Source organism: Thunnus albacares, chromosome 20 (genome assembly GCF_914725855.1).
Source record: "Thunnus albacares chromosome 20, fThuAlb1.1, whole genome shotgun sequence".
NCBI classification, from domain to species: Eukaryota; Metazoa; Chordata; class Actinopteri; order Scombriformes; family Scombridae; genus Thunnus; species Thunnus albacares.
In genome coordinates this window covers 10,206,989-10,270,450 of record NC_058125.1, presented here as the reverse complement: position 1 = coordinate 10,270,450, position 63,462 = coordinate 10,206,989, and the positions used below count along the sequence as shown (strand labels likewise).

General features: G+C 39.6%; 2 protein-coding genes across 2 annotated transcripts; one reads left to right on the top strand and one right to left on the bottom strand.

Annotated features, from left to right (window-relative positions):
* The first annotated feature begins 8,030 nt into the window (after nucleotides 1–8,030).
* On the top strand, nucleotides 8,031–29,367 carry ace (angiotensin I converting enzyme (peptidyl-dipeptidase A) 1). The gene is made up of 25 exons (XM_044337555.1): nucleotides 8,031–8,755; nucleotides 12,110–12,280; nucleotides 12,396–12,483; nucleotides 13,281–13,424; nucleotides 13,965–14,156; nucleotides 14,430–14,527; nucleotides 14,688–14,857; nucleotides 15,828–16,051; nucleotides 16,154–16,298; nucleotides 17,937–18,035; nucleotides 18,918–19,040; nucleotides 19,128–19,333; nucleotides 19,743–19,879; nucleotides 20,073–20,231; nucleotides 21,639–21,726; nucleotides 22,020–22,163; nucleotides 22,473–22,664; nucleotides 23,124–23,221; nucleotides 23,736–23,908; nucleotides 24,836–25,059; nucleotides 25,176–25,320; nucleotides 25,492–25,590; nucleotides 25,866–25,988; nucleotides 26,349–26,536; nucleotides 27,593–29,367. The coding sequence occupies exons 1-25, from the start codon at nucleotides 8,522–8,524 to the stop codon at nucleotides 27,781–27,783; spliced, it is 3,855 nt and encodes a 1,284-aa protein (XP_044193490.1). The 5' UTR covers nucleotides 8,031–8,521; the 3' UTR covers nucleotides 27,784–29,367.
* On the bottom strand, nucleotides 28,195–60,561 carry itga3b (integrin, alpha 3b). The gene is made up of 26 exons (XM_044337556.1): nucleotides 60,179–60,561; nucleotides 43,176–43,303; nucleotides 41,307–41,389; nucleotides 40,681–40,930; nucleotides 40,369–40,467; nucleotides 39,896–40,100; nucleotides 38,957–39,150; nucleotides 38,405–38,493; nucleotides 38,171–38,307; nucleotides 37,739–37,825; nucleotides 37,583–37,650; nucleotides 37,241–37,386; nucleotides 37,012–37,158; nucleotides 36,820–36,917; nucleotides 36,404–36,572; nucleotides 36,075–36,149; nucleotides 35,890–35,969; nucleotides 35,530–35,607; nucleotides 35,282–35,384; nucleotides 34,785–34,961; nucleotides 33,650–33,781; nucleotides 31,627–31,740; nucleotides 30,950–31,048; nucleotides 30,732–30,857; nucleotides 30,312–30,483; nucleotides 28,195–29,919 (listed from the first exon to the last, which is right to left on the bottom strand). The coding sequence occupies exons 1-25, from the start codon at nucleotides 60,367–60,369 to the stop codon at nucleotides 30,373–30,375; spliced, it is 3,186 nt and encodes a 1,061-aa protein (XP_044193491.1). The 5' UTR covers nucleotides 60,370–60,561; the 3' UTR covers nucleotides 28,195–29,919; nucleotides 30,312–30,372.
* Between the last annotated feature and the right edge of the window lie 2,901 nt (nucleotides 60,562–63,462).

The window sequence follows — 63,462 nt, the reverse complement described above, 5'->3', positions numbered from 1 at the left end:
ATCTGGTTACCAAATGTGCACATGTTTTGCCATGTGTCAGTTTATCAGGACACTTTCATCCTACCTGACGCTCACCAAACTGAGCCATGTGACAAAGTACAATAACATTTTATTTGGATATGGTCCAGTGTTGATACTTCAGGACAATCAGGTGTTAAAACAAGATGTCTGTTAAAGGACTCCTCGACTGTTTGTATATGATGCACCTCTTCATGTTTTGGTGCACAACCACAACTCAAATGATTTTGGGATCATTTTATGCCTTTATTAGATAGCTGACAGTGAGAACTGGTAGGAAAGAGATGGGGAATGACATGTGACAAAGGTCCTAGGTGAACCAGTTCATGGTTGGCGCCACTTTGGCAACCTTGACACCCCCTCAGTTCCATTGATCCATTGCTTTGGTCCTGACTGAAATGTGTCAACAGCTGTTGATTGGTACAAGTATGGTGGTGCCCATAGGATAAATTGTAATAATGTTGGTGAGGCCTTAACTTTTCATCTAGCGGCATCATAAGGTCAACATTTTGTATGTGTTCAATATGATTTATGACCAAATATCTGCAAAACAAATTACTTTCCCAATTGTGTTTAGCACAACATAACTTCCTAAAGTAAGTGAACATGTTAGCATGCTGGCTTTAGCATTTAGCTCAGTCCATTAGTACAGCCTCACAGAGCTGCTGTAGCATGATTATAGACTCTATAGATGTATTGTTAATCTGAATCTGACCTCACTACTACTTCTATCATTAATTCAGTCTGAAGCTAAATCCTAACTGAGACACCAAATTATAATAAACTGTGTTTCACATCGTTGTATGATCTCAGTAGACTTGTCACTGACGTATTAGAGTCACTTCGGAAGATTTTTTTTTAATGTTTTGCCTTTATTTTCCTTTTCGTGAATTTCTGCAATTTTTCCCTAATCTTATCTTTTCCTTCCACTTTCACATGTCACAGTTCCAACAGATATCTTCTCATTGAAGTAAATGTCACCTTCGGACAATCAAAATAAAGTTGGACCTGGTATTAATCATCTATTCTAATGATGCTAAAATGTTAACAAAAAGAATTAAAAATATAGGTGGCATGTTGACTTTAGCCTTAGTCCTCCTTTGGAAGAATCCAAGCTGTTGTCGACTTTGATATGACTGATAGTGTTGCAGTGAGTTTCTGCTACAGTATGAGCCATCAGTTTTATTGCTCATATTAAAAAACCATCAGGATCCTACTGATAAGATATTTCAGGACTTTATTTCTTTATTGAACATCCTTTTTTTTGTGATCAGCACCATCTAATCATATTGTGTTAATATATAAATAATTAAGCTATGATCAGATCATTTTGTACTGTATGGAAAGAGTGAATTACTTGCAATATAAGATTGCCCATGTTAAATGAATGATTACTCCGATTAAATTATTGCAGTTTTACTTCCTTTGGATTCAGCTGAATGGAGCCTACATTTCTTGGAATGAAGGAGTTGACTGATAAATAGTCAATATTTTTTCATGTTTATGCCGATACTATATCTGGTGTGCTGTGTTGTACAACAATAAACTTTCCCAGCAGGCTCTCGTAATGACAAATAGCTGTAATTCTGACCCTTACTGTAGTTGTTCTGTATGATTTAATGCAGCTGGTAATGTATACTCATATAGAGACAACCATGATTCAACACACTATGCCCACACAAGAGACATGGCCTAATGATAACATATACTCTAGACACCAACTGAGGAGAGGAACACTATACTTACTTTCCTGTCCTCTCATTGACCTCAGACATTATGTCATTTTCTTCCTGAGCCACAAATGCGCAACCAAGGGTTTGTAACCATCAATTTTCCATTCAATCATTATTTCACACTCATATTTGCTTTGTTGTGGGCAGTTTTTATCCTCTGGAATCTCAGTATGTGTGAAAAGTTTTCCGTGATAGGTGTATTCAACATGTTTATCTTGGATGTTCTTAATGGCGACCTTTAAGTTTTTGGAACAGTTTTGAACCACTCTTGGAGAAAATGTACTGTTTCATTTCTAAAAATAAGTAAATCACATTAAAGGCATGCCATGTCTTGAGATATTCCATGACTGGGCTCCCCTCCTGTTACTGATTAGCTGTATTCAAATCCTCCAACATGCATATTAGTCAGGACAGCATGACCAGCACACCACTGTTTTATGGTCTTGTTTTCATAGCTATCTAAGTACTATCCAAGTGTGCAACCAGCCATTTAATTTAGAATTGAAATGGGTAGATGTAAAACGTGACATTACCTTCAACTGAATTTGGCAGAGAGTGCAAGAAATGATTCTTTTTCCCTCACATGAAATATCAGACAGGGCTGTTATCTTTGTTACAATTGTAAAGCCACACTACTTCATACAATTTGCAATTAAGCAGCTGAGATGTCTTAGCTCTCAAAAATACCAGACTCCATTGTTCAAAGACAAAAGACATTTCTTGAAATTTCTTCAATATAAGTGTAGCCTGGGGGAGGCAAACCGCAGCTTTGCCCTTTGTCTGAAAATAGAAGTCGATGGTCTGAAATATCTAAAAGCCCTGAACACGTCATTTCAGTTATTCAAGCTTGTTTCACCCCCGATCAAGTTGTTGCGGAGCTATTTTGGAAATCACATGGGGTTGTCTGAATTAATACATGATGATTTAAAATGTAAAAGAAATCATTCATGATTCAAATAGGAATAAGAATCATATGTTGTTGCATCCTAATAGGTGCAACACAACTGACAGGAGAATGACCAAAATGTCAATAGTAGGAATATTGTCACAGTAGAAATTTCAGATGTGTGCATTGTGCATGCTGGCTCACTATAACACTGTCACAGCTTAATGGAAAAGAGCTTTCGTTGGGTAATTGGTGTGTGTACTTGGCGACAGTATACACGTAGATTTAAAGGATCTTACTGGGGTTGAAATGAACAGGCTTACATTACAGTTAGGTAAGGAGGTCCAGAGGGACAAGGCAAGAAGTCAGCTCATAAACAGGCAGTGGGGTCAAACATAGGTAGCAGATAACAGAGACAGAATATCAGGAACAGGTTCAGGTGACTGGAACACATGGGCATAACACTGATGACCTGGCAGGGAGCAGGTGGGAAAGGGCTGGTATAAATACTTAGGGGGGTTACTGAGGGAATGAAGAACAGGTGAGCAGGTGGATATGGGAGTCAGGTGACTGGGACAGGTGGGATTGTGTGAGGGCACCTGGTGGTCAGGTGGTGAATGGCAGGAACTGGAGAGTCCGTTAGTAATTCAGTGGTCTGGGGAAGCAGGAATGTGGCTGAAGGGTGGGATAGGGGGGCAGAATCGGCAAAACAAACAGGATTAAAGTAGCCGCAACCACATCCTGCTTTAATAGTTTTTGGGAATCTCAGGATTCATTTCAGCACATAAGAAAAAAAAGGGGAAGTTATAACTGATCTATTATAACTATCATAACTATTATAACTTAATGACTAAATAATAATTAACCAACACTGCAGACACTGAGTCAGTGATGTGTACAGTCTGTCGCCCTCTTATCTACTACTTACAGATTCAGCATTGATCCTCAGTGGTCAGCTCCTGTGAACTATGATTTTATGATTTTATTTTATTTTTCTCACAACTTTTTATTTGCCTTTTTAACAGAGCTTGCAGGGTGGGAATTATTTGATATAATGATTGCTTTCCATTTTTATTTTTCTAAAAAAACTTACTTGATACAAAACTTCTCATCTTTTAAAATTCCTTAAATGCTCAAATCAATTGGCCTTGTCTAGAATTATTTCAAGAATACTATCTATCATTTAATCACTTCTTATTGTTGTACATGGGTATTATCATATTGTTATTTTAAGGATTTTGCAAAAGAGCACACATGCATTAAATGTAGATTAATCTGGAATAATAGCATGTGTGTGCATGCAATAATGAAGCACATTAAATCTGTCCAACAGTGCTCACATGTCATCTTATATCCTACAGTGCTACACACACACACACACAAACACACAGCAGCATCCATGTTCAATGGCGTGCAACTGCCTGTTTGTGAAGATTGGATGTTCTGGGCTATCACAGCCTCTCCACACTTCACAGACTTCCATTAAAGGAAAAGCCAAATTCAATTATTGTGCTGGAGACTGCAGGAAAACTACATTGTCAGAGCACACACAAAGACACACACACACACACACACACACACACACACACACACACACACACACACACACACACACACACACACACACACACACACACATACACACACGAAAAAATAAAGCAGCAGTTAACATTCTTTGTGGACAGTTTTATTGTCTCTGGGTACACGCAACTTTGAACCCAATCCCAATTAATCTTCAGGCACCTGCTGCCCCTTCTCTCAAACTTTTATTAGTTTTTGAGCTGCTGGCACTGTAGAACAGAATATGAATATTGCAATATTTCTCTTCTCATCATCAAAGGTATAAAATTATTTTTGGCATTGACATACTTTAATACACTTTACATATATTATACTGTTGATTTTCTTAAATGACACTGTCATGTCCAGGCATCTTCAGCCACAAGTGTTGGTGTGTGAAAAGTTTCTCACCTCAGCAACTTTGATTTACACACCCACCACTGCTGTATCACTTGATCACAGTGCACCATCCATTTCTATCAGCCCTGATAGGAAGTAAACTGTCAATAAGTAGCCAGTCCACTCTGGGTGGTTCACATGTTGTACATGTGCCTCATGTTTCCAGAGACATAGGCCAGTGTGTTTACAAGAGCACTGGAGAATTTGAGATATCTGTTATCTCCTCTGTTAGATATCTGCTATTTAATTGATGGAGGCAGATCTCAGCACAGAGGGTCGTCTGCAGGACAGTGTTGTGTGATTTTAATCCGGCGATCCAAAGCTGAACCCATTGTGACCCTGAACTACTCATATAATAGTTATCCCTGTCTCATTGTGAGGTGATAATGACTCCTTCTGCCTTGACCTGTCAAAGACCAGTCAATGAATCAGTTGCGATGAAGCTGAGGGCGTAGTTTCAATCTGTGTTTTTTAAAGACATCACATTAATAGTCACCATTTCTCTGCTAACGCGCTTATTTTAGATGTTGCATCACATTCTAGACTTTACTGGCTCAAGTTAGCTTTAGCATGCAGTGTGTTGTAATGAAACATGATAGGCTCTAGGTTCAACCTTGCATAAGTTTTCTAGGTTCAACTACCTCAAAAGTAAAATGTCAGCATTATAATTACATCTTTATCTGGTCCAAAGAGAAGGTCTTATCGGCAGCAATGCCATTTGTTCCACCATCAAAGCTGCATTCTGTTTTAACACGAGATTTCGGGCCTTTTTGAACGATAATGATGGAATGTTTATGTTGGACATAATAAAGCAATTAAGTATTAATTTACTGCAGTCATAGGATCAATCAAGGTTAATAGATACTTGACTATCACCAACCACTGTAAATCAATGTGCCAATATCAGTAGACTAAGATTAGGAATGACTTGGGATATGTGAGCTATGAATTGACTGTCAATTGCGCATATCAGATTTTATTTTTAAAGTTGAAAAAAGAAATATGATCCATTCATGAGTCAGATTTTTAAGAATAGTATTTTCTCAGTTATTTACGTCATCAAGATTTCACACTCAATGAATCAGTCTGAATGGCCTCATTGAGTAATTTACAGACACACTTCCTAAATTTTATTTTAGTGCTCAATAGCTAAATTTCTTTTCAGCTCGCTGTCAATGTTTTCAAACTCAACAAAGTTCACACTTGAGATGAAAATATTAACAGCTAGCTGGAAGGAAACATTTGGATTTTGAGGTACTGTTGTCATTTTAAAAAACAGAGCAAACTTATAACTCATTTCAGTCCAGGGGAGATTCAATGTGCTTCACATAAAATCTGTATATGCAGTATTTTTACATGTACACATGCAAAACAATCTGCAACCCAAGTACGAGTGATCATCTAATATGAATATTAATCACATTTGAATTAATCTGAACTCAAATCTAAAAAAACCAAACTGAATTTTTAATTTATTTAACATCATTGAGAATATATATAAATATTTGTTCCTAGTGCTATTTTTATGTAGTATTATGTAAGGAAAAATGTCACTGAAGGTTACAAAAATAGCCAAGAAGAAAGAAACTGGGCACACATTTTTTGTGCACTCACAGTGGTTTATTTATTTTTTTATTCTTGTTCAAAGTGTAACCAAGTCCAGTAATCTGACCAACAAGCCACCAGTCAGGGTCCAGGGTCACGTGAATGATTAGCTGGTTGGTAGCGACAGAAGCAGCTGATGGATTTTAACAGCGTGTGAGGCTGGCAAAACATAAAAGGGATTAGAATATAAATGTGACAGAAAGTCAGTTAATCTTTGAATAGATTTGTATCCTTTAAAGTCAAGAACATTGCTTTGTTTGTGCTTGGCCAGCGACATCTGGGGATAGACCCTCTCTGTGCATGAATACAGTATTTGTTGTAATTAATGACACCTGTAGGACTAATGAGATAAACCAAGTCGCATAGTTACATGCTCTGGACTAAAGCAACATACATTTAAAGCTGCTGTAATCAATATTTTTATATTTAAAATGGATCAAATGACTAATGTGTCGCTCATAGTTATGAACCCACAGAGAATCATCATTCAACTCTGCCTCTACTGAGGATTTTACTGTCTTTCAACGAATCATTTCGATTTTACTGCCTGCAGCTTTACTTCTTTTGGATCACTCTCACTGCTGTCATGGCAGTTGTTTCCTGCTGTAGTAGGCAGCTGTTTTCACCAAAAAAGCCTCCAAATCCAACTGTAAGCTTGCACAAAATGGCAGTCAGTCAAAGTTAGTGACTAACTGGTGAAGCTGGAGGGGAATATTTAACAGCTAAAGAGCCAGATATTTCCCAAAGGAGTTGGTAGAGAGCAAAACAGCGCTAGAATGAAAGTGAATATTGGACTTTTGCTAACATGTTTGCCATATCAACTTAAAAGTGGGTAGTATGTCAGAGTTTGTGTGTCAGCTTGTTTCTGCAGCCACCGAATTGGCCAAAGAATTTTATTCATGCAGATTTGAGCATGCTAAAAATGTCATTTGTGTTTTGCTCTAAACGCTGTATCTGGCAATGTGCTTTGTAATTAATGTACTGTGTACTGTAACCTCATTCAAACTGCTCTCTCAGAGGATTCCAGTAGGATGAGATGTGTGCATCAACTCAATCTGGGATTAAGAGCAACTTGTTTACTCTGTAATTATGTTAAGAATTTACACACATGTTTCTAATTCCTTTAAGTGGAGGAAATGAACAGCTCTTTGAAATATCCCGCCCCCTTATTTTAAGCATACTGGAGCACTAATCTGAATGTTAGACAGTGACTGATATACAGTAAAATGTGCTTTGTATTGACAGTTGCTGTGCAACAGCATAGTGCTCATTACAGGCTACAGTATAGTAGGACTCTTTGGATTTTTACTATAAACATGCCAAGAATGGGGACAGCTTGAAAATCCCTCCACTGTTTGACAGCTGCAAACATCTTCATTCCTAAAAAAGACCTGTCAACTGTGTCAGCACAATAATGACATCCCTTTTAAAATAAATTTTTCAGGGGCTCGTGCAGACTTTTGATCACTAATGGGGCACTTACAGTTACAGTAAGTGCTGACCATATGAGAAAATACACTGGTTCCATTTGAGATGATTTGATATAATTTTTCTAACCTCAATTAGAGAGAGAGCTGTGCTGTAGGTGAGCCCCTTTCACAGTTCTGTGCCTCTTTCTCACTTTTTCTGCTAATCTCTCACAGCCCTTTCAATGTTCTGCCTTCAATCTGGTTACCCCCGCTCCCATTTCATTCCCCTATCCCTTCTCTCTTTCATTTCCCCTCTCTTTATAACTCCCCCTCCCTCTGTTGTCACTAAGCTGAAGGAGGGAACTGAGAGCAAAGTATGTGGAGTCCCTCCCAGACACTCCAGTGCTGGTTACTGAGGAGCTGCCACAGGCAAGCAGACAAGCAGGCAGGCAGGCACATTGCACTGGTGTGTCATATCTCATCTCTCATCTCCTACAGTTATAGAAACTTGGATCTGATCAGAGATATTGACAGCCATCCAAATCCTGGCAAGCTGGTAAACACAAGGGAGGGAGAAAAGATAGGAGTAAGGAGGGGAACTGGGGGGGGGTGAGGGGAATATGTCCAGTGCTGTAAAGTGGTGAGAGGGAAGGCTGCAGAGAAGTGTGGGCTGGGTTAAACTGCCACTTAAAAAGAAGCTCGCTTTAGCTTCTGTACATTTCACCAGCAGCCAGGCTGGGAGGCAAAGAAGGGAGCAGTGAAAGAGTGGATGAGACAACAGCTCAAGGGAGAAGGTGTACTCTCACTTGACATTGCACTGGACATTGAAACAAGTGTATTTTTAGCCCTTGCTTCCAACTCTTCCACTTTACAGTTTCTCTCCTACACGGTGTCGTTAGTGGGAGCTAGCCATGGGCACCAGTATGGACAGGTCTCTGCGGTCAGTGCTGCTGCTGCTGACAGTCCTGGGACTCTCTGAGGCTCTACAAGAAGGCTGGCTGCCAAAGGAATATGCAAACACCACAGGTGAAGCACAACGCTTCCTTGATGACTACAATCATACTGCTGAAGAGGTGTTATTCAACAGTGTCTCTGCCAGCTGGACCTACAACACCAACCTGACGGACCACAACTCCAAGCTCCAGGTAGGATGACTACTAGAGTCTTGAGCTTAGAGAGTGATATTTTAGCTTACCTTTTTCCTCTGCTGGTATGAAATTGACCTGTTTAGATCAGCTCTTGCCAGCACTGGCACCTTGTCTCCACAAATGCATGCATGGTCAAGGCTTTCTGTTGAGCCGAGCCCTGCTTGACTTGGAGATCTCCCCTATTCATCTCTCTCCAGAATTACATGCTCAGTTTCCTCCCAACGCAGCCAACTCAGCTTGAGTGTTACTGGAAATATAAAACAAATATGAATGCCTGGGGTGCAAACGTCTTCAAGTTTTGAATAAATTTATAGGGGGTCTTGCATGCTATTCTGTTATATTTTTTTTTAACTGTCTGTTTCATGATTTCTTTACTTTACTTTCTGCTTAACAGTTTCTCCAGATGGACGCGCCCACTAGAGGATGCAGTTTAGCAATAGTTTTATGGTCCACCACGGCAATATTTGCTGACAATAAAATGCCTGTCTTTTGCAGCAATTTCAAAATGAGGCTTTTTAGAGGCAAGCTATGAGACATTACATTAACAGCAGATTGCAGGGGTTTTATGGTTTCATCTCACCATATGCCAAAGGAACATTTGCATAAACAGTAAAGATGAGGGAGAAAAGATACCAACATTAAAACAGGAGCAAAGTATAGTCAGCCAGGCAGTTGCAGGAACCAGTGAAACTGCAGAGGTGTGAAAGAGCATTTACTTGCCTTCAGGCACAAGAGTCAACATGCTCATATTCATGGATACGTCCTAACAATGCAGGCTTATCCAGTATTATACAAACTCATGAAAGCAATTTGTCAAATGGAGCCTCTGGGTTTTTTTTTCTTCTGCATGTGCTTGGACAGCTGTCACAACAGGATTTCACTACACTATCCAGGCTTTGGGAACTGCTCTCCTCACACGCTGAACAGGTGTAAATGTGGCCCCCACCACCACCAGTGTCAAAAGGGTCAGGCTGCAGAATATGTTCTGCTCTCCAGAATGTGTTCGGGATGTAAGGTGAAAGATGAGCAGGCTTTTAGTTATGAGCACTTTTTTTTTTTTTGGACAATTCAAAGATGGGATCAAAGTGAATCAGACCACTGAGCCCCATCTGATCTGGCAGCCTAGGGGAGCGTGGCCATTCAGGCTGACAGAGAATAAGAATTGCTTCTATGATTTTTTTAATGATGGTATTCCACTTATCCTGCACTGTGAGTCCAATACATTGAATTTATTGAAAAATAAATGGGCAGAGACTAAATTATAGCACGCACACTCTGCGCATAAAGCAAACACTCACACGCACTCACACACACATTTTCGCCTCAGTCCATGCGGTGAGCATGATTTGGTTTTAGTGCAAATGAGGCTCAGCCTGCCAGGTTAGGCATGTAGTGGATCAAACAGAATGAGGATCGGTCCACAGGCTTCTTATTATGTGGAGTAAAAAACGAAGAGAGTGGTTCTCAATAACTGATGTCCTTTGAATCCTAGAATGAAATACCAACCGCCTTTAAGTAACACAATCAGACCCGGGGCTCAGTTGCTTTCAAAATTCATTGTGTATTGCCAAATTTATGCGCCTTGAATGTGAAATTTGAGAACTAGTGAAGGGTTTCATTCTCAGATGTTATAAATTCATTTTGGAAGCATTTTACTAAACAAAATCTTCCCTCAAAATTCAACTACTTCAGAAGCAAATGACTTCAGACATGTCTTTACTTAAATACTAAATTTAATGTTCTTGAAACTAGCAATCAAAACGTGATCATGGGTATCTTACTTTGGAGAGAGACTCTTACAGTAGTATTGAATTCATGTCTGGTTGTCCTTTGTACACACAGAGGTCACATGTTCATATGGTGAATGAGTGAGAAGATTTGGTAATAGAGCAGGAACTGTAACGCTTTTGCCTTTTTTTAATTTTTTTTTTTTTTTTTACAAATTACAACACACACACACTGTAGCTAATATACTGAGTAAAGCGAAAATGCCGTTTCACCCTTTTTCTTTATGTGTTTCTTTGGCTGAGAATGTGATTATCTGTGTGGATGGGTGTAGGCAAGCTGGAAAAAACAATTGAGAAAAAGACAGAGATTGAGAGGTCAGAATTAATACTTCAAGTCACTGTTACCAGTTTTTCCTCATACAGCCAGTTATTTTAGTGAATGCTGAGGAAAAAGAGGCTTCGATGAAAACATGACTGGAATGAAGTTATCATTACTTTTATCAGGATGTGTGTTGAGCAACTAGGGAGGTGCGAGCACCAACTCATTGCTCTCAGGTTATGTCAACATTAGTGTGTTTCCAAGTGAGACAAAGCTATTGGTAGTCACACAGTAACTCTAACATGACACAAAATATACAGTTACAGCATAGAGTAACAATTTTTTTCAAATAATAAATAAATAAAATGTCAAAGGTGCAGTATATGGTACACATAGTGCTGTAACAATACAGCAGTAGTTCATCATTTTCAATAGGAGCAAATCAATGTGCAACACATACACTATCCATACAGTGTTCCGCAGTAGCCTTGATTCCATCCATTCTTCCCACACCGTCATTATATACCGTGAACATCTATGTCCAGGGTCCCATAAAGAAAAGCTCTTGAGATTCAGATGAGGCCATATATGAGGATGTGTGCTTGAGAGACAAAGGCATTTTGTCAAAATATTATCCTTGAGCTCGGGTTATTTTGCTGTTCTGTCCTTGCTCCTGATAGACAGATGGAGCACTTTATTGATCCCAGAGGAAATATGTGATGGTGCAGCTGTCAGGGAACATATTAAGTCACAGATGAATACATGTTGTAGATATAGGAGTTGAATAACAAATGGGCAGACAGATTAGCATTGCCAACCCTAGAAAATAAGAAAAAAAACATAGTTTGCAGATGTTATTCATACAAGAATAAATAAAATAACATCTCTTAAATGTACTACACACATGGTCTGCATTATATAATGTGTGGTAGTGTGGTGCAACAGTTAATGCAAATCTTCATATTGAAAAGAGGCAAAGTGCTAATACTGATGAAAATCTGGCTGCTAGTAACAGGAAATGTCTGGCGTTTGAATTCCTGTGGGCTGCAGTCATTTATGAGGTCTTTTTGCTTAACTTTTTGCTTTTTGTATAACAACAAACTGATATAATATCAAAGAGCAATGTGGACTTCGCTTGGTCATAAAGACGCGCTTTAAGAGATAAGTAAGCTAAAGGACTGATGCTACATATTCATTATCCACTCTTTGCAGGCCTTTACATTTTAGATATTTACAGTAATCGCAGAAATGAGGAGATATATCAATATATCATTGACATTCATTTCCTCCTCCTCTCGCCTTTAGGTAAAAGCATCCCTTGAAGAGCAGGCCTTCACTGAAGCTTGGGGGAAAAAGGCCAAGCAGGTCTTCTCTCACGAGATTATCAACTCTCTCCCTACCCCTGAAGAAAAGAAGCTGATGGAGAAGATCATGATACTGGGAGCTGCCAACCTGCCGCAGGAAGAAAGAGAAAAGGTTTGTTTCTGTTTAATATTTATAATGAGAAAAATCTAAAGCAGACAGTGTTTTTTATGTGATGTTTTTGTCAAGGTATCAGTGCTGACTTCAAATCTCTGTTTCCTGTCTGCAGTATAACACAATTCTCAGCACCATGGACAATATTTATTCGACAGCCAAGGTCCATCCACAACCAAACATAAGCTGGAGCCTGGAACCTGGTGAGTAAATACTGAATAATTGCTCAGTTTGAGGGTCATAATACATGAATCATGTGATACAGATGTTTTGGAGTTATTTTAAAGAAACAGAGAGACAGAGAGAGAGAGAGATGTTGAAGAACATGAAAGAAGCAACAATTTAGAGGGGAAGTCTAGTAAGAAAAACAGTTGTAATTGGTTCAGATCTTATCAGCTCTTGGAAAACTAACCGGATGGGCAAAGTTACTTTAAAGAGGTCTCCAAAGGAAGTGTTATAGATGTGCTTGTGAGTATTGAGGAAAAGGCTGAAGAAACAGCATGTCAGTAGCTTTTAACTCCGCCAGCATGTTTTGTGAACAATGGCCCTGTGCCCATTTACTGCAGTCTCCATAATGATTTTTGGTTTTATAATCTCACAATGGAACTAATCAAGGATGGAACAGGGTTATTCGAAGTATGATGCACATCCCATCACAAAAACATGTTATACATTATCATTATAATAACAAATAGGCTGTCATCAATCTCGTTTTCCACCAGTGCTATCTTCTGTGACCTTGTGCTTTCACCTTTTCCTTGCCTCCATTTCCTATTTTTGTCATTTTGAAGATAAATTGAAACTAAAGAGTTATCATAACTCAAAGCTAACCACTTGGATAATGTGTCTGTTGTGGCCTTTTCCTGCTGAGAGAGCACAAGGAGCATGATGTCATCCAAACACTGATACATCTGAATTGTTTTTGGAAAAACGTCCAGCTTTTGCTTTTTATGTAATTGTCTTTATGACTTACGGTGTGTTGGATTTTTTCTTTTTTCAGAGCTCACAGAAATCATGGCCAACTCCAGGAGCTATAAAAGGCTGCTGTTCGCCTGGGAGGGCTGGCACAATGCATCAGGTGTACCTCTCAGGGAGCACTACCCCAAGTTTGTGAAGTTTAGCAACAAAGCCTCTCAAGCTGATGGTAAGCACCACCACTTGACCTTTGACTTTAAGAGCACAAGATTCATAGTGCTACAAATGCTTCAGTGGTATGTGGGATAAAGGATTTTTTTTAATAGTTATTTTTCTTTACAGTCTCCTGTGCAAAAAATAAAAATCATCCATCCCATATGCCATACATCAGTTAAAATGGAAACTAATGGGCATGCCAGTATTGTTTTGAATCCCATGTACCTGGCAATTTACTTAAATTGGTCTAAAATTGTTTTAAATGATTTCAAATCATTTTTCACAATTTATTCCTTGCCTTTTCTGAAGTTGTATCTAGTATACTGCAGTGATTATTCATGTTTTTTTACTCACCATTTTTGTGTATGATGTAATTTCTGATGTTGATTGTCATGCAAGCTGAAGACGAATTTCTACTTTTTTTTAAAAAAAAACTTTTTTAAAAATTTGATTTGATAAAATAATTAATTTAATGAGAATGAAGTAATGGGGGAGCAAGGAGAGTAAGAAAGTGAAACAGAAATAAATAACATAAACATTTTGTCCTGTTTAGGATTTAAGGACACTGGAGATGACTGGCGCTCTTGGTATGAGACTGAAAACTTTGAGAACGTCATAGAGGACCTTTTTAAGACAATTCAGCCCCTCTACCTCAACCTACATGCCTTTGTGCGTCGCCAGCTCTACAACCAGTACGGTCCCAAGTACATCAACCTTAAAGGACCTATCCCTGCTCACCTGCTAGGTACAACAGAACATTTTTATGTTGCTAAAATACTTTGCATTGCACTGCTTAGCAAGACATGTGAACATATGCTGCACAACATAACTTTTAAAAAGCGTAGAAGATCAAACTTGCATTCAGACACAGCATAGAAAGGTGTGTGTGAAATTCTGAGTGTTTATCTTATTACTATAAATAAACGTGCTGCATAAACAAACAATTCCTACAATGCCTGTGAGCGGAGTATCCCATAACAAGTTGCTGTTGCTTAAGTGTTTTCCTCCTCACTCTCAGGAAATATGTGGGCCCAGACCTGGAACAATATATATGGTATGATGATCCCATTTCCTGACAAACCCAACCTGGATGTGACTGCTGAAATGGTCAACCAAGTAAGTGTGGGGGTGGGAGGAAGCTTTTGTGCTACTCAAATGGATTGTAGGGGGAAAATGAATGAATGAATGACGATGATGAGATGAAATGATAAATCTCACAAATCCAACTCTTATCATAGTTTTGTAAAATAGCACTGATATTGTTTCCTTTCCCCAGGGCTATAATGCCACACACATGTTTCGTGTTGCTGAGAATTTCTTCACCTCTCTGGGTTTGGAGAAGATGCCTGATGAGTTCTGGGCTGAGTCCATGTTGGAGAAACCTGACAATCGAGAGGTGGTGTGCCATGCTTCTGCTTGGGACTTTTACAACCGCAAAGACTTCAGGTAAAATTAATTAGTTTAATTACAAGTGAACCATTTAGTGAGTTATAGTTATACTTCATTCATTGTTAACTTACAAGCTGAAAACAGATGAAGGAGATATTATGATTATTGTGCACTATACAGTGAAGTTGGTGGGCAGTAATACTGCATGTTTTCCTTTGTTTCGAATCTACTGCAGTTCACATGATTTCAAATGACACAATGATGTTAAAGGATAGGTCCACAATTTTTCAAGTCTGTCTTAAAACAATAGTCAGGTGCCCATATGAATAGTGTTAATCAAGTAAAGTGGATATCTTCTACATTTACAGTTACATTTAGTTTTTAGTATGGAATTCCTACTTTGTGTTTCTTTGGACAATGTTTCCCTGGTCAGCTGCAGTGAAAGTATAGCAACAAAAAGAGGGAATTTGGTACTAAATAAACTGTAACTTAAAAGATATCCATTTGATTTGACTAATTTGGATGGCTGAAGCTTCATATTAGCTTCAAATATAAATACATTTTTGTATGGAGTGGGGAGAGTGGCTTTTGTCCTCCATCACTTAAATTGTAAGCACATAAGGTAGGAATCTCTTAGTGGCCAGTATAAACAGGGGGAATGATTACAGCAAGAAAATCCTGTTTCAATGTTCATTTGGGTACTTGAATATTGTTTTAAAACAGGCTTGATAAATTGTGAACCTATCCTTTAAAATGATGACATTTTAAGGGTGGAGATCTTCACAACCATAGCATGAACAGTGTGGACTTTTATTGGATGTGGACCCTCAAATCAAAGTGGAAAGTCATAACTTATAAGTCATATGTGCTGGAGTACAGAGCCAACAAAAGTCCTAATTCTTATGGACTACAAACCTTTAGGAGTATATCTTTGCTATTCAGTTTATATACTGATTGCTAATCTTGTTGATAAAACTTGATAATACAAAATCATCGATCAACTATATGGATGTTTCTCTCTCTTCAGGATCAAGCAGTGCACCACAGTGACAATGGAGCAGCTCTTCACTGTACACCATGAGATGGGGCACATCCAGTATTACCTGCAGTACAAGGACCAGCCTGTGGGCTTTCGTCGTGGAGCCAACCCCGGTTTTCATGAGGCAATTGGAGATGTTTTGTCTCTCTCCGTTTCCACACCTAAACATCTGAAAGCCATTGGACTGCTGGAATCTGTGACCTCTGACTATGGTAAAGAGACAAAATAAAACAAATCCAAGCCACTAAAATGGATGAATGATCTTATTCTTAACCAAAGGTTGCAAAACTAAATGCTGCATTGTGTTTCTCTAGAAACTGATATCAACTACCTGTTAAAGATGGCTCTGGAGAAGATAGCCTTCCTTCCCTTTGGCTACCTTATTGACCAGTGGAGATGGGGTGTCTTCAGTGGACGCACCCCTCCAGATCGGTACAACTCAGAGTGGTGGTATCTCAGGTAAGCTTTTGTGCAAAGGCTTAATATAGGCTACTTGGAAGATTTTGGAAATACGCTTCTTTACTTTCTTGCAGAGAGTTAAATGAGAAAATTGGTACCACTCTTACGTTTGTACATTAAATATGAAGCTACAGCCAGCTTAGCTTAGTGCAAAGACTGGAAATGAGAGGAGATAGCTGGTCTGGCTCTGTCCAAAGGTAACAACTCCTACCAGCACCTCTAAAATTCTAAAACTCACCGAGTTAAGTTATATCTTACATGAAAGCAAAGTTATATCAGTTTAATCTGTGCAAAAAACAATTTGTAAAAAAGACACATTGTGGTTTTACAGGGGGTTATGTGCCAGACTATTTCTTGGCTGGATGCAGTAACTTGCCAGGGTTGAGGTTGCCAGGCAACCAGTGGAGACTTCAGGAAGTTGCTGCCTTTGGACTGAACAAGGCTAACTATATCCCCCTCTTTCCAGTCTACGTGCTAAGCTAAGATAACCGGCTAGTCACGGTATCAATCTTCTCATCTAACTCTCGGCAAGAAAGTGAATATACTTATTTACCAAAATGTAGAACTATTACGTTAAGACATGGAAATTACCTTCAAACAGGGGTAGTGGAGTTAGCATTAGTATGTCATTTGAATCTTCAAAGCCCTGGTTCCCAACATTACTAGTGTTTTTGTATAAAATCACTAATTTCAGTCTCATGTTTCTGTTTATTTCAGTCATGTTGCACGAATGTAATACAAGTTTCAGTATTATATTTGTGTAATGTTATATTTTGCTGAAGGGCTTCAGTCATGTTCTTTTTGAGAGTTGTGATGATAGAGCAGATCATCTGCTTAATTACTAATAGTGTCAACAGGAGTGCATCATTAGCTGCACCCAGTAGTGACTCACTACTGTCAAGCTGAGGTAGGAAGGATAAAACTGTTCTGTAGTAAATGACATTCTGTAAAAGTTGGTGCATTCGTAGCTGTGTGTGTGTGTGTGTGTGTGTGTGTGTGTGTGTGTGTGTGTGTGTGTGTGTGTAATCACAGGAAACTGTGATTGTCAGCAGTAACAGAATTTCTACGTCAGTGTTCTTTATGTTTTGAAAGTATGGTGTCAGCCTAGCACACCTTACGGTAACCTGAGATGGTACGTTTCAGTTAGGTGCAGCTGAGAAGGTAAAAGGCCAGTCACTGGTCTATTGAAGGGAGTAGATGGCAGCTTGCTGTGAGGCTGCAGATTTTATTTGTTAATTTGCTTTGAGTTATTTTGTTGAATTTCCCGGACTTCATTTTTGCCCCTGTTTCCTAATGAATACCACTTTCTGTGCACATACTCCGGCCTGCCAACCTGTTTTTTTGCAACATCTCTTTAAAGGTTTCCAGTGCCCAAATAATAGTGCCCTTTATACGGGATGGTGGCAATACACCCCCCCTTACACAAATCACAGCCCAAACAGATTAAGTGGAGCTGCTCTGTAGTAACAGTAGAAGACTGTGGTTGTACTTGCTGGCATTCAGACTAGTGTGTGTCTAAAGTGAGGTGTTGCTTGAAGAAATCAGTATAGGCTGGATAGCTTTCCAGAACTCATGTCTTAGTTATATAACCCATGCCAGTGTGTTCTAAATCCATGTGTTCCTTCTTTCTTCTTAAAGGACAAAATATCAAGGCATCTGCCCACCCACCAGGCGTACAGAGGAGCACTTTGATCCTGGAGCAAAATACCACATTCCTGGAAACACACCATACATCAGGTAGCATCCTGTTCCAACTACGCCACTATGTAACAGACGTGATAGTCAGACAGGTTGGACTATCGATACTTTCATGACATGTATTTAGTATCTGAGATGTCTGATTAACGCTATACTCACCCAAATGTGTCACAGAGTGCTTTAAAGAATGAAAACCAAAGATTTAACAGCTTTAAAGTTTAAAATTCCATAAAATGGAGCCTTTTTAGTGCCCATGCATGATAAGTGTAAGTGTGTGTGTGTCAGGATGTTTGTGTATGTGCCTGTACATACATATGAGGGTACCGGGGAAATAAGTGAATAGAGTGAATGAAAATGCAAGAATGGCTGGTGAGCTGGGAGTTAAAGTATTGTGTGCTGTAATCTGCACAGAATTACTGGCACTTGAGTGCGGTTTTAAACAATACGGTAACCTTACAATAGCTGGAAGCTGGTTGCAGAGGCAGTGGGCTTTATAAGAAAAGACTTAGATCCCAGCTGGTTTCTTTCATGAGGTGGGGAATGACAGATAGTTAAAAGTACAATTAAACAGAAATTTTGTGTAGATAATACGCTGACAGAATTCGTATTATCTCAACTTTACAGTCATTTTTAATATTTTTAGTCAGTATATGGAAGTGTGAAAGATTAAGTCTTTACCAAAAAGTAGATGATGTAAGACTCTCTTTAAACTAATTTTGTCCACTTACTTGTAATAACCTTTAATCGTCATCCTCTTTGTGTGTAGCTTGCTGACTGACTTCTTCTTTCTTTTTTTTCCTTTTTTTTTTTTTTACTTTTAACTGAATTTTTACTTAATTGTGTTGAAGAGTTTGAAAAGTAGTAGCATAAATGTGTTGCACACTTGCACAAGAGATGACAAAGCAATCCTTTCCCCTGCAGGTATTTCGTCAGCTTCATCCTGCAGTTCCAGTTTCATGAAAAACTATGCCAAGCAGCCAACCACAAGGGTCCCTTGCACACATGTGACATCTACAGCTCTCCAGAAGCAGGGGCCATTTTAAAGTATGTGATCTTACCGGGCCTCCACTATTCATTACAGAAAGCTTGAGATAGATGAGATATATTACATTTTTATTCTTCCTCCTCCAGGACAGTTCTTCAGGCAGGCTCCTCCAAACCTTGGCCTGTTGTGCTCCAGGAGGCTTTAGGCACCAACAAGATGGATGCTGGTTCACTGATGAGATACTTTGACCCCATTATTAAGTGGCTGGAAAAACAAAATGTAAATGAGACAATGGGATGGCCTGATTTCGACTGGGTGCCACCCGTCCCCGAAGGCTACCCAGAGGATATTGGTAAGAGTGAATTTTGAGCACACCAAAGAGCACTGGTTAAAGTTACATGTGAGAAAGTGAGGGTGGGCTAAAAAATGTTTTTTTTCTCTAAGATGTAACAAAGAAATGGTTACTGTACAGGATGGGTGATATGTGATGCAGCCTGTTTATTTTGCCTTGGTAAAATGTTTTGCAATAGCAAGTCACATCCAAGATTTTTTCTACATGCCAACAAACAGAGAAGTTTTCTTTCCTATTGAAGAAAATGCCTAAAAATAATAAAAGTGTTTGCACATTCTAATCATAATTCACACATCATATTTTTGCTAAAATGTGGTAGTATTTTTCACTTCTTAGTTACAAGGATCTTTATTCACAGTACACATCCTGCATTTCAGCTGACCTATCCAACCTGTCCTTGTTTCAACAGACAAGAAAACAGATGAGCTTGAGGCAAAGAAACTTCTGGATGAGTACAACAGCACAGCTGAGGTAGTGTGGAACGCATACACGGAGGCCTCCTGGACCTACAACACTGATATCAATGAAGACAATAAGCAGGCGATGGTGAGACCCTTGGACTGACCGACTCCACAGTGATCACTATAACATTGTTCAGGCATCTACACTGGCATTTGACATTCATCACTCAGATATGACTTCTGATTTTGTGCACATAGTCAGGGAATCAATAAAATGATTGCTTAATCAAAAAATGTAAAAACTGAAAAATTAAAGATTATTCATTATCCTTCCCTAGCTTGCGAAGAACTTGGAGATGTCGGCCCACACCCTGAAGTATGGACAGAAGGCCCGTCAGTACGACACCACTGACTTCCAGGACGCCTCGGTCAAACGCATCATTAAAAAACTCAGCGACATTGAGAGGGCCGCACTGCCCTCAACACAACTGGAAGAGGTGTGGAGGAAATAGTTTTAGTTTTACAAATATTTATTCAAGACAGAGCTGCTCTGGAGGCAGATGTAGATAAATCACTGTAAAAAAATTCCCATCTTTTATTTCAAGGCAATATTGGAAGGAAAACTAGACACTATAAAAACAAACCATCAACTGCAGCACGGATTAAGAGCATTAAGCTTCGCTAACACCACTAATGTTAGCATGCAAGAAACAGTGGACATATGATACCTTATTTGGACACAAAAACTCAGTACTAGATGTTTGCAATGTATGCAAAATCAGCACTCATATGCAACTGTTTTAATAAATATAGTACAGGGGGAAGAAAAGTGAATTGAAACTCTAAACACATGTCAAACTGATGATCCCCAAAGCTTTGATCATAGAGCATGACAAACTTTTGCACCACTCAGTAAACACATAGTAACAGTCTGGGCTGTCTTAGCTTACAACAAACTTTTTTTTAAATTTTCCCCACAGTTTCTGTGCAAAACCATCAACCACCATATTAAAATCCAATGCTGTGACCAGATCATTAAATGCAAATAGCTCATTATGTAGTCTGAGGGAGGTTTAATTGAGATATTGTGTGTGTCACCTTCACTAGCTAATTCGCCTTTATTGATCAGATAAAACTCAACTCATATAGTCTGACGCTAATTAAATAAGCTCACATTAGCCTGCAGACTTTGGAGGGTCATTGATGCTATTATGTATATTTCTCTTATTTATATTTTGCTTCTCTTTCTTTGCAGTCAACTTTAGCTGTTGCTTGGCAACTTGTGCTCTGATGATTACAAAAAAAAAAAAAGAGTTCCTTTGGTGCTGCCCTTTGAGATTTTAGTGTTACATAAAGTTCAATATGAATATAATGGAAAGGCCACATTTTAAAAAGTTACATTGTTGTCCTGAGGTGGACAAATACTATGGGTATGTTTTTGACCTGGTTTTTCTATTTAGGAGGAGCACCTTAGCAAGAGCACACACACTGTGAACTTGTTTGCTTGTGTGCTTGTGTTTTATGCTTTTTGCAAACTGTAGTGTTATAGTGAAGGGTAAGGCTCTTTTTGGACCAGATATGTGAACTCCAGGAGCTTAAGTGTGTGATATCATGCGATGCAGTTCATTAAATGTCAAACAAGTATCAGCCAACTCAAGGATGGTGCACTCAATAACAAGTAGCCATGTGATTTAACTGTAGCGATTATGAATATGTAAATTAAATATTATTCAATGATTCTCATATTTACTTAGAGTTACTAGTTTCACATGATCATGGCCTCTCCCCTCCACCCGTGCACTGCTGGCAAAGCTGGCATATTTATTTATCCAAATACAAAAACAAGATAATTGTGAATGTTTTCATTGGGGTCTAATAATTGGTGGATGCCGTTACCTTTTCAGTACAACACTCTGCTGTCCAACATGGAGACCAAGTACAGTGTGGCTCAGGTCTGCAGAGATGATGGGAGGTGCCATCCACTGGATCCAGGTAAGACTATGGAATACATGCAGATCCTAATATAAAGAGTTGGACTCTTGTGATGTCCACCATTCAAAACATGTGACACTTACTGAAATGAAATTAATTATTAAAGTCAAGGTGGCACATGAAGTAATGTATGAGGATTGCTTAATACTTACCAAGTGATTTTGAGATCTAAGATTGTAAGCATTTCACAGAAAAAGCTTGAAATCAGAAAGAAGACATCATGGACACTGTGCTTCATACGGTAGTGCAGTGTGAGTAAAGTTAGTGTAATAAAAGAACGTGTTGTGTTTCAGATCTTCAGAAAATCATGGCGGAGTCCAGGGATTATGATGAATTGCTGTTTGCCTGGAAAGGATGGCGAGATGCTGCTGGCAAAGTACTCCGCCAGGATTACAAAAGATATGTTGAACTGGCCAACAAAGCTGCTACACTCAATGGTATGACCTGAAGGAGTCATTTTACATCCACCTTGAGATTTTCCCTGATCTGTCTCGCTTGAAAAAGGCAGATGAAAAAAAGGAAAATCTTGAGCATACTTAGCTGAGCTTCTGACCTTATGTTGAAAATTGTTGGCTTCACCTTGCACACTTTTATTCACTGTATAAGGTATATTTGCCTCAAAAGCAGCATTACTCAGAAGACATGTTTGTATAAAACTACAATACAATCACGTGGTATTATAAACTCATTACAAATTTTGAAAAATACTCATCACTGATCTCTGTGTTTGCTGCTTCTGTCTGTAGGTCACAGTGACAATGGGGCTTTCTGGCGCTCTCTGTATGAAACACCTACTTTTGAGCAAGACCTTGAGAGTCTGTGGAAGGAGCTGGAACCGCTCTATCTGAACGTACACGCCTATGTACGCAGGGCTCTGTACAATGAGTATGGTCCCAAGAACATCAACCTAAAGGGACCCATTCCTGCTCATTTGCTGGGTAAGTAAGTGCAACAAGGAGGAACTTAAAGCAGATTTTTTAACTGGATTTCATAAAGCAACAATATTTGGGGCTCTACACGGCATTCAGAAATGTTGTTTTGACTGTACAAGGCTTTCAGGAGTTGAAGATAAGGTCACTGGACAAAACCACATTTCAGTCAATATTTCACTATGGAATCCAAAGGATTCTAACACTATAGCCATAACTCTCCTTTTATGTGGGAGCATACCCCATTAATATTCTGTCGTTGGCTGCATATGCATTTGGATTTAGGCAGGATTTAATTTTCTTTCAGAGGCATCAAGCGTGAGATTGTGTGTGACACTTCCACACGGTTAGGGATTGGACTGACTCACAGTCACAAATCCCACTTAGTTAAACACTGGCACAGCAGAGAATGTACCCCATAAATACTTAGAAATGTGAAATATGAATGCTGTCTTCTGTTCTTTTCAGGCAACATGTGGGCACAGACATGGTCTGGCATAATGGATTTGGTCATGCCCTACCCACATGCCACTCAAGTCGATGCCACGCCAGCTATGGTTGCACAGGTGAATGAACACATGGACCAGCTGTTGCATAATGATCACCGCTGCACACATGAATACACTAAAGACACACACTAACACACACACATACACACACACAATCATGCATTCCCCCACCACTTGCCTTGTAGCTTTAGAGGTCTGGAATCAATTTGTTTCAGTGAAAATGAGACTTGGATGCAGGCCAAGGTGGAGGATCAAGCAGAGTGAGGATAAACAAGATTAACAGGATTACAATTGCACTAAATAAAAGCAGTAAAAAGCAACAGACATCCATAACTGACATGAAGTGTACGTAATACATGAATATAGTGTATACATGATTTTGAGGGGAGCAAGTGTGTTACTGCCTACGGTATCCTTTTGTTACCATAATTTGTTCACCCTTTGTGCAACCATCTATTTTGTAGCTGTTGATTTTTCCAAATGTTGAATATATTATTGTCTGACAAAACTGTTTATATGTACTCCGCATATGACATCCACATCTGCAATGATGCTCTTTTTTCCCATTCAGGGCTGGACTCCCACGAGAATGTTCCAAGAATCGGACAAATTTTTCACCTCCCTGGGTCTAATGCCAATGCCAGAAGAGTTTTGGAACAAATCTATGCTGTGGAAGCCCACTGACGGACGCCAAGTGGTGTGCCACGCCTCTGCATGGGACTTCTATAACAGAAAAGACTTCAGGTTAAACTTAATCTCATTTTCATTGGGATGTTTATACAGCAGTAGAAAAAAGGACAGAGATAAGACATACAGAACATAACACAGCTGTCTCAAGCAAGTACATACAAAACACAAAGAAAAAGGGAAAGAGAAAAGAAAAAAGAGGCAAATTAATTAATTGTTAAAAAAGGGGGCCGAATGTAAAAAATCAAAAGTAGGGGTTTTCTAGTAAGACTGAGCATGAGTAGACTGCAGGGCCGTAAGTGGAGGAAAGAAAAGAAAGAAATGTTATTCCCATTTTGTCATTACATAACAAACACTGTTGTGGAGAAAAACAAAAAATAATGAGGCACCCAATGTCAACTTCTAAGTTTTAAACTCTTCTGTAATTCATTTAATTTATATGGTGCAAAGTACTGGAAGGCAGTCTTCCCAAGTTCAGTAATTACTCACGGGCTATTAAGAGTTAGCTAGTCTTGGGATCTGGTCTGATGAGCAGTAGTTTTTAAATTTGAGAAGACATGTGATATACTGAGGCAGCTTTAGTAGGAAACAAAAATGATAGTGTTCTGATCAGCGTGCCTTTTCATATGCTACACAGTGATGAGTACAATATTAATCTCTGCATCAAGTTGTTTTAAACGGAAATGAGCAGCATTACAGGATATCTCACACATGATGGTTTCTGTCCTCAAAAGAGAAACATACTTTATTCTGATATGAGGCAGAAAATGTTATCTTTAGTTTCTGCAAAAGTTGTTCCACATGAGGTTTAAAAATCAGACTGCTGTCTAACCAACTTCTCAGATATATAGTAGATTGAACTACTTTTATTTCAATACCATTCAGTATATGGAAGCCACGAAGATGTAAAATAGAATGATGGGTTCTTCTTTGAAATCTCCTCTGTTAAAATTGCCGTAATTATTGCCTTATTTGTGTCTCCAGGATCAAGCAGTGCACCGTTGTGACTATGGATGATCTGATCACGGTGCACCATGAGATGGGCCATGTCCAGTACTTCCTGCAGTATAAAGACCAGCCTGTGTCCTTCCGCGATGGAGCCAACCCTGGCTTCCATGAGGCCATTGGCGATGTTCTCGCCCTGTCTGTGTCCACTCCCAAACATCTGAAGAGCATTGGCCTCCTGGACAAAGTTGAGAGCGACAAAGGTGAGTGACCAATCATGGTGGGCAGATACTTTTGTCTTGGTGTGGTTGAGAAAATCCTACATGTACTATGATGCTATAACAGTTCATGATTTTGACGTTTTTGATCCCACCTCTAGAGAGTGATATCAACTTTCTAATGAGCATGGCACTTGACAAGATTGCCTTTCTACCTTTTGGCTACCTGATGGACCAGTGGAGATGGAAGGTATTTGATGGACGCATCCCATCGACTGAGTACAACAAAGAGTGGTGGAACCTCAGGTAAAGGTCCATCTTCAAAGTTTACTATTTAGTGAAATGCAAATTAATGATTAAATTGAGGTAAGTTCATGAGTAAGCGTTTGATTAATTGTGCGATAAAAATGTTGCATTTGTAAATGATTTGCTTAAATAACAATTTAGTAAAGATTATTCTTTTCCTTTGCGTTGCAGAATGAAGTACCAGGGATTGTGTCCACCTGTAAGCCGTACCGAGGATGACTTCGACCCAGGTGCGAAGTTCCACATCCCTGCTAATGTGCCCTACGTGAGGTAAATTTTCCTGATTAAGCAAAACAAACAGAACACCTGATAACTGAGCACAGAGAAGTTAATAACTGCTTCAACACACTCCAATCAGCTATAGATAGATAAGATAAATGTGTGGACATAAGCTGTAAAAGATAATGTGCTCTAAGTCACATGGCTAAAAAAACAATCAATCATGTGACAGTACCTGTTTGTTTTTGTGTTCTACTGGGATTCTCTGGTTTCTGCTGACATTAAAGCACTGTGATGACAACAGATATTAAATTATCCTCCATCAGGTACTTTGTCAGCTTCATCATCCAGTTTCAGTTCCACAAGGCTCTGTGTGACGCCGCCGGGCATAAGGGGCCCCTACATACCTGCGATATCTACAAATCTAAAGAAGCTGGGAAGCTGCTGGGGTTAGTGCACACTACATACACCTACACTCAGGTGTAACAACCCACAGACAACTTTGTCAAAGAATGATGTACAACCACTGTTAAAAATAGCCTGTCCATATCCGATTTATGATATAAAAACTTAAGAGTCTCAGGTCTCCTAACATATACACATGCATACTAGAAATTATTTTTTTGCTTACATAAAAAAGGCATGATTTTTTGGTAACTATGTTACGTTATACCATACATTTAAGTATTTGTCAGTGTAGGCAGCTGGTAAGAACATGCCTTACGTCATGTGTGTAATCATCTCTAGAACACACTCTTGCTGCTGATCCTCGTCTCTCTGACCTCCTCTCTGACGTATGTTGTTTGCAGTGATGTGATGAAGCAGGGCTTTAGCAAGCCCTGGCCCGAGGCTTTGACCATGATAACCGGCGCGCCCAAAATGAGTGCTCAGCCACTCATGCAGTATTTCCAACCCCTCATTCAATGGCTGGAGGCAGAGAATGACAGGAACAACGATGTTCGCGGGTGGCCTGAATATGACTGGAAACCTTCAACAAGTATGTCTAACACTTTCATGCATTCACATATTTTGAAACCCAAGTACAGGCACATTCATGCAGGAAAGCATATTCTGTGGAAATTTGGACTTGTCCACAGAAAATTCTATGAAAAAGCCAAGCCTTTATTGAACTCCTTCCCAGAAGAAAAGGCACAATGTATTCACACAGAGGCTTTATTTTTTATTTTTTTTGTCCTCTGCTGTGGTCTACAGTGAAATCACTCTCCTGCCCTCCTTGTTTTACTCATGAGATCATGATGATAGGGTGTGTACAGATTAGATTTGATGAGATTCTTAGCAGCAGAGGGAAAAAGAGAGCTTGGGGGAGATCATGGGGAAAAGAGAACACAGCCGTTGTTTGAAAGATCAAGTGAGAAATGCAGAATTTAGATGCAAAAATGAACACCTACGTGTGGCAAGAATATAAAGGAAGTAAAATGGAAGCAAGTTACCCTGCCTTTGAAGATTTGGATTATTATTATGTGGCATTAATATAACAACAGTTTCACTGAAACAAAGCACCCAAAACCAGGTCCAGACAGTTACCTCTGTAATTTTTACACTTCTAATGAATGAAGAGTACAGAGGTCATTGTGTCATTGTGTGTCCTCTGTCCTCCTGGTTGCTTTGCAAATAGGAGGCAGATTTAATTTGTCAAAAAGTGGGGGTGGGATGCAGAGGCCAGACTGTAAAACTAAGTAAATAAAATAATAATAATAATAAAAAACATTATTTTACAAAATCTTCCATTTGATGTTTTACAGCCACATGCTGAATTTTATTTCCTATCTACTGCTATTTAATTTTCATTCAGTCTTACAAGTGCAAGACATAAAATCTCAAAAATACAAACAAACACAACTACATACAATACATTGAAACAAGAAAAACTTTTAAAAAATGCAGATGTAACACTCATTACTTGCAGGTGTCCCCAAAAAAAGGAAAGGGTCTAAAAAAAAACAGCTTCCCTTTGTGGAGAATCTGGAGCCTGCAAAATGTGAATGAGTGAGGTAGTCCAACATGTTACTTACTCAGTACTTTCTGTTTGTAGTTCCAGTATCTACTAAAGTGGACTTCCTGGGTATGAGTGTGGACAGCTCGGCTGCCTTAGCTGGCCAGTGGGTCCTGTTGGTCATTGGCCTGGTCCTATTAGTGGCCACCATCCTATTGGCCTACAAGTACAGGAAGTCAAGAAAGCCTGAGAAGTCCTTATCGACGATGGAGCTCAAGCAGAAAGACTAGTCATCAGTGACACTGTACTAACCTCAATGTGAACATCAGTGTTTTTGTGTACTGTACAGTATACATCTTAAATTAGCTTTTCTTTTTGGTCTGCCTCCCTATCTAATCTTGTATATTTATTGTATACTCTTGGAGTCCAATTTTTTTTTTTTATTTGCCTATGCAAAAGAACATTACAATTTTGTAATTTATTTGTAATATTTTAATGTTTAGGGAGGAAATGTTTTAAAATGAATGTTTGTAAAGTTATTGATTGTGTAAACATTTTTGAATATTTGATTTTCTTTTTGTTGAATCTGCATTTCTACAATAAAGAAGCTAAATATGTATTATGTGTATTATGTGTGATATGTAAGTGAGATATCATTGGAAAACACAAAATAATTCCTGGCAGTGAATTAAAACTGGAAAGGTTGTTCAAAACAATTTAATTACATTGAAACTGCACAGTTAAAAAAAACAACACCACCACAGAGAACAGAATTTGTGCATTGGTTCATCAGCCCTTCCCTCTTTACTCAGAGAGTCAATGGAGCCTCTGTAACGACCACAGATCTCAGTTTCACAACAGAATACCTGTGGGCTCTCAGGTAACACTTTGCCCCATCAGAGACTGTCTTCTTTTGGTCCAGTCCATTTTCAGTGCTGCAGGTAGACCTCAATGGGGGCCACAGTGGCTTGGAAACAATCCAAGTGTCAGCTCACTGTTGCGTACAAAAATACAAAACTCAGGGACAGTGAAACAACAAAGGCCAATGACATATGCATTCATTCATATAGTCAATTTGTAACTTACATAATTTGTAGCGTCATAACTTGTCACTATGTACAATTTATGGTGTAACTATCTACGCTGGAGTTACAACATTATGAACTCTCCAGTCAGGTACAATATAAGGTATTACTGAATCCAGTGTTGTGACTCCCTGTACGTGATCGTTTTAAAATATCCAAATAGGTCCTATAATAACGCAAGGCAGTGTAATAAATAGTGATTAAGTGTACTCCCATGATCTCATCAACATGTATATAGACTGTAAGTCTACATACAAACAAGAAGCTTTTGCTTTTTAACTTGTTGCAAGATTGTTTGACAATGGACCGTAGCAGTGGAATCTCATGGGGGCAAGTAAAACATAAAACTCATTCTTCCACAGTACTCAAGGAATTTCTCTCTGTACCACACTAGTACACTCTGTATTTATTCCCTGAAACTAGGGAAATAATGTTTTCATGTAGCTTTAAGAGTACTATTATCATGTTCTGGATATGAGGTCAGTTCCACAACCACGACTGCAATTGAGATGCTAGTCTACTTGATGCTTGCCAAACACTGACATGGACATTCACACACAATAAAGACGCTTGTTCACTCATAACACAGTGGATGCTGGTCAACATATTTTAAGTGCAGTTTGAAAATGATCTCCAGAATGACTGATGTAGATTTAAGACCCATACATAGCCTACAACCACTGACCACAAAATGATGATTGGGGACAGAGCAGGGAAAGACTTATACAATCACAGAGAAAATCAATAGACTCATTCCTCTGATTAGAGAGCAAACAGACATGGTAGAAATAAACATGATGAATGACCAGGAACTGTGCACAGAGGATTCAGAAAGAAATGAAAACACCAAATTCAGTACATAAAAACCTTAATCAAAACAACTAATGACAAACAAGTTACTCTTGAATGCAACCCCGATTCAATTTACAGCACTGCATTCAATAAAAATACATAACAAATTACAATCTCTGAAACAAAAATGTTCAGTATATTGCACTGAAAAAGTTGATGAAATCTACTAGAAATGTACAAACAGTTATGTTTCAAATAGAATGCACTCTCCACAGTTGGTCCATGCACTGAGGAATCCATGTGGCTTGACGAAGCCCAATGTTCTTTGGCCCGTGTCAAAACAGTGTGACGGTGAGTGGTTCAGGGTTCCAAGTTAAGGCCTCAGTAGTAGTAATGCTGCATCTCTGTCCAGTTGGTGATCCAGTACTTTTTCTGCGGCTCCTCAGGCTGAAAACCCAGATTGAACTGATAGCGCTCAGCCTTGCGAATTTTCACCCCCTGGTGCTTTGGCATTATCCGGTAGTAGATGGCTCGCTTGAAGAATCCAAGCTATAGAGTTAAGAGAGGGAGAGGGGGGACATTAAAGAGGATACACTTTAGCCGCGGAGAGCTGGGATTAGTGGCGGACTGAGAAAAACATTTAGGATTCAGAGGCTGGGGAAAGTCAAGTTAGGGAAAAGAGAGACCCACAATATCCCACTGAGTAAGATGGAAAAGAAAGATTAAGGATTGCAGAATTGCAGACAAACATGATATAAAGTGATCAGCAGCTCAAGACATAGTACAAGCCTGAAAGGGAAGTAGAAGAAATGTTAGATACATAACTACAAGAAATTGAAGAGAAAGAAAGTGAAGTGGCAAGTGAGTTGAATTACACCCCACACGTATAACGCTGTCATTAGTAGCATTCACAGAAAATCCATTTGAAGGGGTGTTGTTACCCAAAGGCCCCACTGGTGTGTGCTGTTGGGTCCCCACTGCAAATGGGGACCCATGGGGGTCTCAGTAGTCCTCAGTCAGCCTCTCTGTCTCAGAGGGCTGGATCTTCATCTCAGCCTTCTGGGCCTTGGCCTCATACATCTCCCTCCTGCTGGCCCTCTGGAAGAAGCCACACTGGAGGTGGAGGAGGAGGAGGAGGAGGAGGAGGAGGGATCATGGGAGGGAGTCAAAGGTTAGACTAACAGCTCAATATGGAGTAAGATGAATATAGATCAGTCAGGTGAAGGGGTAAGCAGCTATCATATAATCCAGTGAGGATCTTGTGAGTAAATAAAATTCAGGGCTACTCAAAGTCTGCGTCTGCAGAAATACAGCAGGTTCATGTACGAGAGTAATCAATGTGGTATGATTTGTAGTCTCACCTTCCAAAGTATAAGAATGATGATTCCTAGTAGTAGAATTCCCGCTACAGCTGCAGAGATGATGATCCATAACGGGAGCTCATAGGGTATCTCTACCCCTGCCACTGGTTCTACATCTACTGTGAACTACAAGAAAAGTGGAGACAGTCCAGTAAAATCATCATCATCATCATTATCAGCAGCATCATCATTATTACCATCATTGAGAAAACCCATACCACGTTAGTCTGACTGTCCATCTTTATGGTTGGTCTATTTGTAATGAACTTCAGCGTGGCTTGACCTTTAACCATGATCCGCTGAGCATTGGGATAGTCCTGCAGAAGCACACAAACATTTTCACAAAGAAGTCAAAGGTTGTAGAAACATAGAATCCAGATACACTCTTTCAAACTGAGTATTTGCAGCTATTGAAGTTACTTAATTTATCAAGAGATGGAGCTGCACAAAGCTCAATGAAGCCATTACTACATATACCCTGGACAGATTATTTAGGAACATTTTGTGCATGACTGACTAAAATCTTGCCATAACTGACCAGTAAATATGCAACAATATTTGTTTTAAGATGGCAAATTTTAATTTGGCCAGCAGTGCTTAGAAAGGAGAGCACAAGGAAGACAGATGCAAAAGTTGGCCAATAGGAGGTTTATCCCAGCGGTGCACATCTGTTAAGACTGAAATTGGTGTGAATGGATTAGCACAGGATGTCCTGCTTTAGGCTTCTGACCATATGAAGATTTATCACATTTGAATTAATGTTTATTAATGAATAAACTTATACTCATTATTGTTGTTCCTCAACCAAAACAGGAAGAAGACATGGACAGTTTTATTATATTATTAACATTTTTTGTGATGTGTGTGTGTGTGTGTGTGTGTGTGGTGAGCTGACCTCGAGCATTGTACTGTTCCACAAACGGGACCTCACATAAATCTTGGCTGAATCCGTCATGTTGAGCAGTGGACAGGTAAAAGTCACGCATCGTGCTGTTCCCTTGGAGCATTCCTTCAACACACAATGAGAAAGAGGCACTATTACACAAGTGAATAAATGCAGACAATTTTGCTCTTGCATAATTTCGTCAGGATGGACATAATCTTAATAAAATGTATATTAACAGATGTACACTATACATTCTAGACTAGGAGCCTCAATGGTTAAAACTACTTATACTGTTATAGGAGAAGAAGATTTGTACAGTATGTTGAGTGAAGTAGTCATTGCTAGTGGTTTTTAGCCATACGGCATGGCTTAGGCATGGTTGGTCTGTCAGTTGGTCGGCCTACCACTTTGCTTCAAGGCAAGGCAAGTTTATTTGTATAGAATATTTCAACAACAAGACAATTCAGAGTGCTTTACATAGAACATAAAAGGCATAAAGACAGATATAAAAGCAACACAAGGCAATATAAAAAGACATTCAAATACAATTAAAAAGTGTCAAGAAGTTCGACATACAAATAAGTTAAAATAAAATAACACAGATAAAACAGGAGAATAAAAGTTACAGTGCAGTATAAGATATTAACCCTCAAATTTGGTTTAATATAAGGCAGTTGCAAACAGAAAAGTCTTCAGCTGTGATTTAAAAGAACAGAGAGTGGCAGCTGAGCGGCAGCTTTATGGGAGTTTGTTCAAGATATGTGTTGCATAAAAAATGAACGCTGCCTCTGCATGTTTAGTTTTGACTCTGGGAACAGAAAGCAGACCTGTCCCAGATGACCTGAGAGGTCTGGACAGTTCATTATGTGGCAGCAGATCAGAAATATATTTTGGCCCTAAACCATTCAGTACTTTATAAACCAACAGTGGTATTTCAAAGTCAATTATTTATATTATATTACAGGAAACCAGTATAAAGATCTGAGAATGGGAGTTACATGATCCACTTTCTTGGTCTTAGTGAGGACTCAAGCAGCAGCGTTCTGAATCAGCTGCAGTTCTCTGATCAATATTTTAGGGAGACCCGTAAAGACACCGATTCAGTAGTCAAGTCTACTAAAGATAAATGCATGGACAAGTTTTTCCAAATCCTGCTGAGACATAAGTCCTTTAATACTTGATATATTCTTCAAGTGATAGTAGACTGACTTTGTCAATGCACTCACTCAGTGCTTGAATTGGACCATAGTCCCCTGGTGATATAGTTAGTAAATTTGTGTGTCGCTTTATTGTGGTATTGTGGTAACATACTTTGTTGTTTTCCATAATCTGAACTGTGGGAGCATGTAGATGTTGAACAGAGGAGGCACCAGAATGAAGCCTTGGGGAACTCATGTTATTTTTGTCCATTCAGTCATGTAATTACCTATAGACACAAAGTAGTCCCTGTCCTTTAAGTAGGACGCAATCAGTTCAGAAAGAAATATCTCAACAACTACAATACAAACAACTAATATTCATTCAATTTCACAGACCTAACCAGGTTAACTTTTAGAGGTAAATTTTATCTGCTGCAGAGTAATCTGTGGTGATGCAATAACTGTTACTGCTCACCACCGTCATGACCTATGAAACAACAAGGAAGTAGCTCAACATAATATTTTATGCTCATCCTACTTGTTACTTTTACCAGTCCCCCTAAAAAATGTAGATTTATCTACATATCTCTATACCATTGAGCTTTACAGTATATACAAGTTAGTATTTTATTACTCTGGAGATGATGTTCATCACTTGTGCTTATTCAACAAACAGTAATGAAACATCACTGTTCATAGTCTACTGGGGACACATAGGTAACTTTAGAGGTCATATATGAAATATCAGTGATGTGATTTCTTAAATTTCTCTCCCACGATCTGGAGATGTGAGTTCCTATCTCAAACTCTGATGAACAAATATAATTCACATATACTTCAAATAACATGTGAAAGCTGTTTGTGATCCTTGGTAAGGCAGAACCATTTCTTACCAATAAGTAGGACTCCTTTCGAGTGTTCAGTGTGATCGCTGCCTGTGGCTCGATAATATGTGGCTGGTCTGTGTCATCGACATTGTCCACCCTGATCTGCCGTTTCACACGCTTAGATCTACTCTCTGACAACTGGAAGACAAGAGAGGGACAAGGGAAAAATGAAAGCGGGAAGCAGAGGAGACAGAGACATTACATCAGAGGCCTAGTGGTAATTACTGGTTTTGATAAAGACATCACCAGATTATTCTCAGAATAGCATTGTCATTTCCACTGTCTATATGTAGGCCACACGCATCATGATTTTCTATTTGGGGCTCTGTGAGGTTTGTATGTGGCGACGCTGATGTTTTTTTTCCAAAATGTATTTCTGAACAGCCGTGGTTTGGCATTGAGACCATTTTCACACCACTTTTCTACCACAGCGATGTACTCTAGACTGCTCAGACTGCTTCAGTTCGCACTAACGTCAGAATGATTTGCAGCACATGTAAGGAACCTGTGAACAGCACAATACACTCTACGTCAGGAAAGTTAAAGTAAATTAAGTCAGCCCAGTTCAGTGAAATTCATCAAGTGTACTGTTACATTTCTCCAAAGCAGGTGAGTGGTAAGATCAAGAAAATTAACTTTTTGTTCTTTCATTAAAACAACTGCTCTATTGTTTATCTACTGTGTTTGTAGTATTTTAATAATGGGATATTTTGGGATGTGCATAGTATATCATGGGTGAAGCCAGCAGCAAGCTATAAGAAATTCGAGAACAGAAAAGCTACATGTGCAGTGTACATGTGTAGTTGACAGTGCAGAAATAGTAAACATTATAATAGAGAAGAACCACATGTAACAAAGGTCTTTGTCTGAATATGAACCTACAAAGTTTACCAGATTCATCTGTGGCAATGTTTCAAGTACTTTTTGTTGCAATAAACTGTATCCACAATCTGCATATTCAGTGCCTGTCTCTGGTTTATATCACTCTGTCTGGAAACTGTTTCAGTGTATCCAAAACATTTGGGAATAAACTTGAGGAAGTGAGTGCAATGAAGGCAATACAACAATACAATTCAGTTGACCTTTTGAGGAAAAAGGTGCATATTGTGGCTCTAAACCAAAGCCTAAAAAAGAGCCTTACAGTTAGGTTAAGCAGGTTGACAACTTCTCCATGAGGTTTACATTCTGTCTCTGATTGCCCCTTAATGACAATCTTCGTCAGGTACAGCAACCACTTGCCGTTGGCAACCTCAAAGGGCCACTCAAATTCCACAGCAAGGGTCCCCAGGTCTCCCAGGGGCTGACCTTCCATGTTTACCTGGTGGTGAAAAAAGTCAGTGGCACAAAAAAAGGGAACGTCAGTAGAAATCAAACAGATAGTGTGACATAACAGTCAGGGCTTGACTATGACTGTGTGTGACTCTTAAATAGTATCCGCCCCTGGTCATGCTTATACCACAAACCATAGCTCACATAACAATCCCTTCCCCACGCAATATTAAACTTCTGAAGGATAAAAAAAAAATCCCTCAAAGACAGGGTGGGGATGAAGGAAATGTGGGTGAGAGGCACACATATTGTAGATGCAATATACAGTTCTGGAGGTCTAATATAGTCTGAGTGGTAGAGGTGACTCACATTGAAGGTGAACTCCACCAGACTGCCCACGTCACTGGTGTTGACCATGGCTGACTCGCCCATCACTGTCCCACCGAACTGTGTTTGCACCAACGGGTTCGCTCTGGACGGGGTAAGAGTTGGAAATGATTGTACATTGTGCAAGCAGAAACTGGGGTAGAAGATAATGTGATGTGACCTACAAGTACTTAAGTGGTTGCTGTACTGTACATACAGTGCGTCATGAGATGTTACGTAATGGCACTCACATAGAGAAGGAAGGGCGGATGGTGTTCTCAATCAGCAGAGCCACAGGCACAGGCTTCAGGTCACTCTGCTCGCTGAGACTGAAGAAAGAAACAAAAATGTTTGCAAGTGTAATATTTAGTGATTATTTTACATCCATAAAAGCAAGAAGTTATCGCTGAAAATTCAAATGCAGCCTAAACTTTTGTGCTAAAGTTGAAAAAATACAATTAAGGAAAGCTACAAAATGCTTTCCTATAGAATCAAGACTGGTGCCCAAACATAAACAAATGTAGTATGTAAAAAGCTGAATTAAAACTAGCCTCTAAAATACTGTACTACTGCAAAGGAAGTACAATTCTGCATTAGTGTTAAACACTCACGTGGACAGAAGCAGCTGAGACTCAACCTCTTGTGTGTACAGATCGATCCCTGATGTCTCAAACTTGAGGGTGAGTGACACCTGATTAAGACGACAAGCAAATGAGAAGTGTGACAAGGATATTTCAGTGGAGGAAATAAAAGCCAAATCTAAGAGGGAAAGCCAGTGACAAATATTTAAAATTACCTTCTCATTGCCTTTAAGTGGATTCCCCAAATCACAAATCACTGTGCCCTCAAGACTGCATTGTACATCGCGGTCCTAAACACACAGCATATTAAAAGGATCACATTTAGCAGTTCAAGGGACTGGATATGCAAGTGCAGTGGGAACAGTATCACAGAATAACAAGTGAAGCTATTTTTACATCTTTATGACACACAAAAAGAAAAATCTAATAGTGTGATTTTGTGCTATTAAAAAAAAGAATTTAACACTTATATTTAACTATTAAACTATTAAACTATTAAACGTCCACCCTAAATTTGTCATCTGCTGCCCTCCAGTGGACGTACCGTCGACCTGACACCAGAATATCTCAGAGCATCAGGAATGGTGACGTTGAGCATGGCCTGGTGGGCGTCCTCAGCCACCTTCCCCCGGGAAGGAAAGTTGGTCACCTCCACCATCAGCCGTATTATCTTCATATCGCTGCTGAACTGAAGTACCTGGAATTTGCCCTGCCTGGACACAGGAATATATGAACAACATGTAATATTTATTCACTTATTTTTCAAATTTTGACAAGTCCTTAAATGTATTAATTTTGGCATATACATTTAGGGCCTTAAGTATACTCAGGTCTTGCCTGCTACTGTTAACACTGTAGCAGTAACAGCTAATCCTAAAAACATTGACTTTTTTGATTATTAGGCATGAAAAAAGTCTCTATCAGCCAAAGAAGGCTTCACTACTCAGAATTTCATTTCACCTGGGGTAAGCCTTTCTGCCATCATCAACAAACTGGGCGGTCAGCTGCAGGTTACTGGTACATTTGTTGTCCGAGCCACACTCCTTCTGAAAGTTAATCTGCAAGAAACGGAACAAATAATAACACATCATAAACATGTGCTTCCCTAACAATCTATAAAATGTGGCCTCTGAATGCTGTGTATGCACCAACCTCAGTTCTTTTTGTGAGTTTCTGCTCCTGGCTAAAAATTGGGAAAAAGTCCAGGTTCTGCAGGGAGCGTTTGGATTTAGGTTTTTGTTCATGTAGTGATATGTTGAGGGAAAAGACCACCGGCTCCAGTTTGTCTCTCACAGGCCCCTGTAAATTCATCCAAGAATCTTGTATTAGTCTTAATTTATTTTTTTTGTAGTGAGTATTTGTATTTGTAGTGACATCTTACCGCTAAAATCAGGTTCAGAAGATTACACCTGGTTTTGGAGGATGGCAGGGTCAGGAAGCCTGTGTATGTGTCATCATTATTGGCCTGAAAATGAACACGAGGGCTTCTTCTCCTCTCCATGTCGGCCTCCACTGTGTACTTCACCGCTTCACAAAGTGGAAATGTATACAGAACATTATAGAAAGATGCGGCAAGTCCATGTGTTGATAATTCATTAGTTTTTGACAATATGAAGAATTAACATGATGATCTGCAAGCTGCCAGAGGGCCAGTATAATTGCAGCCTTTAAATTATACAATTTGAAAGTATATGGTTTGTTTAAGTAACGGAAGACTGCTTACTGATATTTTTCTTGAAGTCTTTGTTTCCGTTGCTTAGAGTGAAAGACAAGCACAGAGTTGCTGTAATACTGTGAAACACAAAGAGAAACTGATTAATTTTCAAACAAAATTGAATGAGCAAGTGTCAGAATTAGATGCTCTGAAGAGAAATCTCACCATGGTGTATTTCCAGGACACCGATTAGGGTCCACAATCTTTGGCCTGACATTGAAGTCCTTAGTTAAGTGGATGACTGGTCGAGCCCTGGAAACACACAAACAAACAAAAGTGAATCAGACTGTGCCTAAGTTATAAAAACAGAATGATTAAACTAACAAAAGTTGAGAAAATCTTCCACCTAATGTGTCTGCTTGTACATTATTATATAATATTTACTGTTAAACTTTGTACTTCCACAATACCATCTTTTTAGGAAATAAGTTTTGCTTTTGGCTTACACAAAAATGTAATTTTCTGTTCATAAACACACAGTTCACAGTACTTTATCAACACACAGGACACAATTTGATATTTTAAATAAAATTAAATCAAAAAAGTGAAGTGGCGATGTTTTTACCCAATAATGACGTTTTTCTCTACTATTTCTACCTGAGCAGGGCGATGCGGTCATCCAGAGAGCCAACCAAGATGTCAGGGTAACTGTTGTCATCCATGTCCATCCCTCCATTGATGGAGTAGCCAAAAGTCTGGAAACCTCCATTACCCACTGATTTACCCTCAATCACCTATGGAGGGCAACAATGACTCATGAAAGATCAACACAATAAATCTGGATCTTTTAGGAGAAGTCTGACCTGTCAATCACAGTAGGTGAGACGTTACCTGACTGTACTCCTTTGAGATTCCCTTTTTACTTCCCATCCATATGTAGACCTTTCCTGTGTCATGGAAAGGAGCTCCCACTGCAAAGTCTGCAGACATTAAGAAAGGGGTGAACTATTTCAAAGAAGTGTGCAAAGGTGAGCAGCTGAAAAGAAATTGGTGGAGGTTTGTCTAGGGGCAGTGTTAGCCCTGTAGGTGGCAGCATAACACTACATAATGATTAGTGAATGCCAGCTGCTGCAATTTTTTTTTTTTTTTTTTTTTTTTTTTAAAGCTTTACAGTTTTGTGTAATGCAACATGGTCCATTATGTTTCTCTGCTGAGATAATTGCTTAGCAACAATGCATAAGAAACAATCATACAAGGTACTTAATAGGGTGCTTCTGAATTTACTACCTCTGGTTTAACTTGATGTGACTGCATCAATGAACCTGCACTTTGGGTGGAAGGATATTGTCCTCTTGGAGCTTTCAACTTAATTTCTTTTCCATGAGGCATTAACTTCATTTTGTTTGTGTAATTGTAAAACAAATGTTGTGTTCAGTGTCATACCTTGGAATCCATCTTGGTTGATATCACCAATGGCAGCAACTGCAAAGCCGAACCCAGAGGTTGCTGGACCCCTCAATACCTTGGTGGCAGTTTTCTGGAAAGATCCATTCTCATTCATGTAGATATACACTGCTCCTCCCTCATCCTTCATACGGTCAAAGTAAAACGGGGCTCCCACGATTAGGTCATTCCAACTGGAAAATACAAAACAAACATCCAAAAATTATACATTAATAAGCAAATACATGAACATTCAAATAAAACCAAGTCCTATTCTTTGCATCTCAAATGGACACGTTCCCTAAAATCTTTCAGGTCCAACAAGGTTTCATTCATGCATCAAAGGGAGACACGTGATTTTGCAATGATGTCATGACAAACACCTTATCTGAGCTGCTGAAAGGACAGGTTTTCATTCCTGCCCAGTCATACATGCATTCTCCACATAACATAGTAGATCATAACTACAGAACATTAGAGCAGTTCACACCTTAAGATACACAAGATACAGTTAAAGGCATTCATCCATGCAAGCATAACCCTTCCTTTTTCTCCCTCTCTAGCTGTGTGGCTTCAAAAATGGCATTAGGTGAAAAGCTGGAAACATTATTTCTGATTTAATGGGATGCCATTTGCAACCCATTACAATTTTTTTGGTCCCTAGTAAGGAAAACTTCATTATTGTTATATGTGACTGATTTTTGTTGATGTCAATGTGACACTGAAAATGTTATTTCAGCTTTTGGAGGAAAATGTCCTTGTTCCTATGATACCAAGCAGTAAACTAATCAGGTGTATGATGTAGTATGGGGTCCAAACAAGGAATAATGTTCTTATTTTCTAAATGTACAATATAAGAACAGAAAAGGCTGAAAATATTACTGATTTTAACTATTCACAGTTCTCCATAATTACAATAGCTGGTGTGGAGAGACATACCTGTCGTTGTTGAGGTCGGTGATAGCCAGGCTGTTCCCAAAGTACGAGCCCACTTGTTCACCGGGGATGATGATCACAGGCTCGATGTTGGTGTCAGTCTTTCTCCCAAACATCACAGAGCCCTTGGACTCGTCCCTGGGTGACCCTGTCACCACTGTGTAGTCATCATGGCTCAGCAGCTTCCTGTCTTCAAGAACTGAATAACCTGCAGAAGACAACATTAGAGATTCACTGTTAAAACTGTCATCTGACCTTTGTAAAGGCAATATGGGCCATTTTCAGTACCAAAATGGCATTTGCTGTGATACAGATGACACTATTGTGAAATGAAAAACATCTTTTAAAACTGACGTCCTCATTTCTTGTGGCTGTCTTGCATTTCACTCTGACAACCAGATGTCCATCTGACTGTGGGAAGGTTAAATGGTAAAAAAGGATTTTACATATTATATCATACAAAAACAGAAACATACCCATATAACTGTATCGTCTGTTCAGCTGTCCAAAGTCTTTTCCAGTGGAGTCCCATGCATTCCCTGGATCCGGATCTCTCCATGTTACATGAACATTCCCTTTATATCAAAGCAGAATCAGACAACAATGTTAAAATCTGCTTCATGCACAACAGACAGGTTTCCCAGACAGAGAATAATCCTACTGTTAGACTAACACTAGGATTGTAGTAGTCCTCAATGGGGTTTAATCCCTGTCTGCGAAACCTGCCTATTATTTCAATGTTAAGTAACAAAACACCCTCTTTTTGGCGTTAACTCTTCAGTGCCAACCTTGCCACAGGTAGCTGCCAGTGGCGCCGATGTAGACATCAGTGTCTGTCATGCCAGCTGAGATGCCCATGTTGCACATGCCCTCAAGCTCCATGTCGAAGTTGGGGTTACAGACCTCATAACTGTATGTCTGCCAGTCATCGTTGGGGTCATAGGTCAAGTCATTACTCCTTACATAACATTTTCCTATCATCCGACGCTGCTCCTCTGTGCCGCCTTGGATGATCTTTACATAACGATGTCCACATGCCTGGACACAAGAGGAGAGAATGTTTTAATTTCTTCTGCATCCAGTGTAGCAAAAAATGAAAATATCCAGCAGAATTCATATCAAAAGGACAAAAAAATTCCCTCTGGAAAATATAACTCCTTACTCATGCACATGATTTCAGTATGACTCTACATGGCATTTTCTACCTGCATGTGTCATTATGTCTTGTGGGTGTGTTTGTTGAGTGTAACATCCGGTGGCTGTATGCTGCAGCTGTCATCCGTGATGCTACATTATGGTATAAACAGGGTGTCATCGCACCCTGCATCCCCTAAATGCTACAGTAAATGTTGCTGTGCACTTAATATGTCATTTGTGACATTGAATAATACAGTAAAACAGGGTGTCATCTCACCAGCACGCGTCCCCCTGGCTGGTTTCTCTGGCTGGCCACGGTCACACCCAGCCACATGCCCTCCACCATCTCTGATGGATTTGCTGTGGATGTGTCAGATAGGTTGGGTCAGGTGTGGAAGTTACATTAAAAGGTTGACTGAAAGCTAATAACAGTAAATGTGCTTTGTGAATGTGCTGTGCTGAATAGTGTGGAGTTTTAATTCTATTAATCTGTCAACATGGAAATACAGTGTACAAAATACAGTTTAACATCCAGAATATTAAAATGTTTGGAATTTCATTTAGGGATCAATCAGTTTTAATGTCAGAATTTCAGTGTCATATTTTAACTAATCCAATCAGCATCTTGTCAGACCATCCATTATATTAAAAGAAACATCCACCATGATTATGGTGATCACAGTCACAGGAAAACCAACCTGAACAGTAAAGTTTCATTCAGCCTGGATCATGCCCTGACAAATATTAACCACAAAAATGCGCTGTGACTGCAGCAACTCCGACCTCAACATTGTATGTGACGAGGAATCCTTTCATTATAGTTTTTACTTTTAGCCTCCAGGGGGCCGATTCACCTCCAGGTAGTACAGTGTAAGTCTATCAGTTAATAACCCTCAATTAAAAGAGGATGCCTTTCAGAGATTTCGTACCCTGGAGCTCATCATGTAGGTGCAGCAAATGACTGTGCATGCTATGGAACATGACAAAGATTAAGCTTTGCGATTGTTTGACACACTCGCTCTGTCCTTAGTGAAGAAAGTGGAAGCTCATTTGCAAGAATTTTATGGTTTCAGCTCCTTGCTCTGCAATCAGGGAAATCCTCCACGGTACCTGTATGTGTTAAAGGGGAACTCCATTCCTTTTACACTAAAAGGTCAGTTTTCTAGTCACACACACAACCCTGATGATGTCATCAGTTTTATTGTGGGTTGGGGACTATAAATGTTTAACATAAAACCATTACGAACTTGGGGAATGGAGTTTGAAAGACATGTTAACCTGGCTGGGGGGTTTATTATGGGAAAGAAGGATCCAGTGTTTTTGGAACTTTATATCCAGAAAGGATTTCTCAGCTTCTGTTGCTTCAATTTTGACCGGTTTTTATTTATCAGCTTTATGGAAGTGCAATACTAAATCACTCGAACACCCCTTTAATTACTATTTCTAGATTGCTTTTTAGCTATGCTAACAACAATGGCAATGTTGGTTGTTCCACCACTTTGGCCCAGACTAAAATATCTCAAGAACTATTGGATAGACTGCCTTCAGATTTTGTACAGATATTGATATCTCCCTTGAGATGAATTACAATAACTTCAATAATATGGTAATATGGCAATAGTGGCAATATCAGGTCACAATTTTAATTGGTCCAATACTTTGATTTATGACCAACTACTGGCACAACTAAGACATTCCTAACAGCCTCAGCTGTATACGCTAGAATAAGATGGTGAATATGGTAAACATTACACCCACTAAGCATGAGCATGTTGGCGTTGTCATTGTGAGCATGTTAACATGCTGATATTAGCATTTAGCTCAAAGCTCACAGCTGTGCCTAATGCCACATTCTTGTCATATCTGAGTTATCATAATTATAAAATTTCTTAAAAATGTCAATACACAGTATTTTAAACCTTCCCACAACCAACTCAGTTATTATACAACCTTCTTGACTAGTCAAAAGTCGTTAAGATGGGCTTCCCATCTCTACCATCCATATATGACTTGAGTGCGACATTAGAACAGCCTCATGGAAGCTGTAGAAACTTGTTTTCACATCAATGATAATTCCTCTCTCGCTCTCCCTCCTCTTGGAGTCTGCTCAGGTGCATCAATTGGCTTTACTGTGTGGCTCACTCACTTGAGCTGACCAGGTCCATTCTGGAGCAATCATTGGTGTCCATGGTAATGGGACAGGAGTAGACAGCTCCTGTTTCATTGACATTTTGTAGTGATATGGCTTTCTCTTTGGGTGCTCCTGCTATAAGGCTGGAGACACACACACACACAGGAAAACAGGGAGAGACAGATAGAGTTTATTAGATTATATCAGAGCCTTGTCATGGTGTTAGATAATACAATGTAGTGACAGCAGCAGCAACAAGAAGAAGCTAGACTACTTCACAGATAATCCTGCTAGTCTAAACAAAGAAAAAATCCTACAAGTTTGAGTTGTAGTATATTTGAATGAGCATCTTTCTTCAATCTTCCACCCAGCTTTTAGCAGTATGACACTTTGCCCGAATAAAGTACATGAATTATTAAAGGTGACACCTGAGACACTGAATATGTATTCAGTTTATATAGACAGAAAGACACACACACACACACACACACACACACACAGAGTGAGCTAGTTCATGTGACTTGTAAATTAAAAGTGGAAAGAGAGGAGCAGTCAGAGCATGACCCGTGACAAGTCTGGGCACCACACACACAGACACAAACTAGTTTCTTGGTGATGGATGTGATCTTTTTGTCCACTCACCCAGACACTCCCTACATCAGCACCTTTTAACACACCACACAACTTTGAAGTAGAGGGATTACTCCTCTGTGCTGGGACGCACTATTTACTGTCAGCACAAGATTTATTAACTCCACTTTGTAGGAGGAAAGTGCAGACAATCTTGTTTACAGTGTGTGTGACACAGGGCCTGCTGTACTATGTCTGGAAACAAATGCATATAGTCGAGTAGTCAAAGTGCAGATTTACAGCATGTCATTATTTTCATTCAAGCACTCTGAGAAAGTTCAAGCATTGCTGGTTGGTTGCTGATATGTTATTGGCAGTGGTGAACAATAGAAAGTGGTGAGTCAAGCTGTTAGTCAAGCTTGTGGGCATATTAACTGTGGGGTGCAACGTCCCTTACACGCACTGATAAGAATGAATAAATACAGATAATGGGTGTAGACATGAAAAATTCTCCTTTACAGTTAGGTCATTGTACCTTTGAATCAAAATGTCTGTCATGAGTCAACCCTACATTGTTCCAACTTGAGTATAGATCATTTCTTGTTAGAGGTAAAACCTGATGGACGGATGAAATATTCAACAGATTTAGCAAGATAATGTCATTTGTTAACCTGCTAACGCATTACTCACAGGTTATGTGGTGGGTTTTCATTCATTCAATCACAGTGAGACTGTGTACCAGGCTCTATCACTCCACCACGGTGTCTGTATTTTTAGACCCTTCCATAGACAAAATGCCCCCATACACACTTGCAATCTAATCATGAGAACATCTCAAGAAGCCAGACAAAATATTTTCCCTTTGATGTGTCACCTGAACACGAACAGACTCGGAAGTTTGCATGAAAATCAGTCATGTGAGTTTGGTTTGGTCGCTGATCTTGTATCGAATTACCCCATTACCAATTTGAAACTTGACCATGTGGGAGATGACAATATTTCTAATCTCAGGTGCTGTGGCAGATATTTTATCCTTTTCTTGTCTCTACTTCAATCAGCCAGGTTGAGAAGTAATTTGGTTCGCGACTATATGAGAGGGAAATACCATTATCCTCTGCTTTTTAAGAGTTAAATATACCAGCAGCAAGCATTGCACCGAATATTTTCCGCTGATGCATGAAAAACAGACGTCCTGCAGCCATGTGTGCATCATTTGAAACAGAAAGGTACAATTATCCCTTCTTTCTGCTACCAGATGGCCAAGATGGCCTCTCAGGGCCGGCAGTTTCCAGTAGACTGGGAAGAAGAGGCCTTGGTTCAGGTAATCATTCTGTAATGCAGACAGCATCTGAGATTCCACAGAGGTTTGTAGACGTTACTGGGACTGACAGATATGTGGAGAATCAGGGCCACAGAGTCCCGCTGTGAGTGTGTGGGGGCCCATTTTGTGATCTACATTATGAGTGTACATGTGTGTGTTCATACTATGAAAGTGTTGACCACATGAGCAAGTGGGTGAGTGTATATACCGTACATGGTATATGTCTGCATCAGTGGCTTGCCTTTCTACAGACCTTCCATGGCCATTAAATCAGAAGTCACGGACACCCAAAGTGTTTTTCAGCTGTTAGGGCCCAAAATACTGACTTACAAGGTTAGCCATTCTTGTGGGAAAACCAAGCTTCATTATGGGAGATTATATAAATCATTTAGAGAGAGCAAGAAAGAAAGGGGTCAAACCAGGGAATAAACAAGACTGTTATGAAACAGTGTGTGAACTTTGCTCGCACCGAGGAAAAAATTATGAGGAACTGGTACACAGAGTCCAGCTCTAATCACATGTGCTCCACATTGGCTGGCTGCTTGTTGCAGCAAACCAGACAAAAAGATCTGATCTAGCGTCATCTAGTCTCATAAACATAATCACTGTCGTTTGACTGTCTCAGAAGAGACACGTGGGTCACCTGTGTTTGTTGTGGAAATTCAACACTGTGGATTGACGCCATCAGCTTTCACAAACAGTGAAGACACAGTTTTCAAAGTCAGCAGTTCTATTTTCAGCCTTTTCATGTTGTAACTTCCAAAGGTAATACTGTACTTTATTTAATTAGGACCCCTAACATAAACTCTCCTCGCTATCATAATGACTGAAAGATTCCACTTCACATATGCAAGGCAAGCCAGCTAGATCATACACATGAAAACCAACTTTCTCCAAATGTCAGTTTTTCTTCAGCCTTCCTCACCCACACACACATCACCAAAACTTGTCGTTACAAGGTATTGACTCAGCCGTGACAACACGCCTCATATCCTGTCCTGTTGCAACTACAACAATGTGCACTCTCCTCCTATCTCCCTTCCTGCTCATCACCTCCTCATAAACAGGCTGTCAACGGCTCAGGGGAGGGATTGGGAAGGTGGGGAGGGGTTGTGGGGGGCAGCCAGCAGCTGCATTCCTACTCTGAGGACATGTTGAAATTTGCCCCTTCTGCCAAAGAAGTGATCTGAGCGGCTGGCTATTACTAACATTTACTGTGGTTAACACACCCAGGTAAGGTGAGCGTGGCTGCATTCTTGACATCTAGAGTAAGAAACTCTTACAGGAATGGAGTTTGATAAACTACTGTATATTCATATCAGTGATGTTTAGATAAACAAACAGAGATCAACTTATCATCTTAACCAACACTGCCCGCCCAGGTGTCTGACTGAACTATGACTAAAGGAGCGGTCAGAGGTTTAGAAAAAGTGGGTGAGTGATAGAAGGGAATTGGGGAAATCCAGAGAGAAGCAAGGGGGCAAAAAGGCTGATTGAAAAAAAAAGAGAAAACACTACAAGGTCTTGTCAATTTGATAAACAGATATCTGTCTATAAGACAATTACCGCAACACTTGTAGTTACATTGTAGTTAATTAATCTAACCTGAGTACTCCTGACACATAATAAAATCAACCGCACTGAAACCTGGAAAACCAACGTAATTAAATATGACAAAACCCTTTTGGATGACATTTTCTTTCCATCTCACAGGCTTTTGTCAAATTAACAAGAAGAGACAATGTGCAAGGTGAGTTAGTTGTGTTTACAGGGAAGCATAATGCTGCCTCATTTACAGTAAATTCATCTTCATCTGGGCCCAGTCTGAACAGGACTGCAATGAGACACCTGACGTACGTCTACTACTGGCACACAACTTTTCACCCTGCTGGCCCATGCCTTAAATGTCAGTAGGGGTAAATATTTAAATTGGGTACGTGAGAGAATGTGGCTAACAAAGAGACCAAGATGGAAAAAGGAAATAAGAGTAAGATAAAGAGCAAAAGAGGCAACTTTTTGTTTCTAGCTTTTTATTGACTGTGTATTTTCTAGAGTGTATGCTCAAGTATTAGCTGCAAGTGTGACTGAGTGTGTCAGCCTTACACAAGTGATGGATCACCTGTCCAGATAAGGCTTAGTAACCTGTTTGTCACAAGGTGCAGCTGTAGTCCCCAAGTCATAGAAAAAGAAAAATGTTAGAGAACCTCAGGGCCTGTTTTTATCAATCAGGCATAAAACTCCTTTTGGAACCACTGAATATACACGATGTGTAACACAAGAAGTACTAGTAAAGCATGTAACCCAAGCATGTCCATGGGCTAGGCCAGAATTTGGTACCACCAAGGTGGCAAAATCTCTTTGGTCCCAGTTTGTTTGTAGGGCCCATATAAGTACTTTGAAACATGATAACCATTTCAAATGAGTAGCTTTACTAATCTTTTGGGACAATAATTGTTTTTGCCATTATCACCCTACAGTATCTGCACATTAGGTTTGTGTGCAGTCTATTGGCAAGATCTTACGTACCAATACATGTAATAATTAATTGAATCACATATAAAATTACACACGCATAGAATATAACATATATATAAAGAATATAAACAGGTTCTATGAGTATTTTTTTCAGCAACATGGCGTTTTTTTGGGGGGGGTGGGGGGTTCGCAACTGAGCATTAAAGGACCAGTGTGTAGAGTTTTGTGGCATCTAGCAGTGAGGTTGTAGATTGTAACCAACTGGGCAAATCAGATCATTGCTTCGCAAAGTAGAGATCTTCACATTAAAGATGTCCTGGCTCATCCATTTGGTCCATGGCCTTGGGCACTCTTAAATCCAAATGGCTCATTGTGGAAAACTAACAAGGCTGCCCTTGCAAGAGAGTTAGAGAAATCAGCATCAGCAGTTGGAGATATTGGAGAACACCCTGCATGCATCATTGATGGAATGAGCCTTGTTCAGAAACGGAAAGGTGGTGGCAAGACTTTTGGAGAGATTGCTGGTTCTGAGCTGAATCTAGCGTTGCATGAAGGAGGAAACAGTAAGTGGATAGATGTGGTGTTCGATGTGTACTGGAAAACAGACTAAGAGATGCTGTTGTGGTTAAGTAAGTAGAACTCAATGGAAGAACATTGCCCTGGAACACAATATTGTGCAGTGGAGAAAGTTGTTAAGTAATACAGACAGCAAAACAGCCTTGATAACATTCATTGTGGAGAGACATGCTATTGTCTGAGCAGAAAAGACTGGAATGTTGTTGAAGAGCTGAAATCTTCCCATGTGGCGGCAGATACCCATATGCTCCTACATGCAATCATACCAGAGTGGCTATCAAACCACAGTTATTGTGAGTGAGGATACGGATGTCATGATCCTTTATCTCGGATACTGTAAGAAGATAACCTGTATCAGAAATGTGGCACTCAGAATTGGACAAGGTGCATCAACATCAGCAACCCTGCTCAGCTCCTATGACCTATGTGATGCTCTTGTAGGTGTTTAAGTGTTTCTGCAGGATGAGGAAAACTCAGCACTCTCAAACTTATCAAAGGAAACAGGACAATCCAAGAGTCTTTCAAGTCCCTGGGAACATCCTGGGATGGGACTACTTACACCTGCATATAAAGATACTGTAAATCTTTTTGCAGGATGAGGCAAACTCAGCGCTCTCAAACTTATCAAAGGAAACAGGACAATGCAAGAGTCTTTTAAATCTCTGGGAACGTCTTGGGATGGGACTTCTTACACCTGCATATACAGCGTGCCAATTACCAGGCAGCAGTCTGGAGACACTGCCTGGTCATAGCCAAACATAGCACAGCCAAAAGGACATGGATGGACAACTGGTGACAGGGGTATGCTTAAAATAAATACAATAAATAATGTTCACTATCTTGCTCTAATAATGAATGAATGAATAGTTCATTTCGGTCATACGTTATAAGGAACAAAACTTAACAATTTGTCATCATACATGTTTACACCAATCCATTTCACAAAATAAAATTCACACAATCAATGACTGGAATAGGCTGAAGCCCAAGGCTTATTTTTGCGTATCCTATACAATCCATAAAATAACCTAGAATATCAGCAGTACAAAAGAAAGAAAAGAAGAAAATTTACTCTAAATTGTAATCCTAAATCTTTTAAGGCAGAGGGTTACACAATTTCAACTCGTCACTAAGACCCTTCCATACTTTGACTCCAACAACTGAAACAAATCTGTATTTTATATTGGTTCTCACTTTACATGTTTCAAAGATACAAAACTCTCTTAAATTATAATTTCCTTCTCTTGATTTAAAAAAATGTTGAATACAAACAGGAAGGCTTTTAGTCCTAACTCGAAAAAGTATTTCCAATGTTTTTGAATATTGGAATCATCTTAGCCATTTTCATTTTATTGGGAAAAATACCTCTTAAAAAGGATTTATTAGATATATAAGTAAACAGCTTGAGGACACAGTCAATTACTTCTTACAATAGTGTCAGTGGATTTTTTATTCTTAAACTTTCTGACAACTTCTAACACATCACTCTCACAAACTCCACCAAGGAACATTGAATTGTTGTTGCGTTACGAAGGTTAATTTCCTTTGCCTACATTAACAACAAAATCATTCAACCCATTAACAGTTTCCTTTATATTTTCAATAACTGAATTGTCTTTTTTTATTACAAAATATGTTGGAAAATCCTTTTTACTACATTTTTTGACCATGTCATTAAGCCTACTCCAGGTAGCCTTAATATTATTTTTATGTTTTTGCAACAACTGATCATAATAGTCTTTTTGTTGTGATCTCATAATAAATGTCAGTCTGTTTTTTATATTTTTTGTACTTGTCCTCCTTCTCCTTTGTTTGATGCTTGATAAATTCCCTATAGAGCCCATTTTTCTTTTTACAAGCTTTTTCTAAACCCTTCGTTAACCATGGTTTAGGATTTTGTCTATATTCTTTCAACAGACAATGTCAATAAAATAGTAGAAGAGTATGAAGAGGTAATTTCCAGACATTTGGGCTCCTCATTAAAATGGATGAGAAATACCTTATTCTTACAAGTATGCTAATGTTAGACTGGATGCAGGGACCCCCAGCACAGATGGCTGTCCTTGGAGGAGGATATAGAAGTTATTGTGAAACTGGTTGACTATGATGATAGTAATGACGATGGTGATGAATAATCAGAATATGAATACTCGAGAATGGCTATTAGTATGACAGTATAATGTGATGATGATTACTGGTATATGTATTAAATAAGTGAATGAAAGAGGTGGAAGTCTGCTACCGCTTGGGAAGGGTTATCATGGTGAAATATCATCACTTTTGATGCGTCAGTGAAAATTCTGGTCTGGGCCCAAGAATACGCCCAGATCTTGAAGTGGGATTACACTATTGCAATCTTTCTACCAGCTTCACCACTTCTATAATACTATATGGAACGGTATACAAATATTATGGATGATAATTTTAAGAATCAAGGCATGGGGCTTGAACTTTTAGAGCAACAAATGCTTGTTTTCAGTCACAACACCATGAATTATAACCAGCAAAGTTATACAAACAGCCTTGAGTCATCAGGGCATCATGTAGAACAGGTCTACCGCTTCTGCAATTAAAAAGGTGATGCTTCAGGCTATAGTTTAGGCAGACCCATTGGAAACAAGTAGATGCATGTAGCTGTTGCCCCTGGTAACAAGGTGTTGTTGGATGAGGATACACAGAGAGGTTTGATGGAAAAGGACAATCCCGAGCAGGTTCACTAATGTGAAAAAGAGATAAAGGTTTTAAAATTTTTCACAGAAATGCATGAACTGTGTGTGTCCAATGTGTCCCAATGATGTCACCAAACACTCTTTGTGATTTTAACAGCAATAAAATGGAGACTTAAAATACTGCAATGTGACTGCGATATAACTGTTCAGGATTTAATCAAGGTAACAAATGGAAGTGGAGAGTGTGTTCACATTTTGACAAAGTGCACCGCTAACATTAAAGACAGAATGTACACCTACTGCCTTTAAAAGGCTGTACAGGGAATCAATCAGTTGAAAGGGGAGGCCTTTATATGGCCAGGCTGTTGTGGATGATGTACAGTATGTTCGTGAGGTTGAAGATATGTCTGCTTGTTGAGGAATAAAAGTGAAACAAATGAGCAAAACATAAAAGGAACTGCAATTCTGGAGATGATGATATGTTACAGGACAATACACTTGACCGGGTCGAAGACAACACAAAACACAGTCAAACATGGTGGTTTCCATTGACACTCCCCATACGCACATCTCCTCTCACTGCACCACATGACGGGTCACCATATTACCAAACAAGTACAGGCAAAGAACAGGCGCACAAAATGCTATTAATCCTCACCCCTAAACCTTAAACCCATTTAACTGACACACACAGATAAACAAATACACACACTTTTACTACATCCTCAATATTTTTTCAGGATGGTATTAAGCTATTGCAATACAGGCCACTCATATTGATTCCAGGGAAACATCGCCACTTAGACCCACTAAGCAAATAAATGGAGATAATATTGAATGGATTGTGACTCAATTTGCAGATTGAATTAAGCATGAGGACAAGACGAGACCAGGGATGAGATCTTTTTATGCTCTTATAATGATGTAATGACTTTACTGAAAAAGGAGACGATGGTTGATACAGTGTGGTCTGCTATTGCTGTGCTGACGGTAAGGCAACATAAGGTCATGTTGTGAGTGCCTTTGTTTCTTTCTGTAACTGTTCTGCACCCACAGTGCTTTCACTGTATTACAATAGTGGTTGAATAAATCCAGTTCTTTGTACTTTCAGGAAACACCTCCACAAAGCAGTAGGTGGGTGTGAACACGCACGTTGCTATTACACTATTCAACACTGAATCAACTCTGGACAAACAGTGATAGATCAACCTGCCACAAGTAGAACTGGTCACATAGACCTGCATCCAGAGCACCTGTGCTACTCAAGACTTTCTAATTTTCTAAGGGCTGGGCAATATGGTGTGAATAATTGTCATAATATTAATAAGGATATTTTCCAATACTAATATATATTAGCACTGCATCTAACAATCTTCATTATCAATTAATCTGTTGATTATTTTCTTGATTAATCGATTAGTTGTTTGGTCCATAAAATGTAAGACAATGGTGAAAAATGTTAATCACTGTTTCCCAGGGTCCAAGATGACATCCTCAAATGTCTTGTTTTGTTCAGACCAACAGTTCACAACCCAAAGATATTCAGTTTACTATCATAGAGGACTAAAGAAACCAGAAAATATTCACACTTGAGAAGCTGGAATCAGAAAATTTGGATATTTTCTTCTTAAAAAATTACTCAAAACAATGAATCTGCTATCAAAATAGTTGGTGATTAATTGGTGGTGATTAAATGATAATCAACTAATCGATTAATCAACAAATTGTTGCACCTCTGATATGTATCATGACATATGGCAAATATACAGTATGTGAAAATCATATAAATAAAATGATCAAATTTAACTGTGCTCCACTTTTATGCATTACATGAAACCAAACTTTTCATTCATGTCAAACAAGAACAAAATTTGCATGGTTTTACATACAGATTTGGAAAAACAAAATGTTTAGGATGATTACACGATAATATCTTCACCACAATATGATTTCAATGAAAGTTGATAAACAATAACATGGAATTATTGTACAGCCTGAACAACAAAATCCAACCACAAAAAAATGAATTTTTACAACCAGCAGCAGCACATGAAATGATCTACACTCTCGACTTACAGTCCTACAACAGGAAAGAGACCCCAATATAATGCTATATTTAATAAAGACAACTTCCTCAGTATAACTGTCGAAGAGGGTAAATTATTAACAAACCAAATGAGCTCATAGTGAAGGAAGTTAGTGGTGAACTGTGGGCGCACCTATTGAACAATGTGCACACTGAGTTTGTGCTTAAACTGTATTCTCACAAAAACAGCAGTCCACTAGACTGCTTCAACATTTTCATCTCTTTTTTTAAATCAATCCTGTTTCTGAAAGCCTTAAAGTGTTTTTTTCAGTGAGTTTTTCAAGTGTGTTTCACTGAGCTCACTGTATGCCTCTGAAGTTCAGAGCTAAGAGCAAGTGAGCTTGTTTGACCTCTCACCTGGGTCAAGTCTTCTGAGGCTGCTTTTGGTCGTGCAAGATTTTCACACTGTAGCTGCTTTAAACAGAATAAAGAAGCATGACACATAGCGGCATGAACAAAAGTGGATATGAAACACAGACGTAATTGCCATTAATGGAAATTTAACCACGAGGGGGAAACATTTGACTGAAATGAAATTCCATGTATATACAACGTTGATCAAAAGAGGAAATGGTGCAGGACAATCAAATAGTGTCCGATGATATAAAATCAGTCGGCACCTGTGTTCCTCACAGACATACACACACGCACCAGTCTGACAGGTTATCTCAGCTGGACAAACATCCTGTTTGAAGACCACCATCTGCCATTGGTGAAACAGTAACAGGAGAGCAAACTCATTTAGACCCTGTGTGACAAATTAAACATGGCAGGTCATCCCCTGATAATAAACTAACTCACTTTTCATTAGCAACAAGTAAAACCATGTCTGACAAGGACAATGTTATTTTGGCTTATGTCTGTAGGTTGCTCTGCTAACTATGCCCACCCAGTGTCTGCTGTTGTTAGATGAATGATGTCAGGGGGTGACCGCGGCTCCCCAACTGCTGCAAAAGCGGACAGCGCAGCACTCCAACACATGATAAAACACATACAAACATGCTATCTAGCAAACTGGCAGGGAGAAATAAACATAAAGGTATGCATACAAACAGAAATACACACACACACACACACACACACACACAGCTGGACTGAGCCTGGACGCATGTTTCTCAGTGACCCCAACACCACACCAGTTCACATCCATGCCACAGACTCATACCATGCAGACATAGCAGAACTCACAAGAGTCTTGCAGTATCAATAACAGTATTTCCATTAACATTTTGACCCCTGCTGTATGTTGAGGATGGAATAGTGGTGGGGGGATTACAGATGGACGACCTCACAGTTACAATGGTGCTGACAGCAACAATGTTAGCATGTCTGGTTAGTGCCAAGTTACTGAAATATTACTCAGCTTACAAAAAAGCAGCACAGGTGTGTGCATGAAACATCTGTTCTGACCTGTTGTGGCCTGGAAAACCTCCAGTAAAGACCACTGGGACAGATATTTTGTCTTCATCTATGAATGATGTATGAATTTTACTTTTTGTCATTTATCAATAAACTACATAATATACTGTTACAGGGGTAGGTGTTGTTAAGCACATACCCCAAATCACCACATACATTGACTTCCACACACACATACCAGTTGTAAACCAATACTTCAGGATCATTTCCCCTTCAAAGATGAAAAATGGCATGAAAGGTATTGAAGCATATAGTTTTTCTAGCCACAGGCAGCCATCATTAGCCCAGAGACCAGCTACAGGAGCTTCATTTCCATGCTGTTTCAGTGCATTTGTACAACCACAGGAGAAAAAAGGGATCTCTTACAGTTTTGTTAGGGATAGAAACAGTCTTCACTGCAGGTATTTCCAATGAAAGCCCCACCAGAGAGAATCTCCTCTGTGGAGATTAGCAGGAGGCCCAAGGTCCCGCTGGGATCCATTTCAACATGTTATTAGAAGCCGTCATTCATTCGGCTCCTACACAAAATGCAACTCATGCCATTACCAACTGATTGGACACAGGCAATAAATACCATGGAGATTAGGGCCAGTCACTATGGACAAACTTGCACTTGCACCAACGTTTACAGGTGCAGTGGGTCGGCTTGGATTACAATAAATTAGAAGGGAGTGTCATAAAACTTTTTGTAATGCCTCAATCCGATCCGATTCTAACCTACACTTGTTAACAGTGGCCTCTAAATTTTCTTTCAGCTTGCTATTTATAAATTCTTTGTGGCAAAGGAGCATGTCACCCAGTGCAACTGCTCACTGATGTGTTTTTAATAGTTTTTGGACAGCAATAGAGGACGACAGCGAAGAGGAATAACAGATATTAGACTTTGGCTACACACACAATACTCATAAGTAGGATCAATTCATTGTTGGTTTGACATGAGACTTGTTGCCAGCATTATCCTTTAAATATACAGTATTCCATGGAGCTTGGCAAAAGAGTAAGCATTGGTGATGAAAGACAAAAAGATTTTTCATATTTGATGCTTTTCAGCATTTTCAGCATCTCTGGGGAAACAGACAGAGCTGCATGAGTGACATAGGGAAAACTTTCTTTTCAAAGGGACACATCAGTAACTTCCGGCTGGCTCTCCTTGTATACATATATGAGGGTCTAATGAACAACACAGGATTGTTATCTGAAAGTGTTTCACTGTGGCATGACAGTAGAGCTCTGATAGGCCTACTGCAGAGACAGAGACCACTAGCATTTCTAAAGTATGATGAGGAATGTTGGACCACCGCCAAGTTACACATACCCACCTGCATCATTTACATTAGCCTGTGCTACGGCACGGCATATAACACATTAGGTCATTCAGTTAATATGATACTCTACCTTTTGAGTATTAAACTTAGTCGCTGTGTGTTGAAAGCAGCAACACAAGTGACAGCGGTGCAGTCCTCATGTGTTGTCTACGCTGTGTATGTTCCGTCACAGTACTGCTCACAGACACAATAATGTTCTTGCACATGAATGCCATAGGAATCCATTGTAACTGAGATTCAAGCAGATCACTACCACACTAAAGCAGCAAAATATCTAACTAAATAAAACTGGAATTTAATACTAGAAGATGACTATTCAAAAGACGCTGTACCAAACAGCATCCTCACCTGCTGTGTTACATTAAAGGATAGATTCACTATTTTTCTGTCTGTCCTAAAACAACAGTCAGGAGCCCAAATGAACACTGACACATGTTTTTCTTGCTGTAATCATTCCTCCTGTTCATTAAGAGATCCCTTCATAATGCACTTTCAATGTAGGTGATGGGGGACAAAATCCACATCCCTCCATACATGCAAAAATGTATTTAAAAGTTTATTGGAAGATAATATGAGTCATCCAAATGAGTCATATAAAGTCAACATTTTATAACAAGTTTCAAGGTGTCTTTTTAGTGCCTAATTCTCTTCTCTTTTTGTTCATTCCACTGCAACAGGAAAACTGAACAGCTGAACAGGAAAACACTGTAGAGGATATCCACTTTATTGACTAACTCAGGTAGCTGAAGCCTCATATTATCTTAAGATAAACTTTTAAGTACATTTTTGCTCAAAAGGAGGGCTGTGGATTTTGTCACTTACATTGTAATTTCGAGAGGATCTTCAAACGGTCAGTATGAACAGGTAGGGATGATTGCAGCAAGCAAACCCTGTTTCAGTGTTCATTTGGGCACCTGACTGTTGCTTTCAGACAGACTTGAAAAATTGTGAACCTACCCTTTAACTTTGCAAAAGAAAAAAAATAATAATTAAATGTTTAATCCTGTCAAACTGCGGGAGGTTTGAAGAAAAGCAAAACATGTTTGTGTACATGTTCGAACTGAACATCAGACTGTTTGCGCCTATAAACCTTACAGCAGATCGACCTGTCTAATCTGCACCTCACAGCAGATAGGGGAAGCCCCCGTCAAATTAAATGGCTGACTTTCATGGCCTCGGGCTGCTGCAGTCAGACAGAGATGAGCTGGAAAAGGCAAAGGCACTTCAACTCTGATTAAATATTCATCAGTCAGAGGAATTAAATTCTTCTTCTCAGGTCACAGAGGGTCTCGACTGTAAAATGAAGGAATCCTTGTCTGCTGGAGAAGGGAATGATTTTAAATTTTTCTCTGTGTTCTTAAATAGTCCACAGATCACCATTCTCACTCCTGTCTTGTCTCAACCTGAAACCTGGCAGGTTGTGACTGTGCAGAGAAGGGTAATACATTCCAGGCATACCATGGGGTCAAGGGACTGGAAGAGCCAATAGGTGGCCAGCTGACTGCCCAGTCCCTCCTCCCTGCTACAACAGAGAACAAAACAGCTCTCAAAGGGGGGAGTGGACAAATTGGCCTCAGGTAGCTTTTAGATTATTCAGGTGCAGCCCTTCCCCAGCAACAAGCAATATAAGTCTACTAATTGGTCACAATCCCCCACCCCTAAATTCAAAATACATTTTTAAATTGCTTCAGCTGAGCCAAGATACACTGCTAGATTCAGACTAATTGGATAATGAGCTGCATCTTAAGAAGTTAAGGAAAAATCTTTATTGCAGAACTGGGAGTGGAAACCCTCTGTCTTGACTTATATCTTGGACTCTGTCTGACTCATGCATGCACAAAGAATGCCCACTTTAATCGTTATACATGTCATGACTGGTTTTATATGCTTGCATTTTTCAAATATTCACACTCAAGCTGCCTCCAATACGAAGGAAAAATGCAACCAACAGTTCTGTGGTGAAGTGAGACAGATCTGGGGCCACAAAACACAGAGGAAACAGACAGGACTGTAAAACCAGCCCAACTCAAACATGGGAGACACCGTCAGCACATTCTTATGTGTCTTTACAGAATCACAGAGGTTCTCAGGGCTGGAGCACTGTTTTCAGTGGATATTGTTGGCCCTGTGGATCACAAATAAGATTATTAGGCTGTTAGAGAGGACACTGGTGAAACAGGAGATACCATTGGAAGAAATTAACATATTACACTTTCCAAAACAATAATGAGAACTCATAATGAGCAGGGAATCTTTTTCTTAAAACTGAAAGGGAAACAATCTGATTGCAGGTGGGCACCTTTTGAGTCACAGGCCACATTCACACTGCATATCAAAGTGTCACAGTTCTTTTTGACTTTTTGAACTTTCACTTTGTCAAATTCAGAACTAGACCACAAGCAATATGTTGTATCAAAACACATCCTGAGCCGAGCGAATCGAGCAAATCCAACATCCACTATGTTTTCAGTTACTGACATAATTAGCGTCATTTATTGCCCTAAAATGCTTTGCTGATGTTGAGCCTCTAAGACGACAACTTAAAATGTACTGAAAATATTTTCTTATTACTTCTACTATAGCTGTTAATTAATTTCACCTGATGTTTTTTCACAAGAGGATGCAACTAATTAAGAAGGAAGAAGGGTGATCTCTAATATTTATTCAAATTTAAGCCTGGTCCAGAGGCATGTGTGCAGCATTTGGTCCTAAAATGCATCCATAATTACCAATTGAAAAGATAAAAGAGCTTGCCCTGACTTCAACCTCCACACCACCTCACCCTTCTCATGCTGAGTTTATTGACCTTGACATGTTTTAGGTATTGCAAAAGTGGATCTTTTGCAAATCAGTCAGCTCATGAGTACTGACCACAAATTTGTTTAAACCTCTCAGCTTGCAGCAGACTGATAAGTCTTCTCAGAGCCTCCTTGTCCCTACAGACTTCCATTCTCATTACCACTGCCATGTGGTCCCCTTCTTGGGTTGCAGTCTGTGGACGTTGACTCCATCCCTTTGGGGATCCGGCCAAGATGGCACATTGATCATGTATCTGCCACTTGGCAGAGATTAGGCTGATAAAACCTTACATTCAGGCTCATTTCAGTGATAACAACACGGAGGAAGTGGGCCCTGGTTTGCAATTTTCTTCCTGCGTTACTCTTCAAAGCAGAACGAAGACACGTATAACAGCGAGTTATGAACACACTGTGTGATCATGGATGCGGAAGGATGAAGGGGGCCACTGTAATTGGCCAAGGGAAATCCTACACTAAACAATGATAAAGTTTGAGGATCTTTCATCAAAGACGCTATATAGGAAGGACAGGAAAGATGTGTCACACACATTCTTGTCCTTGAACATAAATTATTCCTGAAACAAAAGCGTTTACTTTTATGTAAATCCTCCCAAACACTGTTAACTCCACATGAGCACATATGCCTTGGTAATAACAACCTACAAGTGTTCTAGGCTAATGAACACCTTTATTGCGAAACACAAACCCACTTCTGTTTAAGCTGAATGCAATAGCCTAAGGATAGGTTGAACGAAAGTAGAGCAGCAGCTTTCTGTGCAGCCCATAATGGAGGAACAATGCACAAAAAGGACAAATATGGAAACCCATTAGACTGATATGAAATACCCTTTTCTACATTATTAATGATTATTATTCCACATGCTGACATCAAAAGACACATGTTCTTGTATACTGAACTCCACAGCACTGACAAGCACCAAGCTGTACAGTTCACCTGGCCCAGCTGTTTCACCTCCAGCTACATAAGTTCCTCTCAAAGCATGTAACAGGAATGACGACATATCTTATTATTTATGCATTTTTTAATCACTGGATTGAGTCAAGTTTGGGGGATGTTTGCTGCAGTGACACAGCAGTGATTGAAAGACTGATGGTGGTTTTGGACGACATATGCAGCCAGAAAAAGCAAAAAAAAAAAAAAAAAAAAAATCGAAATGAGAATTTGTATGGAAAGTTAAGAGAAACCCACGTAAAACTGCAACATCTTAAATAGCTCAGATGCTTATTTAACCTCTTATGTGGCTGCTTTCACACATGCAATGCACGACACACTTTTTTCTTTCTTTTATAATGACCCAGGTAACAACTTCCGCACGTCCAGTTGCAAGATTTGCATTTAACCTTCTTTTACTATCAGAAGGAGCACAAATACTGCACAGAAAACCTGTTCGAGACATTTTTAATGGAATAACTGTCTCTGGAGGTACACTAAATAAATCTGCAGAGATTTACAGCAATGGTTTACTTGAGGTGAACTGCTTTACGTGTAGAAAAAGACTCGTTTAACAAGTGCGTAAAGCTCAGTTTATAAACGGGCGGCAGGTGTTTTTTTTAAACACAGCATACTGTAGACTTCGTCTCGTGGTTTGCGCACCAGTAGGCACGAAACGGCCACAGTAAGCTTCTATGAGGCAGATAAAATGGTAGTTTTTAGTTCTGCCTACCGGGCTAAAGCAGGTGCGTAGTTTGAATGCGGACATAATTTGAATTGAGACAGAAGTGGAGCATTTTCTAGGACACGCACAGATGACAACTTACAGATATTGTCTGGAGCCCTCCGTCTGTTCATGCATTGCTACTGAGAATCCAAAGAAGCTCCCTTTGGTTTTCCCCTCTTTGATCACAGGAAAGCGTTCATCTATATTAAATCCACTGCAGGTTTGCGTCCCGTGGTACACAGCCAGCACAGCGCAGAGCAATAGTCTTGGAGACATTTTTGGGCTGTTCATCCCTCACAAAGTGCAGTGGCCTTCCCTCAGATCCACGATCGGCGTGGGTCCGGAGCGGCAGTCTCCCGTAATGAGGTCCAACAGGTAGGCTGCGCTTCACAGATACCTCCCCATCGAGAGCCGCCTGTCCTCCCCTCGCACTCTGAGCCTTACTGCTTAGGTGTGGGTGTTTGCCCGCCTCTGCCTCTTTCTCTCTGCTGCCCTCCCCTGCTCTCCTTTCCTTCCTCTCCCCTCCACACCCATTTGAAACAAGTGCATTCACACAATGTAGTGTGGTTAGCCGTGTGAAACCCCTGTCTCTCACTCCCTTTTCCTCCCTGTCTCGGTTTCTGTCCCCCACACGCACAACATTCTGCTTCACAACTGTTGTGTCTCTTGGAGAGCAACAAGTTGAAAAAAAAAACACATTTTCTGAACAACATGCTGAAAACATTAGGCTGTGGCTTTTAATTAAAAGATTCAATGAATTTATTGTTATGCATTAAAATGTCACCAGTGCAATGAAAAACAGGTGACTATCTGCTCTCCAAACAGCATGTACAGTTTGTTGTGCTATATTAAGTTTCTCTCTATAGGTCTATATTGATGGATATAATGTCCCTACAATACCTGTGGTCTTTTTAATGTATGCTTTTGTGAAATCTTCATACTTTATTGTGTTTGAATATTACCCTCAGCAATATTTCACAAACCTGACATTCTTAATTGAAGTTGAAATCCTTTTCCTACACCTTTCTGATTTGAATCCAAATGTATTCCCAATTAATTGAGCTCACTGATAAATTACATTTAATAGTTTCCATTTATGAGCATATTAAAATCACAACAGACAAAATTTTATCAGTGTTTCTGTTAATCAGAAATATTAAGCTCAACTTTTTTGCACTTATCACCAATTTAAGAGGCACAAAAATTATTTTAAACTAAATTATCAGTGTCTCAATTGAATTAGCTCAGTGCAGGATGTTTGGATGGTTGGAGGGACTATATTATGAGGGTCAGGCTTCTTCCAAGCCCACTAATAGACGCATGGCCCGCCTTCACATGAGCTCTCTTGTGACAGCCACTCCTCTGCCCTACTCCACTGCCTATCGCTCAAACTCCTGGCCTCCAATAGGCAGTTCATTAAACCCTTAATCCCCTTAGAGAGTTCATGGAACAAGCCAGAGCTTTTTTAAGTATCCTTTACTTTCCTTGAATCCCTCCCTCCGCACCCACTCCTTTTTTTTTCTGTCTGTCTTTGGAACCCCTGGTGTCGAGAGACCAACTGCAGCTCCTTGTCCTCCCTATTTGCTTGTATCTCCATAGCAATGTGCGATCTTTCATCATGTCTGCTTTATTGGCTGACTCCTGGCTAAAATCTGGCATTGCTGACCCCCTCTAATTGATGAGCTGAGTTCCCACTCTGCATCTTCTCACGCTCGAGGAGTTTCTCTCACCCAGAGGTAATCTCCCCTCTGTTCTCAGTGAAATAAGGCCCTACGGAGATTGTAGTTCACTGAGCACATTCCACAGGCTGCCTGCAAAAGTTTCTTTTCTGTGTACTTCAAGAAACATTGCCTTAAGTATTTAGTACGTTCGGCTCAGGTTTTACTATTTTGATATGGACAACTGTGTTGTTCAAAGTTCCCTATTTGTGTGCATGCTCTGTGTCAAATAGTAAAACCGTATATAACTAGATATAACATAGAAACCATTTATAACATTCCTTTTGATTGCAGGAAAGTATGCATGTAACAAAAGAGTGAAAAACACTGCATTCAGGAGGTTAAGATGCATTCCACAGATTGTAGTTACAAACCTGCCTCATAATCTTTGTTGGAGGACATGTCTCTGTCTGTCACTCTATAAGGGGAACAAAAAATGTTCCTAAATTTGACAAACCTGGCCTGTACATTTGGAATTACCCACACCTTTTCACACACACAGTTAAACCAGGCTTAAACTTTGTGTTTGCATTTTCATATTATCTACTAAGTGAACAGTTTTCAATGGTGAGTGCACAACATGCCATTGTATACAGTGTCAACATCCTGTTGTTGCCTTATCAAGACATGCATCTAGCACAGCACTGACGTTGAACAGATCCATGAGATCTTGGAAATAAAGACCCAGTTTGACCGCGTTGACTCCACACAAGACAAACGTCCTGAGAGAGACATTAGCACGGAGGAATTTAAAGCAACCAAACCACAACAGAGGAGAAATCTGACCTTCCCCCCTTCATTTTGTGCCATGTGCCCTTGAGCAAGGCCCTTAACCTCAATTGCTCCAGTCGAGCTGCTCAGTGGCTGGTAGATCAGACTGTGGTTGTACTGGGCAGCTTCCAGCTATAAAAGTGTAACTGGGCGAGTGTGATCTCCTTAAGGAGAGAGCATTGCTCCTAGAGAAACACCCCAGAATAAATTAAAGTAAAAAAAATGTGATTGATTCCCATGTGTCTTGTGAAAGGGCCGGAGAATACCTGATCCTTAACCCCGTTGGGTCTGAGACACACCCTTTTGACATCTGAAAAGTATCACTTTGGACAGCTGATACTGACAAACTGCATTTCTTCTTTAGTGGCACAAAAACCATTAGGTGCATGATTGCACCGACGGTTGCCTTGTAATGATGAAATCAGCAAACATGTACACCATAGTTGTTAATTTTTTGAACAAGAGCACTTAGTTTACTTTCAGTCCCCTTTCAGCAGTACAGCAGAGATGAGAAATGTGTCCCAGCCTTTAAAAGTGTAAAGTATGACCCTGGCCCAACTGTAAGCCAACACCAGCCTACATGAACCATGGGGACAAAGACCCAAATGCAGTTGCTGCTGCCCCCAGAGACCTCTGATCTGAAACCCTCCAGCTTTAGCCCACACAACACACATGGAATGTAATTTGCAATTTATCTCCCAGTTTCCTGTTTTTTTTTTCTCACCAAACCCATCACCATCCTCCCCCATCACCATACTGCCCCAGAAGAAAAATCCCCCTCTTCTCATTATTCCTATGTTTTTTCTTTGTGCCTCATATTGAGAGGGTTAAGCCTACATACTTACAACATCTTCCCGCTCAACTTTCCTGCTACTTTGTGGTTTGTCGTATATCC

What these genes read in the sequence shown, in the direction of transcription:
- ace (XM_044337555.1), top strand. Translation starts at nt 8,522, where the DNA reads ATGGGCACCAGTATGGACAGGTCTCTGCGGTCAGTGCTGCTGCTGCTG. An exon ending in TATCCCTGCTCACCTGCTAG is followed by an intron (nt 14,157 to 14,429) that starts GTACAACAGAAC and finishes CCTCACTCTCAG; the next exon opens with GAAATATGTGGGCCCAGACC. An exon ending in TCAGAGTGGTGGTATCTCAG is followed by an intron (nt 16,299 to 17,936) that starts GTAAGCTTTTGT and finishes TTCTTCTTAAAG; the next exon opens with GACAAAATATCAAGGCATCT.
- itga3b (XM_044337556.1), bottom strand. Translation starts at nt 60,369, where the DNA reads ATGAACAGCCCAAAAATGTCTCCAAGACTATTGCTCTGCGCTGTGCTG. An exon ending in GACCGCATCGCCCTGCTCAG is followed by an intron (nt 37,826 to 38,170) that starts GTAGAAATAGTA and finishes GTGTGTTTCCAG; the next exon opens with GGCTCGACCAGTCATCCACT. An exon ending in TGGACAGTCAGACTAACGTG is followed by an intron (nt 30,858 to 30,949) that starts GTATGGGTTTTC and finishes CTTTTCTTGTAG; the next exon opens with TTCACAGTAGATGTAGAACC.